General features: G+C 42.0%; 3 protein-coding genes across 5 annotated transcripts in view; 1 reads left to right on the plus strand and 2 right to left on the minus strand.

The window, feature by feature from the left end:
• Positions 1-8,728: 8,728 nt before the first annotated feature.
• On the plus strand, positions 8,729-18,455 carry opn8b (opsin 8, group member b; the record flags this gene model as incomplete). Its single annotated transcript, XM_080860372.1, has 4 exons — positions 8,729-8,798; positions 13,491-13,784; positions 15,028-15,359; positions 18,078-18,455. The coding sequence occupies 4 exons, from the start codon at positions 8,729-8,731 to the stop codon at positions 18,453-18,455; spliced, it is 1,074 nt and encodes a 357-aa protein (XP_080716498.1).
• Positions 18,456-24,157: 5,702 nt separating this feature from the next.
• Positions 24,158-59,885, minus strand: mmut (methylmalonyl CoA mutase). Of its 3 annotated transcripts, none has more exons than XM_080833642.1 (13): positions 59,843-59,885; positions 58,748-59,160; positions 58,057-58,424; positions 57,464-57,621; positions 57,030-57,201; positions 55,102-55,350; positions 51,870-51,981; positions 45,998-46,113; positions 39,654-39,769; positions 39,409-39,540; positions 32,769-32,916; positions 28,332-28,499; positions 24,158-26,851 (listed from the first exon to the last, which is right to left on the minus strand). In XM_080833642.1, exons 2-13 carry the CDS (start codon positions 59,154-59,156, stop codon positions 26,723-26,725), a joined length of 2,277 nt encoding a protein of 758 aa, XP_080689768.1. In that variant the 5' UTR covers positions 59,157-59,160; positions 59,843-59,885; the 3' UTR covers positions 24,158-26,722. The 3 variants fall into 3 exon arrangements, with proteins under 3 accessions (XP_080689768.1, XP_080689769.1, XP_080689770.1); XM_080833643.1 differs by lacking the exon at positions 59,843-59,885 and adding an exon at positions 59,710-59,736; XM_080833644.1 differs by lacking the exon at positions 59,843-59,885 and adding an exon at positions 59,612-59,635.
• Positions 59,886-63,421: 3,536 nt separating this feature from the next.
• The window catches only part of fkbp1b (FKBP prolyl isomerase 1B), a 12,579-nt gene continuing 3,911 nt past the window's right edge, over positions 63,422-72,089 (minus strand). The window contains exons 3-4 of the mRNA XM_080860720.1: positions 65,001-65,113; positions 63,422-64,262 (exon numbers count right to left, since the gene is read on the minus strand). Coding sequence (XP_080716846.1) covers positions 64,134-64,262; positions 65,001-65,113 — 242 coding nt within the window. The 3' untranslated portion in view covers positions 63,422-64,133. The remainder of the gene's footprint in view (positions 64,263-65,000; positions 65,114-72,089) is intronic.

Consider the following 72,089-nt stretch of genomic DNA (forward strand, 5'->3'; position numbering starts at 1 on the left):
AATTGCCTTCAGTTAGCCCAATTACCAATGCATTTGGCAAAATAGCCTATATGGTTTAGCACAACTACATAGATCACCTTCAAAAGGTCATATCTCACCCAAAACAGTTAAGTCAAGCTTCAAAACCAAATCATTTTCTCATAAAAATAGTCAGTGCCCTCAAAATGAAAAGTTCCTTCCCGAAAAGAAAAGGACATTCTCCAAGCTTTAAATATATTTGCCAAAATAACCTAGATGGTTTATCAAAAAACTATGGCACACCTGCAAAAGATCACATCTCTCCCGAAACAGACAACTCATCAATTAAAACTAATTCCTTTTCTCATACCAATAGTCAGTGCCCCCAAAATGAAAAGTCCCTTTGGCATTGTTTACTGTAAGCACTGCAGGTCAAAACATTTAGATGTTTTGTCAGTATGTCAGTGGACCATAGAAATATCTCTCATGTGCACATTTCAATCTTGGCTTAGTCCTTTGACACTGAATGGTTACTGTAGTAGATGTTTTCTTTCCAGAATACTATGTGTATCAAACAGAAACAAATTCAAGAGGAGCCATCAAGGTTTCACATGGTGAACTGAATTGGACTCATGCCATGGAAATTGTTACAGTATGTAATTGCAAAACAGAAACAGAAAATGTGTACAGCAAAAAACACTGTCAAACAAAAAGAACATCAAAACTAAAATTAAGTATAGCCTACACTACTGTAACAAAACATACAGAAGGAAAGGAAGTCTTCAGTCTTCGTCCTCACTCTCCTGCTCAGCCTCACGCTCACATCTGTCTGGCCACAGATTCTCATCTACATTGCATCTTATGTTCTCCCTTGCAATGCAACGTGGGAAGAATCGGCGTGCATGCCGCAACCATCCCCTGCAATGTTCAGACGTTACATCCTCACAAGCAGCATCCATTGCTTGTAGGAGGGACCTCTGATTTAGAGCCCGATGCTCGTAGACCCTCCACCTCCAAGCTGAAAAACACTCCTCAATAGGATTTAGAAATGGGGAGTAAGGGGCTAGGAGCACCATCACCATCCTTTGATGGGCAGCGAACCACGCCCTGATGAGCGGGCCACGGTGAAAGTTGACATTGTCCCACACAATCACATATGTCGGCAAGTGAGGCCCTACCAAACCCCCCTCATGTAGAGGGATAAGATCAACGTAAAGGCGGTCTAAGAACACCAGGAGCTTCTGGGTGTTGTATGGGCCGATACTTGGAATGTGGGTGACTACCCCGTTTTCGGATATCGCAGCACACATTGTGAGGCAGTTGCCCTTGCTCGTTTGGTGCTTCCATGTTCATACTTGTCAACTGAACTGAACTTTGTCAAGCCCTAGATGTTTGATGGAAGCATTTATACTCCTGGATAGCACCTGTCAGCTAACTAAAATTACTGAGTGATTGGTGATCGGATGTGAGAAACTCCCCCTTGATTAGTAAAGTTCCAGTTGCACCTGAAAAAATGAAGCCGATGATCCAAGAGATCAATATTACAGTATATACCATGATGTTTTTCATGGTATTACTGTATGTGCCTGAACGATTGTGACAGTGGAGTGAACTATTCTGCAGGTGATGATGTACAGAAGGAAATTATGCCAACATGTTTTTGCAGCGAACAACCACTTGACTGAGAAGCAACAGTCAGTTTAGACCAGCAACATGTATTCAATTGGTAATTGGGCTAACTGAAGGCAATTGTACCTAACCATTTGCACAGATGTGCTAAATCATTTGAAATGTGTGCAAGCTGTAGGCAATTGTACTTGTCATTTGCAAGGAGTTTCTAAAACAATTGCAATTTGATTAAAGGAATGAGAAATGCCAATCGGTTTTGAACAAGTCCCCAGTGGTTTGGAGGTTTGCACGTGTTGTTTTGAGAATGTAATTTCTGTTTCGTGAAATTGCCCAAAGCAATGGATAAAAACTGTAATAACTTGACTCTAGTCTCTTAAGCATAATATTAAATTGGAAAGATCACAGTGTCTTGTTTCGTACTGTATGCATAAAACCTGTGTACCTGTGCTATCTCCCGGCCTGATGCATTGTGGGTCAAGTAGTCAAGCTGAGAAGTTCATGCATAGGATGTTGCTTTATATCTTTCAACATCTTTGTTGAAAAAAGCATGAATTTGACAAGAGGAGGACTACTGCGAGGCTCAGAAAATGGCTTCAGGAAAAAGGACTGCTAGCAGGAAGGATGAAATGTCAGACCTACAATCAAGATGAAGAAAAAAAGATGATGGAATACATCAGACAGCTTTCAATGGTGGGTTGGGTCTGGTAATCCAGACATAAAAGCCACAGAGGAAAAAAATGCAGTAGGACTTTAAAAAGAGGGTCACTCTTTCAGAATTCAAAGATTACCTTGTCCTCATGGATGACATTTATTTATCAGTAAATCTACATTGTTATCCTTGCAACTACATAATTCAGTAGGCCATTTGCCATTACAGTAATAACAATAATGTATGTAATTGTTGCTACTAATAAGATGTAACATAACTGATATGTAGGGCTCTATGTAATTCCCTTCACTACCAGGTTTGCACCTCAGACAACTTGACATGATGCAAGAAGTTCATAAAGTCTCTCCAAAATGGCTCAACTTTAAGAAAAGATGTAAACGTACTATGAGTCGGTATATAAGAAGACATGGGCAAATGATTGGAGACGCCAGAGAATTTACTGCTAATGTCGAATGCAGCTTATGTCATAAAGGTAAAGTGAGCTAAGAGAGGATATTTGAGAGTTGTGTCTATCGCAGTAGAATATAACCTTTATAATATAAATATAATAATATAGAATATAACCTTCATAATATAAATATAATAATATAGAATATAACCTTTATAATATAAATATAATAATATAGAATATAAACCTTTTTTCTGCCGCAAGCAGGTGGGGCTGTGCCATGTATCTGTAATTAGATAGATAGCTAGATAGATAGATAGATAGATATAGATAGATAGATAGATACATGTAGATAGATAGATAGATAGATAGATAGACACATGTAGATAGATAGATAGATAGATAGATAGATAGATAGATACATGTAGATAGATAGATAGATAGATAGATGCATGTAGATAGATAGATAGATAGATAGATAGATAGATAGATAGATAGATAGATAGATAGACAGACAGACAGACAGACAGACAGACAGACAGACAGACAGACAGATAGACAGATAGATAGATGAATACATGACAGTGTCGATGTCTAGGAGGAAAGTGTTCTTGTGTTCATGTGGATAGTGCAAAGAGAGTGATAGTGTAGAATATATAAGTGGTTAAGTCTGTGCATGGGGCTAGTATAGCCAGTAAAGGGTTGGGCAGTTGGCTGGTATATAATGAGATGAGATGACAAGGGAAGGGCAGACTGAGGTAGACTCATGCAGGGAAGACCCCCCCCCCCCCCCTTCTGCGTGGCGTTATAAAGCTCCAACAACAGCTCCCGCCTTCCTCACCAGCCTGTCCAGTCGCCCCGCATCCCTCTTCTTTATGCTGCCTCCCCAATTACAGTTGGAACAGACATTTAGGAACAACAGGCATACTTAACGTGAATGATCTTGTATAAATGTTTATAAAAGTCTGTGTCATTGATCCACATCTTTTTATTTGTTTTTATTTTTGCAGATCAGCAGTGTGATATAATTCATCTCTTATTACAAAAGGGCGGAGGGAGGACATCCAGAACATGGACCCGAAAGGAGTGGTTCTTTGGCATACTAGGAGTCAAAAATTGACATATGACATGTTTATTACATATGATATCAATAGGAAATGATCCATGATGATGGATTTAATTAATAGTAAATAATATGTGACTCAGTGTCAGATAGACTCCTTATTAATGGTTGACAGTGTCTCAGTTTAGTGTTATTGCGACAAGAAGCATACAAAATAGGTTTCTGGAAGGAGCATAAGTCAGAACCATAGAATTGATTTGTCTGAACGTGTACAAGGAAAACTTCAAAGGGTTCCCCAGTTCTCTGAGGCAAAGGACGATGTGAAAGAACAGGAGAGGCCACACAGTCACAGCATGTGTGCACGCACTAGCCTGCGCATAAGGTTTATATATTTCCATGCTTGTTATTTTTGTTGGTTTGTTGCGAGGACACATCTGTGCAGCCGCTCTTTAACACAAAAGAAAACTGACATGTGAGAGGAAGCTGAGCTCTGAAGGCTCTGAAGGCCACAGTAGTAGTCACCTGAAGCGTGCCTGTAAGACTTAGATGTCAAGGCTCATGGAAACATATTTGAAACAAAACTCCAACGCGCTTGAATACTCTTCAGGTGCGACAAAGCCTGCCCAGAACATGGAGTGTATATTGTTAGTCACGACTGTTTGACAGGAAATGTTGGTGTAGCGTGAAAGATATATATTTATTGGCAGGTTTATTGATGTCTTCTCATTTGCATCTGTAGTTCAGCGGAAAAAAGTCAACACCTTTTAAAGTGGTTGTAGAACATCTACATGGTGAGTCACTAGGGAGGAGGGGGGGGAACATTGGGTTTTGTGCCTCTAACTCACAGCTTTCATATCACAAGTACCCCGTTGACTTATTGTGACGGAAATTCATTGTAACTTGAAGTAAGAAAGGAATAAGTTGCTATGCACCTACAATTTTAAAGTGGTATTTGTTTGAGGAAATATTTTTTCTCAGCACAAGCAACCTAATGGCAACAAAATCTTTAAAAAATAGACTTTTGGAGGAATTGTTTTGGCCAATAACTGTATAATAAGCGGGATAATGTATAGTCTTATTGTGTTGCTCATCAGGATCTTGTTCGTCCTGTCGGGATTTATTTTTCAAGAATGACCTGCAAACTTTACATTATCGATTAATTATTTGTGGGTTTGACCAACAACTTTAGTTATATGCTCAACCGTTACTTCCATTTTTTGTCTTTGGCTTCTAACACCTGGATGGTGATATCCAGGGTTTATGTCTATCTTGCTTTCTAATATGATTAATATGCTGTATTGACTAATAGAATATCATAATTTGATCCATAGAAATCAATAGTACAACAAAATTACAACATAATTTCTCCAGAGCCATACCCTCACTGTCCTTACACTGTCCTTCCTTTATTCTCTCCCTCTGTCTCTTTTTCTCCTGCTCTGTGTAACAGCAAGTTAAAAACAGGTTCTGAATTGCATATGTGAAGAACATTGATAAAGGTGAAGGCTATTGGTCTGGGTGGATCTAAGATTACTTGACCACAAAATGACTACAGGTCAAGTCTTTAATATTGATTCAGACTGCAGCTATGAGGAATGAGCTTCAAAAGCCTATGGCGACAAATATAATTACATTCATGTATCAATCAATCAATAAAGAAAAAACTGGATTATACACTAATGTATGCTATGCTATAGAACGTCAATGCTTGAAAATCATTTTGCCTGTAAATCTATACAGTTCACCTTTGGTTAACGCAAAGCTGAGCCAACAGGCTCCTTGTCAGTGTAGATATCTGCAGTGCTGACATCGAAAAGCACACTATTCTTCTCTATGTGGCATGACACAGGGGTGGAGCTAGGACTAACCAGAGCACGACTACGCCACCCTGGGAATTGCGCCCAAGGAAATAGTTAAGGTGATACCAACAGGGCTGTGCAGTAATAGCTCTGTTGTGTCTACTGGACACTGTTGCCTCCTGAGATCGACACACGTGTTGATCACAGACCATGTTGTGCACATATTTGACATATTTGCTCCTTTTTCCGCATTTTCATGTGTGAATGTGTGCTTGTGTGTTTGTGTGTTTGTCTGTTTGGCATCTGTGCGTGTTGCATGTTTTTGTTTCAGTATCATTTTTAAATGAATGCAGACGTGCCTGTGTTGAGAGAGAGTCTGTTTCAGCATCGATTCCCACTATTTTGTGGAACTTGGGTTTCCAGGAATAACTCTTTTCATGTTATGACAACGAACTGCCCCGGGGCTGGATAATTTGCAGTTGTGATGGCGAAAACATTCACCGTTATGACAAGTCGCAACAGCCGTGACACTTGACCTAAGATCATTTATGGAGTATCTGTATAGACTATGGTGTCTAAGGGGTTATAGAGGTATAAAAGCCCACTGGACTAGTAGGATGACCCAGCTACGACAGAGTGCGCAAGAGCTGCTTGCTTTGAAGCTAATTTTCAATTAAAATTCATGCACCTCCTCTTCTCATCATATAGTCCATTTGGTTGTGGTCTTTAGTTGAATAGGAACAGAGCGGATGACAACTGAGATCCACAGCTTTACGTGAGGTGGATTCTAAGCGTGTGGTTTTAGAGAGACACACGCAGGAAACAATATGGGCTGCTTTCCTAGACACAATCTGACACTCCGCCTCAAAACCAGTGTTTTATTTATCAACAAACAACCAAATGACTTAACTCATTTACAAATACACCCCTGGGTCCTCACGGCTCACAATAACTCCCACAACATATTGTCCCAAATGAAATGAGTCATCTTAAGCCATGTTTCTGCCTGATGTCTCTTATTCACGTAGATAAAAACCAACTGACTGACTGAACAGAATGAAACAAGCTAATCTAACTTATAAAAAAGAGAACAGGAATGGAGCCACAGGTGAAAAGATGGAGAAGAGAAGAGTGAGGAAAGAAAAAGATGCTGACCTACACTTCAAATATGGGGATGCTGCATAAAGTTCAAGTCACTTATGCTTGCCTACAGAGTGCTTTGCTGGTTCTGCTCCCACCTACCTAAATACTCTTGTAAGGGCAAATGCTACACCCAACTGCAGTTACAATGAACTGCCTAGCACTACCAGAGCAGGGGCGTCCCTCTCTATCTTCAAGCCTCTTACCTTGACTGTTCTGTCCCCTGTACGTCGCTTGGGACAAAAGCGTCTGTCAGTCAGTTTATCCTGAAGAGAGAGGGTGTCAAGAGGAGAGGAGAGGGAGAGAACAGGAATGGTCTTCCCAAGCAGGTCCTGACAAATGCTTTGCAGCCAACCCTAAAATCATTTAGCTTATCCCTATTTCCTTTATGCTATTTAATGTTATACCTCCTTGCTCCACCCTTTCAAATGATCTCTCTCTCACATACACACACACACAAACAAACACATACACACAGGCACTCCTATTTGCACAGTGTATTATGTAAATAACTTCATTGTTAATCAAATGCACTAGTCAATTACCTATGTTGTGGCTGTACACAACCGATGGTGCTCCAATATGTGTATATATACAACACAATAAAACATTAGCAGGATTATTTTAATGTAAGGTCACCTTTGCCCTACTCCCTACAACCTTGGTACAGGTAGGTTTACTGCCATGAAGGAGATGCTAAATTAGGGGACATTGGCAGTCATACTATACTGACAGTTTTCCTATGCTGAAATGCAATGATGGATGGATCACCTTTTTCACAAAAAAAATGCTCCAACATATCCTATAATAAATGAGTTATTTAGACTTTTGTAATAATTTGTTTGAATTCACCAAGGGAGACAGGAGAGAGAAAGAAACAGACAGTTTATCTTGAAGAGAGAGAGAGAGAGAGATAGTCAGGAGGAGAGGAGAGGGAGAGAACAGGAAGGTTCTTCCCAAGCAGCTCCTGATAAATGCTCTGCAGTCAACCCCTCTAAATGTATCATTTATCCCTCTTTCCTTTCTGTAATCTTATGTTATATTTCCTTACAAGTCTCACTCTTTAACTCTCTCTCTCTTTCTCTCTCACACACGTACATACTCCTGTTTGTAGTAAATCAATAAATAAATAGTTAATCAAACTCACTTGTCAAGTGCCTGTTGTGGCTGTACCTTTCACATCCAGACCCCCTTGACCTCTTTATTTGAAAAGTTTTGCCTACGACTTTGCTTAGTACAGGTGGATCTACTGTCATACAATTTTGAAAATTAGGGGATTCTACGTTGACAATTAAATATTAATACATGTATTGATGGATGGATAACCTTTTTCAAAAACATGGCAAAAAAAATGTAATTGATGCATTAGTCATTTAGACTTTTGCTATCATTAAAAATCATGTTTCCCTATTTTCGTTGTTATCTTAACTTAGCTTCCTTGCTAGACTACCTCTAAAAGTTTGTCTTTCTCTCTCACACATAAACTCCTGTTTGCACAGTTTATTACCTCGGGAACACAAAAGTATTGCCAGTAAATGCCAAGGTATTGCAAGGGAACGCAAACATTGCACATAAAAACCATCACCTTAAACCTTAGGGAACTACGTAATGTATTGTAGCGTTCATGCTGTAATGGTCTCCGTCTCGAACCCCACGTTTTCATTTGGGATGATCTCAAATTTCCCACAGTAGGCTCGTCACACAGTAGACCTAAGCACGTCATTTTCTATCTAGATACAGGGCGTTCATAGTCAGAGGGTCTCTGTCGTTTCAGTGGAGCAGACCATCAAGATAAGGACGCAGTGTGATCATCTGAATTGGCTTAAAAAGAGGAGGGCGCACTACACCTGGTCCTCTCGGCGGCAGTACTCCGGTCAAGTCAGATGTTTCTGTCACAAGCTGCAAGAAAGCGGCGTCCTGGAGATTTATTGCGCTTCAGCTATTTTTTTTACATTTCTAGTTTTGACTTTTACTCATTTGACACAGTTGACAGCCTTTGGGAATCGACTTTGCAAACTTCATCGCTGCCTTTGGATATTGTAGAAACTTTTGAATACACAAGGCTGTAGTAGTTATTTCTAATGGATATCTACTCATCAAAATTGTCATATCCATTGGATATCGGAGTTGGCACGTATCTGCTCATCCTTGGTATGTGCAACGTTAATATATCTATTAGTTGTATTATTATGAATCCATAAGCATAAAATAACGCAGGAAGTAAAAATATACAACTATGCCATATGTGAACATGGGTAAGTTCACAGGCTACACTCTTACTTTCTCGCAAATTCCGTTCTAGATTCCCTGTCTAAATTGAGATAGCAAGATTGCAAATATAAGGTGTTCTATTTAAGACTGTTATATATCATGTTAATCAATTTGAATGACTGCCATTGGCGCTCACAGCTAAAAGTAACTACCTGGTAGCTTAGTAGGAAGACAGATACGATGAGCGCTGGCATAATGCACAATGCGATCATTATAAATACTTTTTAGCTTACAGGTTGTATGAGTACAATTTCCTACTTGCATGCAATTTCAAGTTTGACTGACAAGATGCAAAAATACCAAATGTGGGATGAGCAGTAAGTTTGTGTGGGACAATGTGGGGCATTTTTACAACGCTGAGCGGTAACCTAAAACTTTGATATAATGTCTATCTAACTGAATAAGAAACATTTGTATTGTGTCTTCCGGATCGTAAACACCTATACTTTGTCTTCTAGTCGATTCCACAGCACAACAGTTAGATAAAAGATAAAGGCTACAACTGTTGCTATATAAAAGATATGAAGACCACAGTGGTGTCTGTTATCCTAAAAAAAAAAAAACACTAATTTTGCAACGTAACATGTATTTATTGGTAGATATCAAGCATGCATCGGCCATTACAGGCTCGTCAAAGGCAACTGTCCTCAAGTAAAGGAGCAGGCATCATGCAGCTCAACCCTGCCGTATTTAAACGGCAGTGCGCACAATGGATCCAAATAGAGACGTTTACAAATGCAAGACAAATATAAAAAAATAAAGTTGGGGGGGAATTAAACACGGGTTTAAACAGAGGCTTTTACAGTTGTTCTAAAAGAATGCAAATAGTTGCCTTCTTATCTACCATAGTTGCAACGTTTGGGTGACATAACAGGGTGTTCAACGCACCACCGTTTCCGTGAAAATAACGTTTAGTAGTGGCTAAATTATGCACAAAGGCATAAGCGTCTCATGTGGCGGGTAAAAGAATACGTCCATGTCTGTGGTACATTATTTCAATAAGTGGGAACGGAGGGTCAGACTGCTGTGGAGTACAAGTGGGATACCTGGTCCCAGCTGGTTGTATACGACATCAATTGGCGAAGTGCGTAATGACACAACCATTGCATTGCCAGTTGCGTTTTGGTGGTTTAATGGAGAGCCCTTTCTGCCATCTCCGTCACCAAAGCTGTTGTACACCATTTTCCCAGTCCCTCTAGGATCTTGAGAGGGTTTGTTATATATATATATATATATATATATTATGTAAAGAGCACTGTACTTCATATATATACAAAGGTGACGAAGAGATGCAATTCAATTAAGTGAAACCGATTTCCAGGGGGCGTGGTACAGGAGTGGATTTAGTTATTTATGAGAAGGGCAGGGGATGTTGAAGCGAAGGTCTTGGTGGTCTTTCAAGGGCTTATTCAACCATGGGACATGGATGGCTCTCTGATCCATCTGAATGTAATTAAACATGTGGCATATCCTCTTCAAATGCAGCTCTTTGTGGGTCTTGGGATATTTGTATATTGTTGGTGGCCATGGTAACTTGGTTCCCTGTGTGTGCGCTCTTTGATTGACAACAGACTGTCACTTTCTCCATTCAGATCTAAACAACGCAGAGTTTGGTGGTGAGACTGACTAGGAACATAACTGTCTTTAACTGCTGTTACCAACTCCTTTCAGTCACTGAGCTCAACCTTAGTCCAGGGTGCACTTCAAGCTGCCTAACTGAAGTCCCTAAATTGAATGTGTACTATGCCTCCCCTTTGGCCGTACCGCCATGCATCAGTGATGTACGTTTTTCTGTTGTGTAGTTTAGCCTATGGCATGGTATAGGATGTGACTTTGCAGCTGGGTGGTTGGCATGTAGGATGGAGGTTTTATATGTGACCATGAATACAGTCGCATACATGCTCTGTAGGATGGAGGTTTTATATGTGTCCATGAATACATTCGCATATTCATGCTCTGAAAAGACCTACAGATTCAAAGACTTTAGAAGAAGAAGTCCGAACCAGCCAGAATCTAGTCCATTCATATAACATTTCACATGTATTATCCTGGTATATCATGCCTAGTCAGGACCAGCCTCTTCATCTGGCCCATATGATGTGAATGCTTCCCTTCAGGTATTTCCCTCATGTCTTCATCGGCTTGGGTCAGAAACAGGCTCAGTGTCCAGGAGGTTCTGTAAAGGGAGATGTCGAGTTTGTCGAAATACAAATGCAAAAGTACCCAATGATAAACACAAAACAGTTAGGTTTACTTTTAAAATGGAGCTAAAGGAAGAGTGGAGTTTAGCATGTTTGGATAGTAAGGTTTCATCAGTCAAACGCTTTGCCTTTTTTGTGTTTAATTTTCTTATTAAAAATTTGCTAAGCGAGTAAACTACTACAATAATGGGGGGGGGGGGGGGGGGGGGGGTTAGCCTGTTAAGGACAAACACAAACCCGGACAAACACAACATAAACTAGAATGCGTTTCGTGAACGAACTGCAAGAGTGTGCTTGCTCTGTTGCGGCCATGACCGAGAAAACAAGTGCCTTGGAATTGGGGCAGGTGTCAGCTCTCCAGCTCACAATGAGTATGCATGAGTGAGTATGCATGAGTGAGTATGCATGAGTGAGTATGCATGAGTGAGTAAACATGAGTGAGTATGCATGAGTGAGTATGCATGAGTGAGTATGCATGAGTGAGTATGCACGAGTGAGTATGCATGAGTGAGTATGCATGAGTGAGTAAACATGAGTGAGTATGCATGAGTGAGTAAACATGAGTGAGTATGCATGAGTGAGTATGCATGAGTGAGTATGCATGAGTGAGTAAACATGAGTGAGTATGCACGAGTGAGTAAACATGAGTGAGTATGCATGAGTGAGTATGCATGAGTGAGTATGCATGAGTGAGTAAACATGAGTGAGTATGCATGAGTGAGTAAACATGAGTGAGTATGCATGAGTGAGTAAACATATTGAATATGCATGAGTGAGTAAACATGAGTGAGTATGCATGAGTGAGTAAACACGAGTGAGTACGCATGAGTGAGTAAACATGAGTGAGTAAACATGAGTGAGTATGCATGAGTAAGTATGCATGAGTGAGTTTGCATGAGTGAGTATGCACGAGTGAGTAAACATGAGTGAGTATGCATGAGTGAGTAGAGCCCTGGTATGGAAGGTGTCTCTTAATATTCCTAGTTATACAGTTGAATGGAGAGGGACAGAGAGAGAAGAGGAGCCGTGCGCAAGTGTCAGTGAGAGTTGTCAGTGAAGCACAGGTGCAAGCCAGTTTAATGAGCCTATTATGATGTCATAATGCCTCAAAGTTCTGCCATGCAAGTCTATGGAGAAAAAAGGTGATGGAAAAAGAGGAATAAAAAAGGAGTGGCAAGGAGTACCGCCACGAAAAGTCATAGCAGGTTGCACCGGATCGGGCCGGACGTTTCGGTGTTTGAACGGCGTCTCTACCTCGAACGGGCGAGGCGTAGTTAGCTGCAAGAAAAACGGGGAGAATAAAAAAACAAAGAACAATAGTGTGCTTCCCGCCGGGCAAGCACACTAATGAAGTAATTCAAGACGTCACCCCTGAGAATAAGCAAAACATAAATAAATACCTCAGATACAAAAACCCAATAAAAAAAGAAGAATAAAGGTAGGTGAGGCTTGGGGAGCTGTGGCACAAGCGGCAGCACCTTAACCATGAATGAGTCCAAACGCCTGGGCTGGTCATTACCTGATCCCCTTCTCCATCTCATTTCCTATCTATCTTCACTCTCCTATCTGTTTCAAGGCAAAAAAGCCTAAAAATAAATCTTTAACCAAAAAATATGTAGATAAGGCCGACCCCTCTTATACAGGCTGACAGGTATGCATTAACGAGTAAGAATAGTTTGAAAGGTGTAGGTCCAACATTGCTGTACACATGTCTAAACTGTCTTTTTAAGATACAGTAAACTGAAGACACGCCATTCTGTGCTGGTTGAAATGAAAACTGAAGTGTATGCTCCGAATAACAACATGACGATGAGAAGACCTCAGCTAGGTTTGTTTTCATGGTTGTTCAAACTGTAAAGAAATGATAAATAATTACAGGCAGGGCATAAATAAACAAAAATAAACAGTTCTTAGAGCTAAAAAGAAGTTTCCACGCTGTTGTCTTTACAATTATCCCTCTGTCTCTCCGCCTCCCTGGCCTTCAATCTAGCTGCTCTATCCATCCTTGTAGAGAACCTCCTGGCTCGAGGATGTTGCAGCACAGTGAGAACATCGCATTTTGTGCTGGTTAAGATAAAACGTTCTCCCCCCTCGGTAAACAAACTCAAGAAGAGTAAAGGTCAAAGTCAGACCAACTATGCCTTGCTGTGAAAGATTTACAACCTAAATCTATGTTTAGGATATTAAGAGCTGTCCTGATGACCGAAGACTCAAGTAGAGTTTGTTTTCATTCAAACTGTACACAAGCAACTTAAAATTATAGACAGGGCATAAATAAACAACACTGAAAACTATGAATAGAAATGTATTATTTTTTTAAAAGCCAGAATCTTCTTAATAAGCTCTCTGTCTTCCTGTCACTCGGCCACAGCCGTTCTGTCCATCGTAGGGAACCTCCTGGTCCTCATCATGGCGGCCAAGCGAGCCTCACACATGAAGCCAGCGGAGCTCCTGAGCGTCAGCCTGGCCATAACGGACCTGGGCGCCGCCATCTCCATGTACCCGCTGGCGGCCGCCTCGGCCTGGAACCACCACTGGATCGGCGGCGACGACACGTGCCGCTACTACGCCTTCATGGGCTTCTTCTTTGGCGTGGCCAGCATGGCGACCATTACTGTCATGGCTGTCATCCGCTTCATCGTGTCCACCAATCTACAGTCTCCAAGTGAGTAAGCCAGCACAGGGGCGGCTGCGTGCGGAGCTTTTTCATGAACTGCGATGCGACCGTGAATGCATTCATACCCGTAGGCTCATGAGCTGTATGGAAATGGAAGTGTGTGAACTGCGATGCGACCGTGAATGCATTCATACCCGTAGGCTCATAAGCTGTATGGAAATGGAAACGTTGACCTTGGCAGGAGTGTGTGTGCATTATTTAACACCTGTAGATGGAGCTTACAGGCTCAGTGAGCAGTACAAAGTTGTGCATGAGTAACAGAAAGCTTGACAACATTGAGCCCACCCAAGAGATTTACTATTTGACTCACACCTGTGGATTGAGCTTTCGGCACATATTGTATTGTTTCTGTACTTTAAGCTTCACACAGCACCTCATACCATGGGGTCCCTCACACCATCCTGTACCTAATTGTCTACTTTCAGAACAGTTGTGCAATGTTTCCAATATCAACTTTAATTTACATTTAGTCATTTAGCAGACACTTTTATCCAAAGCGATGTACAAGGAAGAGAACAATCAAGCTACGAGCAATAGATAAAGAATATAGTCTAACAATAAATACTATTTTACATAAGAAATAGAAAAAGGTGCAGGAATGTAACTACTGTAAGTGCAAGTTAAGTTCTGGTAGAAGTGCAAGTTAGGTGGCTTTTAAACTGCCTTCTGTTAGATGAGTTTTGATTTATGTGTTTCTCTAATATTTTGTGTCCCAGCTGCATGGAGGATATTTTGTATCCCCACCCAGTCTACCAATTTCTTACCATTTGTTTTGAGGTGGGAATGCATCCGTTGGGAATGTCTGAATGTCAGTAGATCTGGAATTACAGGCTACAGTTTGAAACAGAAGAAGTGCACACGGTAGCCTCTAGCTTAAGCTCATGGTGACCAATTGTGAGTAGAAGAGGAAAATTGCAGAGTGTGTTTGGGCAGACCACAGTGGTTGTGAATCCAAACATTTCAACAGTAACAATTGTATATATATATATATATATAAATAATATTAGTGTATGTACGTATATATATACCACTGTTACTGTTCAAATGTTATATGTAGGATATATATATATATATATATATATATATATATAATTTGTTATTATTTACCTATATATATATATATTATAGTTGTGTATGTATATAAGGGTACTATCTGTATAAACTTTATAGATTCCTGTGTGTGTGCACCTTAATCCAAATCCGTGTCCCGTCTTGTGATGTGATCCCCCAGAGGAGAAGGTGAGCATGCGGAACGTGAAGCTGCTGGTGTTGGGCACGTGGCTCTACGCCCTAATGTGGGCCACCTTCCCGTTCGCTGGCTGGGGCAAGTACGGGCCAGAGCCCTTCGGCCTGTCCTGCACGCTTGCCTGGGCCGACTTGCGGAACATCCCCCACGGTTCCTCCTTCGTGGTCAGCATGTTCTCCATGAACCTGGCCATCCCAGCCATGGTCATCATGTCCAGCTATGCAGGCATCGTGATCCGCCTGCGCGTGACCTTCAAGTCCATCAACAAGTTCAACCACACCCCTAACACTGTCAAGATGCAGAGGAGACTGGTCTTGGTGAGGAATTACATTTTCATTTGTATTTACATTGAGTTCCTGGACAGATGCAGTAAAGATGACTCCCCAACACACACACACACACACACACACACACACCCACCCACCCACCCACCCACCCACCACACACACACACACACACACACACACACACACACACACACACACACACACACACACACACACATACACACACACAGTCAGAGAGGGCAGAAGGGCAGCTCCACTTTCAATCTTCTTACACATTGGCTCTGAATGGGGCAATGGGCAGCACTACCATTAAAAGTAACACAGCGAAAAAGCAATGATGTTCCATTTTTTTAATTAATTGACACACGCAACGCAGGTGGAGAAAAGGCTTGGCTGATGAGCGCTTTCCCAAGCCCCATTTAAACACACTCACACAAACAGACGCACGCACGCCCACGCGTACACACACACACACACACACACACTAGCATCTTCCACATTGCCTTTTGTAGTATGAAGAATAGCCTTTACGAGAAGAACATGTAGGCAATGTTTTTCACAAGATGACCTGAGAAAAACAACTTTAAAGATTGCCTGACCATTTCAGTTTGTAAATGACAGATGGTTGACATGACTACCAACTATGTCTTTCCCCCTGTAAGACAATGCTGCTTATTTTATTCTGACTTAAGTCTTCACACAAAGAGCAGGATTTGAATATTCATACAGCATACAGACTTGACTACTGAAGGTAAATTATCCTTTATCCCTTAATTACCTACACGGCAATACCCAACTCTGCCTGTGGAATTAATTTAGAGTGCACTGTGTGTAGTGTGATGGTCTTTTGTCCTCTACTAAGACATTCCAAGGCAGCATCAGTCAGAGTTTTGCCTTAGGGGCAGTCCTTGGACCAGCTACGGCTTGCTACCACTATTATGAGCATGAGCGTCCATTGTTGAGCAGAAATTGATGTAATTTCCTCGACACAGCCAGGAGGACTGCTTCAACAACCTTTCACCTGAGTATTCTGCAGGACCATGCTATTTAATCATAACCGGTGTCTGTGTGTGTGTGTGTGTGTGTGTGTGTGCGTGTGTGTGTGTGTGTGTGTGTGTGTGTGTGTGTGTGTGTGTGTGTGTGTGTGTGTGTGTGTGTGTGTGTGTGTGTGTGTGTTGTGTGTGTGTGTGTGTGTGTGTGTGTGTGCGTAATTTTGCAAATGAAAAGATTAGACCCTTCGTGGTTATAATTTCCTTTTCATGTCACACCAGCAGATATTCCCTCTGTTCTCATCATTCTCCCTTTTCTCCCCCTCTCCATTGCTCTCTCCATCCTCCACCCCTCCCCCTTTCTCTCTCATGTCTCTCTCTGCACCATTCTCTCTACTACTACTTCCCCCGTTCTTTGACCCCATTTAGACGGTGGGAAAACGCATATATTTTCATGCGGTTTGGCCTTTTTAAATTTACACGAAAACCGAGGTTTTATCACGGAACACAATCATTTCTAAAAACTCTGGCCAAAGTGGAGATCTCTAAAACTCTAAAAGTTTTTGTGTTTGCGTGTGCACTAGGTCAAATGGAGATTTAGGTTCTCAAAACGTCACAATTTGCAACTTAAAATGCATCATGTCATGTGAGCGTCCTATGTGTACAGTACGTTTGCTTACTGATCATGGATGCTGTTAAGGAAGTGCTCATTTATACCTTACTGCAAAAGCTTTAGGTCTGTTTGTATTGGCGAGAAAACTTAAAGAAAGAAATAGTCCTCCCAGCGGAATGTCGCGCTCATCACTACTCTCACTTTTTGGAGTTACTGCATCCCGCCGTAGAAGGTCAGACTACTTTCATGCGGTCGCTGGTCAGTGTAGTTAAAAAGGTTGCCCTCACCCTATACTATTTATCTGATGACGGTAGACTACGTAAAACGGCAAACGCATTCGGTCTGTCCAGATCGTTCGTTCCAATAATAATCAGCTCGGGGGCATATTTATGCAGGTTCAGGTAAACAGAAACTTTTTTGAAAACGATCTTGTGTGTACAACGTTATTTTTGAAAACGGAGGGGGAGAAATAAAAGTTTCTGTAAATACCCGGCTATATGTAAATGTGGTCTCCTTCTCTTCATCATTCTCTCTTTTCTCCCCCTCTCCATTGCTCTCTCCATCCTCCACCCCATCCCCCTACTCTTCCCTACCCCTCCATCTCCCCCACTCCTTCCTTCTCTCCCCCACTCCTTCTCTCTCTCCATCACTCCTTCCCTAAAGGGTCTACATGTCCAGTGGCTTCAGCATTAACCCCCAGCAGCCGAACGGTGCGCGTATTTATGGAAATAAGTCTCTGCTTTAGGTTAATAAACACATGACTGTGCTGTGAATCTGACTGCTTCCTCATAATCACGTATAGACGTTGCACAGAGACACTAATTTACATTACATATATGATAGATTTTCTTCATCAATGTGTGCACCTTTAAACTCATGGCTGGGAAGTTCTTCAGATCTGTCCTTCGTCAGAGATCTAAAGAAAAGCATTTAGCACTGCTAAAAATATGCAGTTAATCTGCTTAACGTTCTGAAGACAATTTATTGAACTTTGGACTAGAAGTGTGTGGGAAAATGAAAGGTAAGTTGTTAGTGATTGCTAGACCCTTGTTAGACCTCTCCTAAAAACGTTGGCCTCACAGTGAAATGTTACTTTCCGGTTTCTAAGAGGAAGGTGACGTCTAATAGTGTTCCTTCCCCTTGCAGATCGCCTTCCTCATCAGCATGGGCTTCCTGGGTAGCTGGACACCCTACGGCTTGTTGAGCATGTGGTCAGTGTACCGGGACAGCGCCTCCATCCCACCGCTGGTGAGCATGCTGCCCTGCCTGTTCGCCAAGACCTCCACTGTCTACAACCCCCTCATCTACTACGCTTTCAGCAAGCCCTTCAAGGCGCAGATCAGTCAGATGTGCCACCTGTGCGGACGTCACACGGCCTGCCATCCCACCAAGGGCGACAAGGTCATCAACTCCATTTACACGGTGCGTGAGTCCCGAAGGCCCTCAGAACCCCAGCTACAGCCTCGCCTGGATCCCAGCATGGAGGAACAGGCGGCGGAACGGCTGACCCTGGAGTACCGATAGCGTTTTGGATGATAGTGGTGTTAGGGCCAGTCAACCGAAGGCAAGAGCTAGACTGAAGCCTAGGGCTGGATTAGCAGAACAGGAGAGGGGGGCAATAAATAAATGTGTATTGACATGGAAAGCTTTTCAAATGATCTCCACAGGGGGAGCTTCTTTTCTTTCTCTCAGTCCTGTGAAAAGCTGTGAAAAATGGTGTCTGAAGTATGAAGTGTGTTTATTTGGGTGTTTTTTTTTCCATAAATGAGGCCTGCAGCTTTTCAAAGGCAAGTGTCCTAGACGTGAGGGCAGTCACATTCTAACAGAGGCTTCGTTTGAATGTGATGGGTAATCAAGAACCTTTGGGTCAGTAATTGACAGCAAGGTTGCTGTTGTGTGACACTTCATGCATCCAAAGACGTTTGGGAAGTTAATGAAGAATATGGTGTCCGTAGTTTCATGGGTGACATTATAAGAGGTCCAGTTTACACAGGTGGAGCCTTTTTCCCCAAAGAATAAGCGCGGAAGTTGAGTGCAGACAGCCTCCCGATGTTGAGCAGAATCTATCTCGAGAGAATTGCCAGCCCAGGAGGTTGTAGCAAGGAGAGAGAGAAGGAGAAAAGGGACTGCACAAGAGGGAAAAAAGAGAGAGACTTTTAGGGAATGGAGGGAAAATGGGAAATGTAGCAGGACAATCCAAACATAGAAAATGTAGCTACTTCATCTTCATCAAAGAATCACAATAAGACAATATTATTTTTTATTAATTTATTAGATTACTTTATAAACAGAGTGGTACTTTTTTATTAATTTATCAGATGACTTTATAAACAGAGTGGTAAAAAAGTGTTTCAAAATACAAATACTTGACAATGACACTAAATCTACACTACATCTTAAATAATGCTGACCAATGCAGCCATGTCATAAAGTTGCCAGACCCCCTATCCTGTCTTCATAACAGGTGATGTCCTTTGACTTGACTGTGTCGTGTTACTGATTATGGATAACTGTTATGATGACAGCTCTCAAGATTTGAGATGGAATAACAGCTCATGTCAAATGCCACTAGGCTCTCATAACATTATACTATCATGAAATGTACTGAATATATGGTGACATGACACTGTTTCGTCCCTGAACGCTCACTATTATAATGACTTGTGACCCCATGTGACATGTGCTATGACATGATTATGTTCAAGCAAAGTGTTACCCAAATCACATTTCATATCATATTTCATATCAATCCCAAATCATAAATCACGAGTATAGACGAGGCTAGGAGCATGTCTCACTCTCTCACATCTGAGGAAACAAGCATGGCGACACTTAATGATCAATATAACACTGAGTTCTCCAACCATCAAATCTGGCCACAGTCTGTTCATGTCAAATGAAATGCAATACCATAGAGGATAGAGGATGCCTGAACAATACCATAGAGGATGACTGAATAACATCATAGATCGATTTTTGGCAGGGAGAATGACTAAGTCAGACCATAGAGGATGACTGAATAACACTATAGATGTATTTGAGTCTTGCCAGCTGTTTTTTGTTTGTTGTTGAGCACCACCTGAAGTAGACCTAATCAGCTGCATCACATTTTTACACCAACATGTCATGATGTGCTCCACTGTCTGAAATGTGTTATTGTTTTTGTACAGTTTGTATCTTTTTGATGTTTATATTCATTTTAGACCACTGTTCTCTCCCTCAAAAGCTTTTTTTTTTTTACATTTTCTTTAAATTATTTGAGTTGAATGGCAGTTTTTCCCCATTATTTCTTTAAACTATGATGGACTTTGTGCCCTCAAAGCAAAAACATAAAAATGGTAGTTCAATTTCGAAGGAGTATTTTTATCTATTCTCACTGATACCGTCATCTGTCATTGTAAGTGAAACATGAGTTTTGTTTTACAAAATGTCTTACCTTTACCTTACAAATTCAGATGGATTGCACAACTACTTCATGCTACTTCAGCTACCTCTTGGCTGTAAATTATTTTAAACATTTAAATAAAATAAATAATCCATCTGACCCACTCATAACTCATTATTTTTCATGGAAATTAATTATTTAACCTCAGATCACTATTATATTCATGTACTGATCCCCAAGATTTGGATTGCCGTCTCATTGGATTCGGTGAATTTGAAGTAACAGTGTGCTCACCTTCATTAGCAACTTTAGCAACTTTAGCAGCTTTGTTATGCCTTGTGGAGGTCAGCCTGCTTTTCAGGCAGTCATGTCAACACATTGTTTCCTTAATGTTCAGCACTAATAGTGTTAGTAATCATTCTATGCATTTGGGTGAATTTTCTTACTGTTTGTGGTTATGGTGTGTGCCATTTTTGGTCCATACATGTGGCTGACTGTGAGATGTTTATGGCCTATTGCTCTGGGTAATTGTTGCCTCGCTTACAGCATTTGCTCCGACACGATTCATTTCCAAAATCATCTATGACACTTCACACTGCTTAACCTGCTGCTCTGCAAGCTGATCAAAGCTAAGGGTTGCCAACTGTCTGGGCAAGAGAAGGAGCACCCCATCCAAAGTTTCAGCAGGTGACACATCGCAGTCAGTTAAAGGAATCATGATAAGACTGAGTGTGCAACCTGGAAAGGCATCAGTGTGGTACCTTTCTGCTCACACGTGCCAGCTGTTTTTTGTTTGTTGTTGAGCACCACCTGAAGTAGACCTAATCAGCTGCGTCACATTTTTACACCAACATGTCATGATGTGCTCCACTGTCTGAAATGTGTTATTGTTTTTGTGCAGTTTGCATCTTTTTGATGTTTATATTCATTCATCATCCACATTCCTCCCATTTCCTTTATTTTTATTTCTGACAAGATGTAAGAACGTCCTGACCACGAACAGCAGAGCTATGAACATGAAGTATTTTTTTTTATCTTTCAGTATTATCTGAAATCTGCACAATTCCATGCATACCTGCAAAAACTACAGCTTTTAATCTCACCCGATAAGTAAATATTGTGAGGTTGCATATCTTGTTCTTGTTTATCTTGTTATTTTGTGTTTTTGCCCTTTATGTTGCATTTCTCTTTTTAAATAGTTGTTTCATTGGATTACAGGCCACAAGCTAGACTATCTGAGGGGCCCTGAAGCCTTCTCTTCAGGCAATAGACAATATATTATTTAAATTTAAAGGTGAGGTTAGTGGTTATAATCCAACACATTTTGTGTCTAATTCATGTAGCTGTTTGGGCAATACACTATTCCAGCTAATCAATACTTGGCTTCTGGACCACCAAAGGGAGGCGTGTCATTTGATTGGTTGTTAAGCTAAAATATCAACAACCTTACGCCAGGATCGGGGACTGTATGTTTAATGATCAGTGAGAAAGGCGTGTAATCTCCAGCTTCATGAGGTTTTGACATCAGGATGTAATGTCACCTTTTTTTACGATTTATTTTTGGGCTTTTTATGCCTTTAATTGATAGTGCAGTTAAGAGTGGGACAGGAAATGAGAGGGAGAAGAGGTGGGGAGTGGACAGGAGAAATTACATCAGGTCGGATTCGAACCTGTGTCCTCCATGAGTGTCAAGCCCAAATGTGGTCGGGGCTACTGCTTGCGCCACAGTGCCCCCCCCGTAATGTCACTTTTGAACAGGAACTCAACCAGTTATTCTGAGCACTCTCATTGCAAGTGCCAAAGCTCTCAAATTGGATTACTGTGACTGACGGATTTGGCATGTGTAAAGTTCCATGAATTTATTGGTCATAGTATTGGTCATAGTATTGAAGGATTGAAGTTGTCTTAAAGAACTCTAATATACAAATCTTATTTTGTCTATGGTTTTTGCTTTCAATATCAGGACAATATTTGTGACTGTCTTGAGTTTACTAAAAATGGAATGTGTCTTGTGTTTCACAGGGTTGTTCTATTATAAAACATTTTAAATGAATAAATGTGTTTCCCCATCCATAGTTTACTAGAATGTTCACCATCATATAAAACTACTCAGGGTTGTTGGCTTATTAACTGGTAGTATGTGGTACTCACTGGAGGCTTCACTGGAGAAAGTGTGTTGAAAGTGACACTATTCAGATAATCGTTACAGGCAAAAACTATTTTTGTTGTGATCCAACATGAGCATTCTGTGTGTTTCAGCAGGTCAAATATTTTACAGATGTTGAATGAACAGAAATGGTATATTGTTACGGGTTCTCCCCTCATCTGTCGAATGTGCTCTTCCCAGCATGCACCAATTCATCCAGAGATTTGTAGATAGTTCCAGAACATGAGGCGTTACTGTGAACTCTTAATTCTCTTTTGAAAGTAAGTTCCAGTCATTCCACATGGTGAGTCCACAGATCTGTGTTTGCAAAATTCCCGTGTGATGCCTGCATCGACCGAAACGTGAATGTATAATTTGCCGTGAAAAAATAAAAACGGTGGATAAATACCTTGGATTCCTTGGTGATGTTTGCTTGGAAATGAATAAATCTGATTAAAACATGTTTTTGTGGATTTTACAGCAAACAAACTATTACCCCCTGTGACTGTAAATGTGTCTCCTGGTCCTCGATTGTAGAAGGACAAACAAGGAGGCTGTTCAATTATGTTCATACTCTGACAAAGAGCAACACACAAGTGTCGACTATAGACTCATAATTGAATGACTTGAGACTCTCTATAGCAATACACATGTGAAATACACTTTTATGAAACATTTCACGTCATTGTTTACCAATTTTGACAATGTACAGTACATTTATACCGTGACAATGGTGAAAGAAAAGCTTTTCAAAGTGAAATCACTGTATGCTTCGGGCTATTACAACTGAATTAATTTTTTCAAAGCCATTTTTTGTTCCGCAGAGAGGTTATTTTTGACTGAGCGCATATATACCCTCCACCCCCTATTCTAATTAATTATTGGATTCTGAGTGACTGTAGAGATTCAATTTTTATAAATTTGTTATCCCTCTGACCAAAACTTGTTGCAGATGTTGAATCACTGCATCATATGAAAGTTAGAAACAAGTGGGAAAGAACTGTGATTGACTAAGCAAATGATCATTTGGTGTAAAAACTCACAAATGTTTCATCAAACAAAAGCTTGCCAAACAACTGCAATTCTTTTTAACCCCTTTATGCTTCTTCAACCACCTTGGCGTGTTGAAATAATTTTGTCCTGGGCCCGTAACGTTCAGCTACCCTTATGACCAAACCATTTTGCAATATGGGGCATGTTTAGGCTACATATTGTAGCATGAAAAAAAATTAACTGATGGCGGGCATCATGTAAACGAAACAAATAATGCAAACATTTAAAAAAAAAAAAAAAAAAATTGTCCAAAGTCAGCCAATCACTGGCCAATATTTATGAGGCAGGATCACACTCTCTCCTGGGCTGGGATAGGACTGGACAACTTCCTTGTAAAAGCTTCTTCTTTTTTTTAAGTTGCATATTCACACTTATTTCAGTAGTGACATTAGAGGCGTTGGTCGTTGCTGCAACACAAATCAACAGTTGATCATAAGCTCTGAAGTTATGCAGTGCTTGGACCTGGTGCAACATTCTTTTTCAGACTCCCACAGAAATGAGGTCTCTCGCTGATCTGAGAGTCTTGTTACAATACATATTTGAAAGAATGAATGTTCACATTAAATACGGGCTTTCTTCTATCCAAAGTCATACATTTTAAATAACCACAAGCCTTTGGTCTTTTTTCCTTATGTTCAAATATTTATTCAGATGCATTTTAAGTCATGAATACAAGACACTTTAGATGTTTTTCTTAATATCTCACACTACCAGGGATATTGAATGAAATTTGTTATGAAATTTTATTTTCTGACAAAGGAAAAAACGTAGACAATCAAATCATGTGGAAAGTTAGGGCGATTAATAATTTCCCTCCTGCAAAGTGAATGAATCATTAACTGATTTGACCAAATCACACACACACACACACACACAGAGACACACACACAGGCTCCAAACCCATTTTACAAAAAATATAGAGCAGACACTCCATCTTACTAACACTCTACTTGAGCAGTTAAGTTAAGGAAATAAGGGTATTTAAAGAAGCTATTATTCTTAACAGTGCTTAACCAATATTTGTTTCTCCATTAGCTTGTCAATATGTCTTGATCTTACGGCTTTGTCTGACTTGAGCAACCCTGGCTTTGCCATTCTATTGCAAATCGATACTATAAAAGGTTGTTGTAGACAAGTCACATCGATGGGGGTGGGTCTAAGAGCTTTTCAAAGACAGTACAGCACAGATGGTTCGTAATATTGAAGTCTTAAGTTGTTATTTGATTGATCTTAAATCCCCTGAAGATTTCTTTTTCCTCAATAGTGAGCCACTAAAGATATGTCCTGACATGACCCTTCGATGTGTTCTCAGGCAGGAGAAAGTGGCAGGTTAGGAAAAAGGCACTGGGAACACTGACACTCCTGACAAGCTATCAACATAAGAGGAGTTAGTGCTATTCTAAATAGTTAAACACAAAACACAGTGGGATGCATTGATGATGCACGTGGTCAGACTAGAACCTGGAACCTGGTGTGGTTCCCAGATCCCCCGAGTTTAAATAGGTGCAAGAAGCCATTGGGTCATGAGGTTCTGAAGAGGAGATGATGAAGGGAGGAAGAGAAGACGAGGAGGAAGAACAAGAAGAAAAAAGGGGGGAAAAGAAGTCAATGAATTTGACTGACTGAGGCCAGGTCTTGTACAAACAGGACGTCAGACTCAGCTGTGGTGTGGGACATCACTGTATTATCTTTCCGGGGTTCCCACAAAGGGGGGGGAGAGGCACACAGATAAAGGAGCAGGAGGAAGAGAGAGAGAGAGAGAGAGAGCGCAAGAGAGAGAGTGTGTGAAGGAGAGAGAGAGAGAGAGAGAGAGAGAGAGAGAGAGAGAGAGTGAGTGTATGTGAGGAAGAGAGAGAGAGAAATAGAGATAGTGTGTGTGAGGGAGAGAGAAAGGGGGGGTGGGGGGGGGGGGGGGCAGACAAACACAAACACACAAGTGAGGCAGTTGGTGAGTCAGCCAGAGAAAGCTGGAGGGGAGAGGAAGAGAGAGAGAGAGAGAGAGAGAGAGAGAGTGAGTGTGTGTGAGGAAGAGAGAGAGAGAAAGGAAAGGAGAAATAGAGGGCGACGGAGCGAGAGAGACGGATAGAGAGAATTGCCTCGCGTTAATACTCTCGGCTTTCACCCGACGCTCCCTTCCCCAGACGAGTGGACACAAACACACACAAACACACACACACACACACACACACACACACACACACACAGAGACATAAGCCAGGAATCACAGGACACAACCACTCCGCAGGGCATTGGTCGTCTCTACCTAGCCTCCACACTATGATAAACTGCAGACTCTGCGTGTGGAGTGTGTGATATTGAGTGTTTGTAGGAAGAGGGGATGTGTGGAGACACCGACGGAGAGGTGCTAACATCTGTTTGGCTTTGTGATGTGGGCTGCCTCACAAACTCACAAACTGATTGAGGGGCTCAAGGGAGGTACAACCTCCCACATATCTTCTAGTTTACCAACATAAATAAAAAGGTCATTTGGAGGTCAGGAGAAAATAAAATTCCAGTGGATAATCTGACCAAAGCAAAAGTGCCCCACTAACCCCACGGCAGAGGGCACCTTCTTATGATCGTCATCTGATCTGATGTGGAGTTGCTGTAAAAGAAATGTTTTGTTGTGAAGCTGAAGAGAACTGGCCTTAAAAGACGTGTCTAATTTTGACATCAAACACAGAATATCCTCAACTGTATCAAAAAGCATTTCCGAGCATAATGTTAAGAATTACAAAAAGCAAAATTAGACATGTCTTTAAGGCCTGTTCTCTTCAGCTTCGCAACAAAACATTTCTTGTACAGCATCTCAAAAAGCATTTCCGAGCATAATGTTAAGAATTACAAAAAGCAAAATTAGACATGTCTTTAAGGCCTGTTCTCTTCAGCTTCGCAACAAAACATTTCTTGTACAGCATCTCAAAAAGCATTTCCGAGCATAATATTAAGAATTACAAAAAAGCAACGTGGGTCTTCATGTATGAGAGAGAGAGTTTAGAACAAACAGCATATTCAGTGTTTCCTCATGATGGCTACAGAGTGTGGATTTGGATCAGTGGAATGAAGAAACGTTTACAGCAGCCTCAGTATTACTGTTTCATCCCCTGCTGCGCTGTTACATACAAAAAAACCTCAAACTTTTCCCTAAACACTCGTGTTAAAAGGCCACAGCATATTCCACCCGTTTTAAAAATAGCCCCCGCTTGTTTACATGGCCTGTCGGTTCTTCTCCAGACTTTTCTCGATGCTGTCGACGACCTCCACAGCTGCCTGCGGGATTCTGGTTCCTGGCCCGAAGATGCAGCACACCCCACTCTCGTACAGGAACTCATAGTCCTAGAGAGAGAGAGAGAGAAGGATAGGAGCGATAGATAGATAGATAGATAGAGAGAGAAAGAGAATGAGAGAGAGAGAGAGAGAGCGAGAAGGAGAGGAGCGATACATACATAGATAGATAGATAGATAGATAGATAGATAGATAGAGAGAGAGAAAGGTACAAGTTAGAGCTGAAGTGGCCAGTACAGTGTATACTTCCTCCTGTTCTCATTCACAGTGAGCTTAGGTCAGTGTATACTTCCTCCTGTTCTCATTCACAGTGAGCTTAGGTCAGTCTATACTTCCTCCTGTTCTCATTCACAGTGAGCTTAGGTCAGTCTATACTTCCTCCTGTTCTCATTCACAGTGAGCTTAGGTCAGTGTATACTTCCTCCTGTTCTCATTCACAGTGAGCTTAGGTCAGTCTTGGTGGCATTGTGTAAGAGGGAATGACTCGCGTGTCCTCCTCATCCCACCCATGGTATAGTTTGCAAATAGATGTAATGACAGCCAACTGTGATGACCATTATTATGTTCCCTGTATGTTTTACCTAGCAATCATTCACATGCCCCTTAACCATGACATGAATCCTTGGCAGATTTCACATAGCATGGGGGGGGGGGGGGGGGGGAGTCTTGATATTGAGTGTTTGTAGGAAGACGTGTGAAGAAGTGTGGAAGTGTGGAAGAAGTGGAAGTGTGGAAGAAGTGGAAATGTGGAAGAAGTGGAAGTGTGGAAGAAGTGGAAGTGTGGAAGAAGTGGAAGTGTAGAAGAAGTGGAAGTGTGGAAGAAGTGGAAGTGTGGAAGAAGTGTGGAGACACTGACGGAGAGGTTTGTGATGGGGGCTGCCTCACGGACTCACAAACTGATCGAGGGCTCATGGGGAGTACAACATCCCACATATCTTCTAGTTTACCAACATACATAAAAAGGTCATTTGGAGCTGAGAAAAGAAAATCGAGTGGATTTCAAGCCGGTGAAAACACTCTTTCTGAATGGTGCTGCTGCTGAGCGTTTCACTTGTACTTTACAACTCAGCTAAAGGGTGGCTCTAAAGAGGCATTTCGTCCGGTCACCGTGGTTACTTCCTCTCCACATCACATCACATAAACAATGCAAATGACTTGAGTGGCCTGGTTTATTTCCAGAGATGGAGGGCCAGAAGCTGTGTCTCAAACACTAAGGGGACAATAAGTGATTCTGCATCGATCTAGTGAACACCTCTCCGTGAGTGTTTACACACATCCTGCCTTCCTACGAACACTCGATAATCAAGACTCCATGCGCAGAGGACTCCGTGGGTTGTGAGCAGGTGCCACCCCCAACCCCCACCCCGTTTTGCTTATGTTAAATCTGCCTAGGGTTCGGGTCATTGTCATGGAGAGAGAGAGAGAGAGAGAGATAGAGAGAGAAGAGATCAGTGGAGGTGTTGGTGGAGGACAAAGGTGAGTGAGCGATAATGCACTCTTGACTGGGCAGGCTGGGGGGGGATGGGTTACCTGGGGTGGGATGACTCCGCCGCAGATGACCAGGATGTCCGGGCGGCCCATGTTTCTCAGCTCCTTGATGAGCTCGGGGACGAGGGTCTTGTGCCCAGCCGCCAGTGTGCTGACCCCGACACAGTGCACATCAGCGTCCACTGCTTGCTGCGCCACCTCCAAGGGCGTCTGTCGTCACGGCAACAACGCGGGGCCAGCAAAGCGATCCCAGAGGTCCGGAGCAGAGAGCAGCCGTGTACACGGACGTGACGAGCAGGAGAAGACGAGGAGAGAATATGAAAGAGGGAGCGAGAGAGTGATGGAGGGAGGGAGGGAGGGAAGGAGAGAGACAGATGAAAAGAAAGACAGAATGAGAGGAAGAGAGATGGAAAAAGAAACATGTAGGGAAGAGAGAGAAAAAAAGATAAAGAGAGATTAAGTGAAAAGAAATTGAACATGGGGGGGGCGAGAGGGAGACAGAAAGGGAGATATTGGTGAGATTGCCAGTCGCATGGGAGTTAAGCTGCAAACACAAATAGACTGAAATGACTTGCTTGATCCTGCGCGTGGCTGCTGTAGATACTAGGGCTGCCAGATTTCCACGCAGTTTGAATTAATCCATGCTTCTTAGGAAATGTTTTAAAATGTTTACAAATGGCCTACTTAATACTGCACTGGCTGCAAATGACAGGGATGCAATAAAATGGCGGACACACGTCACGAAAGCCAATACCTGGGTGTAAAATCTTTCTACCATCTGGTGATGTTTTATGTGATTTAGACATAACAGTGCAACTAGGAACCTTTGACTATACAATTGTAACACCGAATACTCAATTTTATATTGAATACAGTTAGAAACATAAAAACAAACTTCATTCACTTTAGTTAGAGGTTAGTCTGATTGCCAGAGTTAGAAAAATGATATAAACGCAAGACCACCCGAACTGCCAATGCCACTGGCTCAGAATAGGCTCTGATCTGTGTTGAATACCATCCTGTCCTTGTCAGCGTCTGGGCATCCACCTCGAGGTCGAGTTCTTTTCTTTCTATTTGAGAATCTATCTATCAATCAAATCTACTGATATATATTTTTGCGAAAACGCCATCATAATTACATAGTAATCTCAAAGCTGTACCAGTGATCACATCTACTTTTTTTGTCCCTGCGGCCCTCACCCCTTTAATAACTGAACGTTTTTTGACTCGTAAAATTGCTTCTGACAGTTACACACATATAGATGGCTTTTGAATAGGTTCCAGATAATAGTGGCGTCAACACTCTCCGGCTCCGTCATCTCTGTGCCTCAGCTTTTCTGTCGTCTGTCATCTCTGCCTACATCTCCCCATACTATGGTTAAAATACTGTTCAGGAATTTGAAAAAGACGCTGTCTCCGTCCATCCACCCATTCCATTTCCACATGAATACAACCCCTTTCATGGCAGATCCCCATTCATATTCCACCAGATATTTGCGCTAAAATACCATAATAGTTCATTGTTAATAATGGTTATCTGTCACTATTCCCCTTCATCATCAGTTAATTCACACAGATAGTGTGGGATATCACAGCCTCGTGTCTCTGCCTGAAGACACCTCTATCCACTTTTAAAAGGCAGATGACATGTGGTGACATAGGGAGGCCATGCCTGCCCCTCAGTTCAAGCCCTCTTCATCTCACCGTAAACACCTCAACCTTGCACCACCTCTCGAGCTCTCTAGATAGTTTTAAATGTAGCAAGTGAGCATTTCCTCTTGAAGCAGTTAAACTGTTCCATTGGGATTTGTTTGACAACATCCGCTATTGGTGTGACGACCTTACGCAAAAGGTGCCGTTTCTGAGAGTTATTTGCAACGCGTTTGTGGCGTGTCTCCAACTAGCTACCGTTTAGTTCGACTTCCTGTTGTTAAGAAGGAGCTTGCTTCCTACAATTGACCACAACAAACACACACACAGGCGTTTGTCCCGGTCATCAGGGTTGCATTTCAAACGTCTGCCCTGTTTGCTCAGGAATTCTCCACGCTCTAATCAGAGACTGGTGCAGCCTGATGCGTGTGTGTTTTGTCAATGCTCGACCTCACCAACGACGGCATGCGTGTCAAGCTGCCGTTGAGCACAACCCTCTCCTCTCTCCGAATCCGCAGACGCGCCTTAAGACCTTATATTTTTAGAACCGGCTCATGGAGGAGAGGTGTCACCAAAGATCTAGCCAGCGCCAACACCTCCTGGCACGAGGCAAAGAAAACTGCTCCGAACAGAAAGAGGTGGAGACAATTCATTGAGGCCCTATGCACCAGAAGGGGCGAAGAGGATTAGATAGATAGATAGATAGATAGATAGAAGCCACTCACCCTTTGAATACTTGAGTGGCATTAGAGCAGCAGAGGTCACTGCCATTGACAGTCTATCATATTCATTACTTGTGGGTAATGAAAGGCTTCTGCAGCGTATCTCCCCATCTCTGTCCCCAAGCTGTCAACTCCTCAATCACATTGTTGACAACCATCATCCTTATTCCATTATTTTTTTGCTAAAGCATGCGAAGATGATCAACAGTTGCCATGTTTGGACATCCATCTCCAAGGCATCTGGAGGTGTTTTTTTCTTGGGGACTCATTTGCCTCTCTCCACATAGTGTTGGATTTTGCTGGCGTCTATTCTACATGCCTCCTGCATTGAAAGGTGCCATTTTAACGTCACATGCTATTTGGTTGACATGTTTAGGTGGTACTTACTTCATGTAAAGTGTATAGGAAATGGGAGCCTGAATCAGGCATACTGCAATGTTTTGGCATTACAAAAACTGTCCCTGATTGGGGGCTGCTGTCAACCACAGCCACACCTTACAGAAACGCTCTCAAATGAATGTGACGCAAATTTTCTAAAAACATCATTGTACGAGGTGCCATCAAAAGACCTTGAATTGTGGCACGCTGTTATTTGGGCGCTTCCTCATGACGAAGGACACACTGACGCACATGCTGTTCATGGCCGACTGTCAGTCTACAATTCAACAATTGTGTGCTCACATGTCATAACAATACGGGCATCAATCATGACTTTTTTTTTTTTTTTAACTGTATTATTCAATGTATTATTCACTGTTGTAAGGCGACCTTGGGTTTCTTGAAAGGCACCCTATAAATAAAAGGTATTATTATTATTATTATCATCTTGTAGAGTTCATGGCTCCACGACACGAATCTTGTACATTTCAATGCGATATGTGGGTTTTTCAAAAATGTTTTAATAGACATTTTCTCTGGCTTACACAGTAGTCAAATCGCTTGTTCAGGTCATTTGTCAAGGTGACCAGCTCCTGGGTAACATGAAGGAGAAATCATATGAGAGCGAGTCGTATTTGGAAACATGCAGGGAGGCTTAGCCCATCCTGATACATTTTAATATGCACAGCCATGTGAGGAATGTTTGGATTCCCCTGATACCATGGTCCGCCGAAAGAGCACGACTACCAGCTTTATCTCAGATGGTCTTTGTGTGTGTGTGCGTGCGTGCGTGCGTGCGTGCGTGCGTGCGTGCGTGCGTGTGTGTGGAGAGCAAGTCTGGGTGTCTGTTGTCTGTTAAGGAGCTCTGAGAATCACACGAAGCACAAAAACTAAAAAAAAATGAAAAAGCTAAATCTTTCATTTATGACAGAACAGTTTGGACTTTTGACACATTTGGTCCACTTTAGTAGGACATGAGGTGACAAAGAGACGGAGGGACGAAGAGATAGACAAATGGAACAAAGTTAAATGTAACTGCAAGGACGGCCAATAGCAATGCAACAATTATACTTCAGGATTAGGGTTAGGATAAGCAGTTCAACCTTAAGATAACAGCTTGAAAAAAATTGGGGCGCTACAATGACTTTTAATATGGAGAATCGCCTCCGTGCCATTGCCATACCAGGGTCCATAGGCATATAACTTCGTTCTGTAGTTTTGCCTGTGGATGCCCGACTTTCTACTGTCTGCCAAACTAGTAAGTAGCTTATTTGCCGTCTTGTGTTGCACTTGCTCGATGTTTGACTGTGTAAGGACAGTTGTTGAGTAACTAGTTTGTCATAATGTCAAAGTCAGCGCATTTCAAGAGATTTCGTTAGTTTTAGCTGCTAGCATATCGTTAGCGAATAGCTATTGATCCGTTGTGCTGCTTCAAGAGCAACCACAGGATAAATAAAGAGTAGAACAGACAGTCCAATTCCCTGCAATGTTTTGCAGTCTCTCAAACATGGAAGAAAGAAAAATGATGCGTTTTGAGAGATAAATTACTCACGAACTTCACAGAAGTTAATGTAAGACGACATTGTGAACTGACAAAAAAAGAGGAATGGTTTCCATCGCAATAAACATCAGCAGGTTCCCCCAACACAGAGGGATGTTGTGAAGACTGTGAAATGTTTCTTACATCCATCCATCCATCCATCCATTCATTCCTTGCTTAACTGCTCACCTGGAAGAGCGGTCCAATGTCAACATCAAAGCCCAGATCAGCGAATCCCGTGGCGATGACCTTTGCACCTCGGTCATGGCCGTCCTGCCCCATCTTGGCCACCAGGAGACGCGGGTTTCTGCCCTCGTGGCTCTTGAAGTCCACAACCCTGAGCAGGCGTCACAACAGCATTGCCGTAAGAAGAAAGAAAGCACACATGAAAACGAACGGACCAAAAAATAAACAAACAAATAAATGAAAATCACTCATGACAGCTCAGTGCTATGTTTCAATTCAACAGTACGGTATTCAGTACTAATAAAAAGTTTGAGGTGTCAGGTTTTTATCTTTTCGAACATGGTGTTTTCTTTCTTTTCCTGAATAAGAAACATATTCTTGTTTCTTCTATTGTACCATGTATGGCATTTGAATACTATAATTATAGTACATGAATATCAATTATACGACAGATAATGATTTAGCTTGGCTCTGCTCTGTTTTCGTCCTGATGATAGTCTGGGGGCTAAAAGGATATAAATGTATCCTAATTACCAGAGACTCAGTCAAGTGAATGGAATGTCAAATCATTCAGGCTTTAACCTTTACGGTGATGCGCATCAGAGGAGAGAGACAAGACCAGGTTTCACTAAAGTTAGTTCCACCTCGGCTGATTTCACTGACTGACCGTTAAGAGATCCTCTGTATTTAACTTAGGATAGTGTGGGAGGGGGTGGTTACCAGAATGCTAATTCTTACCTAGGAGACAGAATGGCTAGGATAATATCTATTCATGGGGAGACCCTGGCCGGGGTGTCATCACTCCCACAGTGATCAAGGCATAGAGAAAATGTGACCATCTGGGTACTTACAGAATACACAGGAAGCTTTACAATTAACTTTACAATTAACATTAACTTTTGACTGTGGAATACATTCAATTATCTATCTCCTAATTTCAAATACTATCAGGGCTAAGTAACAACACATTGAAGTGAAAAGTTTGTTTGAAATGAAGAACGATTTAAAGCCAGAGCAAGAACAATGTGTCATCAAGGCCAAATAAACTGTCTATTTACCGCCAATAGGGTATGGGAAGAGGTTAATACATCAGATTGCACCATTAGTAAAGCAATCCCATATTTGTCAATGTCGACTTGTTAAATTAACCCAACGTCTACACCCATTAGGATGTAACGACTGGAAACAATCCCCAATGAAGCGTGGCCAGGTCCAATCTAATCACAAAGTGAATTTGTGTCAGATTATACCAGGCTACTAATTACCCACTGCATACGGACAGAACAGATGGGAGACAGGTGGCACCGGCTTAAACTATCTCTTGGTCTCTCCTGTCCCCATCTCTGTTGAATGGTTGTCAGCATGACCATAACATCGCTTCTTACAGCCCACCCTACTAACAGTCCATGCCTCAGGAGCAAGGTTGGGTGTTTTTATGCAGCTCACATGTTCACAAGTGCAGGCAGGGGAGGCACAGAAAAATCCATCCCGTGTCCCAATCAACCAGCGGGCTTTTTGCTGGCAGGAGTGGAGCAGAGTATTACACATTTATTTGTATCCACGAACAGGATTGTGACTCTAAACTATGCTGATTTTGGGGATGTCTGCACATGATTCGTGAGTGGAATTGTTAAGATCTTCTGGTTTTTCATTGGCTCTCAGGCCCACCCTGGCATTTTGTTTCTTTTGTTTTTTTTCCCTGAGCAGGATTAGGACAAAATGTGAAAGAGACAAAAATGTTACATATTTTTTGTGTGTAAAAAAAAGGACTGAAAAATTCCATCCCGTGTGAACCTCTAGCCCCCATCTCGGTCCTCCCACAACCACCATCGTATAAACTCTTCCCTGCTAACCCAACTCTCACTCTGAATCTGGCATCAGTGTAAGCTTCTCAAAACACATTTGATTCTACTTTCAATCCACCACTGCCTCGGTCTCACAGCATGCTCTGTGTTGCGTGGATAGGCTAGCCAACAGGCCCGCGGCCTTTCTCAGAAGCATTCCATGGTTTACTTAAGAGTTCCCATCTAGGCATGCTAAACCGAAAGATGAGAAAGAATAGTCCTAGACCATCTAAATATTACCTTCTTTGTTTGGTGTCCGTGCCAAAATACATGGGAAAAATTCATCAGTCATCAGTTACTAGGGAATCCTCAGATCCATGTGTAACAATGTCAATGTGTCCAAATACCCAATAAACATCTTCTAGACCAGGGGTCTTCAACAGGGGGTCCGCGGAGGTACTGCAGGGGGGTCGCGAAATCTTTGGTTGATAAGATAATTTTTTTTTAGTATTTCTAAAAAAAAAAGTTTTTTTTAAAAATCAACCAATTTTTTTTTTCCACTAATTTAAATGTCTTCCAAATCAGAATTGTATTTATTCCCTTTAAATTTACATTAACATAAATCCAACATATTGTAGCGAACGTATAAATTGATCGAGAAGACGTTATCTTTCAGTCCAATCGACACATTCAGCTACCCACAGGAGCTCTCTCAAGCTGGGCACCGGTTCACTCACAGCACCTTTCATGCACAGGCACTAGCCAATCAAATCGCGTTTCTGCTCAAGTCTAAAGAGAGCGAAGATCAAAAATAAAAGATGGCGGACCAAACTCCATAGCTGGTCTTGTTTGTACCTATAAATTGTTAGTTCGACATTTTTTTGCTTAGATTTAAAAAAAATTAAATAAAGAGAAATAGACACTGTAAAAGGTCAAAAAACGTTAATTGTAACTGAAAAATAAGTGAGGATTTGCGAGGTGTGTGAACCTCCTAGCTAATGTTAGCATGCTACTACCTACGATCTTAACAACTTGCTAGCGGTGTGATTGGTTTGTTGACCTGTCAATCTCACTATAACATCTATGTTGTCAACACAACTCCATGCGCCAGACTCCTCCTCCGTCATCCGTTGGATCGTGTCAGTCAGGAGTAATTGAAAAGAAGATACATCTCACTAATGTGGGAGGATGTGTGCCATCGTCACAATAACAGGGTAGCTATGTTTATTTGGCACTAGGCCCAGTATATTATAAACAAAATTTTATGCAATTTATAGAGTAGGGGGTCCCTGCTCATCTCGCCATCAGTTTGGGGGTCCCTGGCCTAAAAAACGTTGAAGACCCCTGTTCTAGACTCACGAGAATCCACGGCATCCTGTTTGATCCATTGGCAAACGGTACGTTTGCATAGCTTTACTGAGCTGCTTTGCAAATGTACTGCAACTATTCAAAAGCACATCTCTTTCCATTGCTATGTAGATGACTCACAGCTTTATCTCCCCCTAAAACCTCACGACCGGCAAAATATAAAAAGTCTCTTGGACTGCCTTGAGGACATCAAGTGGCGGATGGCACAACATTTCCTACAATTAAATGAGAATAAGTCTGAAGATATATTATTCGGCCCCCCTGACTCCATCAAACTGACCACCAGCAGCCTAGGCAATCTGTCTAGTCTGGTGAAGCCCCAAGTCAAAAACCTTGGTGTAATATTCGATTCGGCTTTTACATTTGACAAACAGTTACATTCAGTATTCAAAGCCAGCTTCTACCAACTCCGCACCATTGCCAAAATCAAGTATTTCCTGTCACCCAAAGATCTTGAGAAGGTCATCCACGCCTTCATATCCTTCCGGCTGGACTACTGCAATACCTTATATACTGGAATTAGCCACCTGCCCTGTCCCGCCTACAACTAGTCCAAAACGCCGCTGCAAGGCTCCTGGTCGGTACCCGGAAGAGGGACCATATTGCCCCTCCCGGGGTAATCCAGGGGTGACCGCGCTTTTGCCCTAGACTATGGAACAGCATCCCCCTGTCTATAAGATCAGCCCCCTCTATTGATGCCTTCAAGTCAAGGCTCAAAACCTACTTTTATTACTTAGCATTTGGACCCCCCTGATTTAAGTTGATCATTTGTATATTTGCTTTCTGTTAGTGGTGTTTCTGCTCTTTTGATGTGTATATAGTTGCTTAGATTAGTGTGTTGCTTCGGTTTTTCTATTTGACTTTTTACTGAATTATTTTTATTTATTTATTGTGATCTTATTGTTTTGTTTCGTTTTTCTATTTGTTCTGATATTTTATGTTATTGTGATTGAATTGTTAAGCACTTTGGTCAGCGTGAGCTGTTTTGTGCTATTTAAATAAATATGACTTGACTTGACATTACATACACAATACTGGCCTTTGTTCCATTTGTTGACTTTGTAGCTCTATTGCCTGGCAACAAGACACTTGTGATGAAACAATGATATCCATACCTAAGTCCACGGCTCTCGCTCTCTCTCAGGTTTTATTTAATTGTCATGTTACCGTTCCACACCTTATCAACTGCCTCCTCTTTAGAACTAGCCTGATCATCCACATACACGCAATGCCTGAGCAACGCATACCTTTGGTTAAATACATCATGCTTATTCATTTTATTTTAGGGACAAGGATGACACAACATGTGCCATTAAAATAAGCTTTAATATGGTTTTCAAACTATGAAAATAATGCACGTCTGAGAACCGATCACAATAGGGAATTCAACCCAGCTGTGGTATAAGGAACAATAAATGACTACATAGGCGAATATATACATTGCAGCGTTGAACATAGATTTTAAGCCTATGTCAGTCATAACCATAACTCTAAACATCAGCTGTAAAAGCACTGATGATGGCTTTGACAGTCACAGCTCTCAGTGTAGTCAGACCAATAACATCATAGAGGCAGACAGCATGTCGTCTCCAAAAAGTGAAGCAATTACAAGTCTAGCGCCCCTGATGGTGGGCTGAAGTACAACGTCTAACTCTGCCAATCCTCATGTGTTTCAGTGACAAAGCCTTTATTCCAAGACACTTTTCTCGTCTAAATATAAATTGTGTTTTAATACATATATTCATATTATATGATATTATATTCATATTTTAGCCTTTATGTCAGACAAAAAATATGAGAACGAAATTAGGAGAAAATAAGTGTCAATCAGGGAAGGAATTTCATCTGTGGCATGGCTGCCATGGCTACTGTTGCCCCAGTCTTCTGGCATTGATGCCCTTGTGATATTGCATGTTTTAAAAAAAAAAAATGGAGAGGGTTGGGAGAGAGGGAGGGATGGAGGGAGAGAGAGAGTGAGGGAGAGGAAGAGGGGGAGGAAGAGAGGGGAGTGAGGAAAATGGAGAGGGGTGGGAGGGAGGAAGGGAGCGAGCAAGAGAGAAAGAGTGAGAGAGAAAGAGAGAGAGAGTGATGGAGAGGAAGAGGGGGAGGAAGGGAGGGAGGGAGAGAGGGAGGGAGGGAACAGCGGCTTTGGTGCACTGCATGTTGTTTTTTTCTTCTTCTGAGAGACCAATTTATAACATTAGCAATACACCCACTGTGAATCTATTTGCTGCACTTAATTGCACAAACACGCTGTGTTTCCGTCTTTGTTATGCTTTAAATCATGGGTCGGGAACCTATGGCTCGCGAGCCACCACTGGCTCTTTTGCTGACGGCCGGGGCTCTTGGACGAAATGGGTTAGAGAAAAAAAACGTGTAATCAAGGGATCAGCCTAGGCCTAGTAGAAGGCTTAAATAACAGTCAATACTAGTTATATTAAAATGACAAGGCTTCGTGGCAAATACGTAGGTCTATCTGAGTTATTTAATATAACTTTCCACCTCACTTGACTCCGTAACCATAGCCTGCAAAATATTGTTACATTCGCGGCTGGTTGCCATGCCAATATCTAACAAAATCACAGATTTCCCTACATTTCCGTCAACGAGAAAACTTCCATTGTTAAAGTTGATAGGCTAGAGAAAAATATCGAAAAGGAAAAAAACTAATTGTGCATCCCTGGTGTTTCTATCTGCTATTTCGAAATAGAAGTTGCCGACGTGACCTCGTCTGGCATCTGGGTGGGCAAGTTCAAATCAGTGAACGATCAGCTGGAAGGAATCGCACGTCAGCGAGCACAGCTTGCGAGCAAACACAAGTGGACTGACATGGGAAAGCTTCCATCTCAAGACGAACTGCTTCTAATAACATGGAATGAACTGCCCATTACATAACGCACATTGCAATATGTTAGTATTGCCGTGTTACCCATGTTCGGTTCCACTTATGCATGCGAGAAATCTTTCTCACATATGAAAAATATAAAGACGAACCTGCACTTGCGTTTAAACGACGAAAGCCTCAATGCTTGCATGAAGCTTCACCTCACTGAATATGTGCCAGACTACAAGGCCATCAGCAAGTCTATGCAGCACCAGAAGTCGCATTAATCTCTGGTAGGCCTAATGTTCAATTTCGAGTGTTGTGTTGTCAACGTTGTTAACTTCATGTCGTTGTTACGCTGTAACGTTGTTAACTTCTGTCATTTCCCAAAGCCATTTACATTTCAAGTTACTAGTACAATAACTTTTAAAACTAGTAGAAAATGTATTTAAAAAACTCTGTTGATTAAAAGTAACTGTTAGTTAAATATCCAAACCCCTTCTTGTAACACACTTTTTGTGGCTCTTCTGAGATAAAAAAAAAAAAAAAATGGTAAAAGTGGCTCTCCAGGCAAAAAAGGTTCCCGACCCCTGCTTTAAATGCTGCTACATAGTTAGTCATCTAAGTATTCAACCCCCAGAAACAGTGACGGAGTTGGCCTACTTACCGTTTGTGGGTTACGGAGATTTCCTCCATTTCCCCGAACTCGCTGCGGTAGGCTCCGCTCACCATGCGTGTGCTGGCCTTGTGTTCTCCGAAAACAGTCTTCATGGCGTCAGTGATCTCTCCCACGGAACACCTGCGGAATATGCACAACCTCGTCCTCAATGCAATCCCTCTAAAGGAAGACCTCAAGACCCCTAAAGACTTGACCTCAATCTCAATCCATGACGTTGGTGGACTCCTACCAACCTTTCCCGGGCGGCCTCCACAGCCAGTGCCAAGAGGTTGCCATCCTTGGTGCGAGCGCATTCCTCGATGGCTGCCAAGCATCTCTTCACAGCCTCAGGGTCACGAGTCTCTCTCACCTGCGCACACACACACACACACACACACACACACACACACACACACAAGTCACAGTGTTTTCAATACTGGAGGGGACAAGGACAGATGTTAGTGACCGAGTGAAATCAGTCCTCTCACATCAACCTGTATGACCTTGTATATTAAACCTATAAGTAGGTCCTGACCGTTCTAATATTGTCCATATACATTGTGTTAATCAGGGCTTCAAAAACCAATGTTTTCATTTTAATGATTTTCTTTGAAAAATGTCCAGGCAAAAATAACAGTATAATATTGTTTTTCGATTTCACGCCAACATTTCAAGGAAAAAAAATCTATAAAAGGTGCAGATTACAACAGCACAACAGTAGATTATAATTCGGTTCCTCTCAAAATTAAGAGATTAGGGAAATGTATCATCTTGCGGCGCCTACTGTAAACAGCACAAGATCATTGGTCATTGTGGTCATAATGCTTGTGCTAGGTTGCGCTGCTGCGTGCTAATGCTAGTTCCTGGGTTAAGCCCGCCAGGATGCTGGGCTGTAATGTTGCTGCTTCAAAAACAATAAGCCAGCTGCTATTAATAGCATATGGAGTAATGACTCAGTGATTACTACAATTGCTGCTCTTTCCCAAAGAATTAAATCTATTTGTTTGAATTAGTCGCTAATTTAGCCAAGAACGAAGGTGCTTCTACACGCCGCCTAGTGAGCATCAGCCTGAGATTCAACAGTGTATAAATAAAACATGTTTGTGTGCAAGCTTGTGTGTGTGTGTGTGTGTGTCTACTGAGCCTCCTGATGCACTCGCTTAGATGACGCATGCATGCACGCAAACACACACACACGCAATTAGCATGCACGCACGCACACACGCACGAACGCACGCACCTTAATCCATCGGCCGAATACCAGTGTACCTAGAGCTCAGCCTAGGCTTTTTTCCCCTGGAGTGAAAATGGACCTACAGTGCCACCAGGGGTGTTAATGTCTTTCTGATATATATTAGGGAAATTAAATCCTAATTTGGACCCAGAACAAATGTAATCCCTGGTGAGGAAATCAGCTCACCTTGGGCTAACAGCCACAACCCACTGAGGAAATATGAGCAGCTAGCGTAGAACATACAAGAAACTGGGCGGGGTGGTAGGCGGATCACCACCTTTCACATCTGGCCATTTACTTTCAAGGAACTACTTTTTCGACAGCAAGCAGCAGCTACATCATAATGGACCTGCACGAGATGGTGTAAATACTTTAAAGACATTAAAGTGTTCTTGGGAGCATCGGTTGCATGACTGTGTGGTTCTTGTCTCTTATTAGATTTGAAACCAGGGAAGTACATGTGGATAAACGTGGTTCAGTGTCAGTTTTACGCTGTCCAATCCAAAAACAACCCGCATAAAACTAGTGACCTTGTAACTTCAGAGGACGTTACACACACACACACACACACACACACACACACACACACACACACACACACTATCTCTCTGATCAATCTGATGCATTGATTATTTTCACGTTTCATATTAACTTCACGTTCACACAGGTACTGATAGAACCTCATTCTCCCTGTTAATCCTCATTGGACTATTTGGATGTGAAGAATCCCATCCTTGCTTTATTTTCCCGCACACTCTCTCTCTCTAAACTATTTCCTCAAGCATGTTGCGTCAACCACGGCTTCTGAAGAACCGTGTTCCCAGGTTTTATACACTCTTTATACACACAAAAATGCCAACACAATTCACATTTTGGACTGAGTTACAGCTCATTCAGCGGTAAACTAAACAGACTGACTAAACATTTACTGGAGAACCAGTGATGGGCAGTAGCGTCGCTACTTGTAGCGACGCTACTAGCTTAACTACATTTGCCAGTAGCTTGGCGGTAGCGTCGCTATTTATAAAACCAAGTAACTTTTCAGTAGCTAAGCTCTTTTATTGATCAAGTAGCGAAGTAGCGTCCTCGAAAGCTATTTTCTCCTGCACATTTCGCTTCCCTGCAGCCATCAAACACACACATTAAGAAGACAGGATGTTTATGTGTGTCACGGGGTGACATTCAATGGGGAAGGAACCAACACGCCCGGGAATTAGGGTCTTAGGGGAGCACTAATACCGTGGCCCACTGAACATAGCCGGGTGCTAGTTTGGCAAACTAGCTGCAGCTGTAAGGCAGGGAAAATCCCCATGCGATTGGAGTACTTTTAAGCCACAGGTTACCAGCAGCAAAGGGCGGACAACACACACGCTAACGGTGGACCTGCACTCTACTGCTTAATCTAAAGACACCGCCTGTTGGTCCCTGCTCTGACTGTCGTACACCCACCTGCCTTACGCACATTATTACCCTGCACAGCCAGATCGTGGAGCTTACTGCCCGGACTGTTCAGTTTCACTGTGGACATGAGTTCCCTGTGTTGGGTTATTACTGAGTGACCGTTTAAAGTGACATTTCACATTGAGTGCTGTGTTTGAAGTGTTTACACAAATTGTCTGCATCTTAAATAGTGTGGACTTAACCAGGCTGTTTAGTAACATTACAGGGAAACCAACCATCAAGTAGCCTACATGGAATTGAGTTGTATTATTGTCATTTTATTTTTCGTTTCAGGCCTCTGTAAAGCGCCTTGAGACAAATGTATTGTTCTGGAGCTATATAAATAAAATTGAATTGAATTTATAAATTATTTTAAAAGTAAAATTAGTTGATTTTAAAATGCATTGACTTGGCTTGTTTAACTGAAAAGTGACTACTAATGTAGCAAGCTACTTTTGACAGGTTTTTTTAAAACTTAGCTTGCTACATTTTCATGAGGGGTAGCTTCTGTGTAGTGAAGCTGAATTTATTGTAGAGTAGCTTGTAGCTTAGCTCACTACACATATCAAGTAGCTTGCCCATCACTGGAGAGAACCAAGTACCTAATGCAGAAAAGGGCATCAAAACCCAGATGAACGCCATCATAGAGCACATAGAAATCGATTGAACACACAAACAAATTAAATGTGTTTTTTTGGGGGGAAAAGTAAGACATTATACAGGCAAACTCCCTGGCCATAGAGAGGGGAAGACAAAGGCAAACCTGCGGCACACAACTGGATGATTGGAACGCTGATGCCAAGGGGTGGACAATGAAAATAGTGGGCTTTTAGAAAAGGTATTGTGCTCTTGGTGTGCAGTGAGGAAAAAACACATCTGGCAATATTATGCAATCCTGGAGATCATCCCTTTAGTTACAACACCAAGACCTTCATATGTTTGACTGTCTTCAGTACTTAAATGGAAAGAAGACGAAGAGCACCTAATAAAGTGGTAGAGCGATCATACCTTCAGCTTATCAGGGCCAGGTTGTTCACGGGTCGTGCACACACACACACACACACACGTAACAGTGCAGTGCATACACACTAATACACTCTGACCCAGGTGGGAGGGAGGAGATTCATCCAAGACTGAGATCTTGTCAAAGCGCCAGTACCGAGGCGGTCAGGGGCCATGCAGGCAATATCCCAGAAGCTCTCATCAAGCAGGAAATGAGTCTCACTGCCAGGGCATTGCTCAAAGCTTTCGCTTCAATGGCAGCCAAAGGCGAGGCTCAGAGCGTCACAGAGCCATTCTTCTCGCTTCATTTTATTGCAGCGCAATAGTCATAACGTCCTTACAAGTTTGGAAAAGGTATCTCCCTTTTTGCGCGAGGCCGACCACCTTCCCCAGTGTTCCCAGATAGGATAATTATCCTCCAAATACGATCATTTTGAGCCTCTGATACGATACGGTATTTCCAATCTGGCAACACTGAGCATCTTGCAGCCTCCACTAGTTGCATCGTTTACAATAGTACATTTTATCTGTCACGTCCTCATCCGTGTACAAGTGTCGCATTTGCATGCTTTTACCAACGTGACTGTAGCACAGCCATACTTTTTTATCGGTACATGGGCACCCTAGGTTTCGAACCCAAGACTTTGGTGCTGTTAGCACCTTACACTACAGCATATGTACATTTCATACCTTATATGCATTAATAAAACAATTGGGTTCTATCGCGTAATTTAGCTGTTTCTGATTGGACGAGAGATGTTCCATGCTTTAGGTTATTCGTCAACATACCAACAGTTACGGGACTTTTCACAGCTAATAACAAATCACTCCGCGATGAAAAACACACTACAGCATATGTACATTTCATACCTTATATATGCATTTCTCCTGCAGGTCATGGCCAGGATCATGTGATGTTCCTTCACCTATCATTTCATTATGCCATAATATATAGCACTGGTTCAACACGTACATTCATATACACAGCTGCTGAACCTTAAGTGACTTCACTGTTCATTTTAATAGACAGAAGCGCTTCAGAGCATCTCCGCATCACACACACACGTAACTGACTTTCTCCCATTTTGTTGAATTTGATTTGATTGAGTTATATTTGATTACTGCATGTAGGCAAGAACTCCTGACAAATGGGAGAAAGAACCGGAAACAATTTGCTTCACAAATCAGATACAAGCTGTCCAGCTCGGTGAGATGATGCAGATGACTGCATGTGGTTCGGTGCACTCTGTGAACCAGTGTTGCTCTTCCCCAAGCAGAAGTACCGCTACAAGGTGTCCTAAAGAGACCAACGCATCTATCTGTCAATCTCACATTTAGCCCCTGTTGTGTGTAACGATATGTATTCTGAGTAAGAGGGAGGAACATTCAGACTAAATGCATCGTCATTTGCCTTCTTGTCATAAGAACGGTCACCAATCAGTGAGAACCACACTGACGCCAAACTATCACAACGGCAAACATACTTAATGTATAGATGGGTTTGAAAACATCTTGCCTCATGACACCAAGGTAAAGATCCTGTGCTTCGGCCCACTGAAGCAGGGCCCGCGGGGCACTAATTAAGTTTTATTACATTACCCAAAAAATAAAATAAAGTCTTTAAGAGTCACACTGCTCACTATCTCCAATCTTGAGCATCCACATCTTGAGCCCAGAGTGCCTTTTTCCCCCCCAGCCTGCTCCTGATGTAGGCTGGATAAAGCCAGCACTATGTTCCCGAGCCCGAAGGACGCCAAAACTAAAAACAAATAAAGATAAATTCTGTCTCTTTTTTTTAGATTAAAGGCATTTTCCCAGGCACCAATCTGGATTGGAGAGCCTAGATGAGAAGGGCATTACAGTCCCTAGACACTCATGTTTTTTGTGTGTGTGTGTGTGTGTGTGTGTGTGTGTGTGTGTTCAGGTGCTCAGACAGCACTGTACGATTACCGGGGGGGGGGGGGGGGGCGGGGGGGGGGGATTTGCACCGTGAATTTGTACCTGGATAACACATGGAGCTTACAGAAATCCCATTACTTGTTTTTTTTTTTTTATGTAACCAGAGTTCGATACAGACTGAAAAGAGTTCCCCCTCTGCATGGAGGGCGTCTGCACTCTATATATAAAGCGCTAATAACAGAGGCACACACACAACTGAAAAGGTGTAGTACGCGATTCTAATTCAAAACAGTATTTGTCAAATTCATTGAATTGTTCCTCAGTCCTTTGGCTGTCTGTGCACTAAAAAAAAATAAAGGTCCTGACCAGTGGTGTGGTCCAGGGTATACGCAGGTATACGGAGAATACCCACTTATTTTTCAGTCAGCATTGCGTATACCCACTTCTCAAAACAGGGCGTTTATCCTGTGCTGTATGGCCTGCTTAAAAAAAAATAGGAGTATACCCACTTCTCCAGGGACCACTACTCCACTAGTCCGGACTCTGGACACGGGAAACAAACATAGAGGCTACAACAGACTATTTATAACATGCAGCTAATTAAAGAGAGATGGTTATCAGTGATGGATTCATTAAGAGCGCTGCTAAGATGCTTAATGGAAATGGTTGTTGCACACATCACATCAGTCCATTAAATCCTACCAGTGAAATGGTGGGTGGACTAAATAGCCCATTAGTGGGGGTGGGGTGCTTATTGTGGGGTTTGTGATGACATGAATTTTAAGATAACACACAGACCCTCAAGAAATCCTGTGTTACATTTTTATGTAACCAGTCTGACGCATTGAAACAACTTTCCTTTTGTTTCTATTTAAATGTTCTAGATGGCAACTGGATAAAGTGAATGTATACAACACCACTGTTCCATTAAATACACACACACACACACACACACACACACACACACACACACACACACACACACACACACACACACACACACACACACACTTAACAACTGACCTTCTGAAGTTTCTCAATCTGCTTATTGCGCACATGGGTGTTATCGATTGCCAACACCTCTACCGTCTCCTCTTTCTGCAGACGGTATTTGTTCACGCCGACGATAACCTCTGACCCTAGAGGGGATAAAGAAACACAGGAGAGATTCGACTATACACTACATTTTTCATGAAATTCAGCAACATTTTCCTCTAACTGTCAGTCCAATGTGTGAACTAAAATTTTGTTTTTTAAATAAAATAAATTAAAAAAAAACAGTGTTTGTGTAAAGACTTGCCTCTGCACATGGGAAACAAACACAAAGGCTCAGGCGGAGCAATATACCATTCCAAAGCCATCAACAACAATATGAGCTCATGGTCCAATGTTGCTTCAGGTCAAGGAAAGGTTAGGGTGTATTTGTTTGCCTGTTGAGGTCAGATATCAACAACCTTTCACCCGGTTTGAGGACTGCACCTATACATATGTTCCTATTCCTGACGCCTAGATACGGAGTCAACTAGGCAGTTGCTACAGTGCTACAAGATTGTGGTTGTTTTAATTTGGTAAGAGGAACCATCATGATCAGCTGTGCCTTTGTCCTACTCGTCCTTCTTGACACCGCATGGGGGAAAAAACACTCCTTTTCCAGGCAGATGAAGAAACCTAGGAGCCATTCTTTTAGTTGGTTCTTTGCTCATTCCCTCATAACTCTTAAAAAACTACTTCATAACCTGAGGCAGCATAAGTATGGTTTCTCCTTCCTGATATTGGGATTTTGATTTAACTTAAAAGGAGCTGTAACATTTGGGTTGTTTTAGCTGGTGAGGGGATAATAAGATCAGCTGTGCATTCTTCTATCAGTAAGGCCTCAACTTTGACTCCACATGAACATTTTTTCCTTCTCCTGAGGGAAAAAACGAACCGCCCCTTTGTTCCAGTTTCTCCTCCTACGAGAAAGGAAGTTATAGGCTGATTGCAGTTTTGCATTCAAATGTTAACTTTGTGCTGAGGTATCCCTGAGATTTCAAAACACACAGAGAAAGTTCCTTTTTGGTTGAAAGTGAAAGTCCTCTCTATGGCAGAGGTGGTGTAGACAGACACACACACTCTGAAATTAACCTCTGCATTTAACCCATCCAGGGAAGTGACACACACACACACACAGTGAAGTGAAGTAACACTAACCCGGAGCAGTGGGCTGGCATTGGCAGCGCCCGGGGAGCAGTGATCGGGGTTAGTTGCCTTGCTCAAGGGCACTTCAGCCATGGATGTGGGCATGGGAGAGCAGTGGTCTGCCACTTCCCCCGCCCACATTTTTCCTACTGGTCGGGGATCGAACCGGCCACCCTTCGGTTTCCGGCCTGAAACCCTAACCAGTATGCCACGGCTGCCCCTTGCAGGCTGCTCAGTGATGACCCTCTTGGATGGATTAGTCTGCGTTGCTGTAATAGTTTTGTATTTCTACCACTGCACACTTATTGTGGAGCTAGTGTTAATGTTTTGGGCTGTACTGGTAGTTAGGTCTACAACCTCATCTTGGAATAAGTTTGAGATGGAGAATTCCAGAACATCAGAAATGCTTGCACAAAAACCTTCAAATTCAAACTGTTTTTAAGTTCGCAAAGCAAGCAAAATTTTGATCAGTGCTTTTGTTGGTGTAGTCTGACATTACCTAAGTAGTTAGCTAACTTTGTGCTGGGTCACAGAAATAAGTTCTTCATTTAATAAAGTTAATTGAGGTACATGTTGCTTGCCATTTATGTTAGGCTTGTTTACTTCGTCACATCACGTTAATGGCAAATCTGACTGATTTTTAAATGCTTTTCACGGCACGTCATATACGTGATTAATTTAGATTTATTAAAAATAAAGTATGTCATTCATTCGATTCATTTTTTAATCGCTTTAACAGCTGTAATTTTGATAAATAGGCCAAAGGCGCTGGTTTATCTCGAGGGCAGCAGCTGACGTTAAGCACATGAGTCTGATAAAGTGCAAATCTGCAGACCTTTTCTTCTCTGAACCCCCCGCAGCAGCCATATCTCACCTCATCACACATTTGACTGAGGGCGGGGGGGGGGGTTTGTGCTGTACAAGTCTGTTCGCCCCCCCCCCCCATACCAACCCATAGTGGTTACTGATATTTTTATCACGCCAGCAGTCCAAGCCACCCACACACACACACACACACACACCCCACAAGGAAAGAAATTGCAATGCATATATCAACCATACAACATAAAAAATTCCACGTTATATTCGAAGGACCCAGACATTCTTTAAACCGATGTGGCGGTACCTGCTTCAAAAAAAAGCACCCCACAGCGTCCAGCTGTGAGATAGCACACACACACAGATCGCATATACCCCCACCACACCACCACCACCACCACCACCGCCCCGACACACACCCTGAATACCAGTCAGCCCCAGATGTGTGTGATAAGGGATCATCTCATCAGGCTCCGGGGGGAAATCAAGGCCATGACCTTGCAGAATTGTGTGTGAGTGTGTGTTTGCATGTGTGTTTCTATGTGTGTGTGTATGCGTGTGTGTGTGTGTGTGTGTCGGTGTGTTTGTGGAGAAGGATGACGTATGTGTGTGTGTGTGTGTGTGTGTGTTTGTGAAAAAGAATGATGGGTGTGTTTGTGTTTGTGTGCGTGTAAATGTTTGACGGGAAACAGCAGGCAGATGGCTGTGAAAACTACTTGCAAACAATCAAAAGATAAGATAAGAGAAGATAAGATAAGAGGATAGGAGTAGGTGGTGTGTTTAGTTTGTGTGTGTGTAGAACATCCAGATGATCCAAGGAGGCAAAGTAGGTGTGTGTGTGTATGTGTGTGATGGTTGTGTAAGTGTGCTGTGCATCATAGTATGAACTGACATCAAAGCGGCGATACGCCTCAGTAATTCAGTAAATTGCTCCAGCAGGTTCTCCACCATGTGACCCTAACCCTAACGCACAGCAGAGAGAAGAAGAGCACACTGAACACTATATGTGTATACTCTTAAGACAAGTGTATTAATATATGTATATGTGCAGCGCGTTAGTGTGGGGTGTGTGTGTGTGTGTGTGTGTGTATGTCTGCAAACTGTGTGCATGCGTGCGTGCGTGGCGTGTCTCCCATTCCCATTAACGATAAAAAGGTGATTTGCACGTTCACTGAAGCGCTGACGGACAATGACTCGATGAGTTATTTCAGCCTGTGAAATTATATGGAAATGTGGTCACATCACGTCTAATAACAGGCCATCAGGACATGGAGATATATTTACGAGAACGTTTTCATAAAACGCTGCTGCCGTACTCAGTTAATCTTCTCTCCAAAATCGCAAAAAAAGGTCCAGAGAGAGGAAGAATATGCCATATATATTTTGCATATTGACACGTTTCACCCCTACGAGAGGCCATCAATCAGTCGGTTGACTGCTTAAAAGCTGGTTTGATTGGCTACCGTTCTATCACCACATGTACCGGTTGGTGTCTCTACCATGTTCTTCCTCCAATACAACACACTCAACATACAAGTTATATTTTAGTTATAGTAAGGTGGAATACACAACATAGCCTAATGGGTGTGTCTAGGGGGTCTGGTTCAAGTATAAGTTGGGGGCATGCTGGGCATAGGGTCTACCTATATTAGAAAGGTGTGAATGTCAGCAGACAGGGAGGGTCTTGCTGAGCATTTGTGTTAATGAGAGTGGCGTGAATGTGATACATTCTTGTGGGAGAGGAATTCATACGAGTTGAAAGTATATGAAAACCACAAATATTCTTCAGCACCAACAGAAGAAACTCCCAAGGCAGAGATAAAAGATGTGACTGATGACATAAGACGTAACTGTATGTCCGTGACTGCATGGAGCGCCACCCTGCAGGGACATTGAGTGTGCTTTTGTTTGGAGACCGCACTAATGAGCATTACCGGGGCTGGGAAGCGTCGACACGTCAGACACATTAGACATGCCCACATGCATAATAGGATCAAATTCCTCTCATGAAGCGACTGAAGGGTAATCTGCACTTGTGATGCAAGGAGCGATTTCAGGAGAAAGGATCACCCCCCTCCTGCCTGAGCTTAGAAAACAGATGTGGTTAATTATATTTGCCCAGCAGTAAGTTTCATATTAACAAATAAAAAAAAGCATTTGACGTCTGCGTGTGTTTTAAGGTGTTTTGCTCTTATTTTAGTACTGTTTCATATTTGGTCGGCTCTGGAAAGAAACATCTTATTTTGAAATGAGAACATTTGTGTTTTATGCAAACCTTTTTGACTTCAGTACTCTAGTCAAGTATTTTTATGCTAGGATGTTGATCAGTAGATTAATATGATATGCTGTGCATATATTCTGGATCTGGTCCTGGTTACCCCGGACTACTGGGCATAAATATCTCTTTTTTTCAATATGCAGATCAGGCACAACTATGTGGCACATCTTTACACATCACACAAGGTTTATAAAGGTTGAAGTTGGCTAATGCACTATCTGGCAGAGATAACCACTTAAACAACTTAAATTCAATGCTTTTTGCAAACCGTTCAACTCGTCAGCTCTCGCGTACACACACACAGAATGTATACTCTTAGGCACACATACAGAGAGAGAAAAGCCGTGATTCAGCACACAAAGGCACGTGATTATAGAAAAGATTTTACTATGTGGACTGTAACTTTACCCACGTTTATTCAACAGTAAAGCTGTTGTTTATTAGCCTGGGTGCCATCCGTTTGTACGCGTTCCACTGATCTCGCTGAACAAACGTTTGTTCAGCGAGAAGGCCGCAATCAGTGGAACGCGTACAAACGGATGGAACCCAGGCTAGTTGTTTAAACATTTAACCAATTCAGCTTTCTGCTTTTTAGTTTTAAGTTGTTGAAAGAAACTGAAAGAAACACACCATGAAGACAAACCGAAACAATCGGACATTAACCGCATGGTTAATCCATTCTACTCTACATCATATTAGTCTACTGATCAGCATGTTGGCATTTACACAACACCAATTTAACCAAAAAAAATATAGCACATTTGGTACCACAGATAGTATAAAACTCAAAGTGATCATTTCTGAATAAGGTTTCTTTTGAAAGCCAACGAATTACCAGAACATAATTAAAAGTAAGAGCAACACAACTGAAAGCCCTCATATGTATGCTACACCAGAAAAACCTCAAGGAGGTGTCTTCCAGTTTATGCCCACTTTAACACACCCCAACATCAAATATGCCTTTTTAAATTCTGAAAACAGCTGCAGGGCAAATCCAATTACGAGTTTTATGCACTAAGGGTAATCTTGTGTTGACAGCAGTTCTTCAATCAGAAATACTTTAAAACAGCAATGCACATCAACCCTGTGGGCTTCTGAAGAATATTGGCCTTTTTCCTATGCTTTCAACTCATGTGAATCATTCCCCCACAAGAATGTATCATATTTACATTAAACAAACTGGCGCCAAAGCCTTCCGCCTTCTTGAACATTGAAATGGTCAGCCAGTTCGGCCTGTGTGCAGACCTTAAACACTTTTCATACCTAGAAAGAACCTTTTATTATTATTGATAACACGACCCCTGTTCCAGATTATGACATTTTGACATTTGTTTTGTTGCAGTCATCACTCTATTCTCCTTTTATATTGTGCACACACATTTACGTACTATTACATAACGTGACGTACAGACGCAACTTCTGAAGTCTGTAAAAATGTAAGTCATTAAAGAAGCCATGTTTATATATCTAACTAAAATGTTCATTCCTTAATTTAAATGGCGATTTATTTTTTAACTGTTGTGATGGGAGCACACGTTCAAGAATTTAAATAAACATACAAGAAAGAGAGTGTGTGTGGTTGTGTGTGTGTGTGTGTGTGTGTAAACCAAGCATCAGTACCTGAGTCAATGCGTGCCTGTCTTCGAGCTGCACACTCTTCGATTCGGAGTTTAGGGATGCCCTCTGCCACTGCCCGTGCCATGCCTCCCATCTCCTCGATCTCGGTGATGAACTAGAACAGAAACAAAAAGCCAGAGACCGTGTTTGTTGCTTGCCTGGTCCTACTGCTCATTCTCTAACTGAAACTAAATCGCCTGAAAATGCAACCAAAATATTGATACCTATCTGGGGGTAATGTGGTTAAGTGTGTCAAGCCTGTGTGTTAATGCATTTCACACCACATTTGCATTTAGAATCTGAGATTGAGAGTGAAATTGACAGCTATGCCAAAGATATCAGGACCATGTACAGACCATGGTTGACACTTCAAATTCAAAGAACAGCATCAACACGTTTTCCTGCAGGTGTACCAAGCTGATACATCAAGTAAGGGATAATGTATAGAACGCAGGTCATTGTCGGGAAAATAAGCCCCGACAGGGCGAACAGCACCCCGACGCGAAGCGGAGGGGTGTTGATTCACCGTGAAGGGGCTTATTTTCCCGACAATGACCGGCGTTCTATACATTATCCCGCTTATTATACGGCTAAAACTAAAACAATTACTTAACACAGTGTGTCTTTTTACAATGTATTTGTTTTTGTTACTATACGTAGTGTTAAAAAGCAGAGAAATAGTTCGCCAAAGACGTTGAACTTCAAAGACAGTTGAACATTCTTTAGAACACAGCTGCTCAACCGTCCGCTGAAACTCCCTTGATAAGTTACCGTACTACTTGCGGAGTGCTACAAAAGATGTGAATCAGAGGCAAAAAGGCCACTTTCCTTGACAGCGGTCATTAACTGCATAGCAACGGTCAGTTATCGGAAAATAGTTGACCGCAGAACGTTGGGAAGCCCCATTCAAGTGAATGGAGCATTCTACAGCATTAAGAAGAGCCGTGTAATAAAGCCAGTTAAGTGGGGGAATGCAGGTTATTATCCTGTTGGCCTTGACAGCATATTGGTGATCTCTCCAGGTCTGGCTGTCTCTTAAATTTCGATTTGGACAGTATGTAAGGGAACAAGTTCTGCTGGGCCCTGGCATTTTAACAGGACTACTTGGTGCTGTCTGCAAGGTTTTTGAAGACCAAAACTCCACAATGCAGCTTTCAACCTGAAAAACCAAAAGCAGACTTGTATTTTATCATAAGGTTTGGCAGTTCTGGGTCACCGGTATGTAAAACGGTGGTGCCACTTGAAAAATAAATCCCTGAATCCCCTTGATGTCCTTTGAAGCTAGCAGCAGGTAGTAGGTAGGGGAGGGCAAGCAACTGTAAAATGACTGTCGCGGGCATGTCTAACCTCTAACTGTGCTAAATACATAAATACATACATGACACAGTAGGATAGGCAATTCATAGCGCCATAACAATACAATTGCCTCTAGGCGCTTAACAGAGCCCAGAGCCTAAACCCCCTTGGTGCATGCACAATGGCAACAGGGGCAAGGGGGAGGAAAAAAAATTATTTCAGAATTATTTATTTCAGAAGCTATTTTCTATACAGTGGCTTGCATAATTATTCACCCCCTTGGATGTTTTACCCTTTTATTGCTTTTATAAATCAATCATGGTCAATATAAGTTGGCTTTTTTGACAAAAACAATTACAAAAAAGCCCTCTTTAATGTCAACGCGTGAAAACAGATTTCTACAGAGTAATGTTAATTAAATAAAAATATGCAATGTAAGCTTTCACCCCGTTTAAAGGGGCTGACATGATTCAACAGAGGTCCAGCCAAGTGGTGCTAGTCGTCTCACAGTTAGTGAAATGGGGATCAGTGTGCAGTGAATGTGTCTCAAGTGATTGTAGTATAACGACACCTGGAAGGTCCATTCACTGCTTAATCAGTATTCCTGGCTATAGTTACATCATGAAGACAAAAGAACATTCCTGGCAACTCAGAAAAAAGGTGATTGAAAAGTATATGTGAGGGGAAGGATACAAGAAGGAGACTAGTGAGAGAGGCCACCAAGACACCTATGACTACTCTGAAGGACTGAGATGGGAGAGACTCTGCATACAACAACTGTTGCCCGGGTCCTTCACCAATCAAAGCTTTATGGAAGAGAGCCTCTGTTGAAGAAAACTCATCTTAAATATCGACAAGTGTTCGCCAAAAGGCATGTGGGAAACTTCATGGTCAAGTGGAAAGTTCCGTGGTCTAATGAGACCAAAGTGGAGCTTTTTGGCCATCAGACAAGATGCTATCAGCACAAACGCACCATCCCCACTGAGGCATGGTGGTGGCAGCATCACGCTGGAGGACAATCTTATTCTGTCTGCAAGAGAACTACGGCTTGGGGAGAAGATTTATTTTTCCAGCAAGGCAATGACCCGAAAGCATAAAGCGAAAACCTCAAAGAGAAATGGTACTTTAAAGACAACAAGGAGAATGTTCTGGAGTGGCCGAGTCAAAGTCCAGACCTAAATCCAATAGAGAATTTGTGGCTGGGCTGTTCACGCCGGATCCCTGTGCAGCCTGAGAGCCTGAGTAGTCTAGCTCAAGAAGAAGGGAGTAAAATTGTAGTGTCCAGATGTGCAAATCCATTCTCACTTCCTCTGGTTAAAAAGTGACAATTTCATAATGTAAAAAAAGGAAACTAAATGTTTAGAGACAAGAATCCAAAGAGACATAAAGATCTGAAGGGCTGAAATACACCATCAAATCAAGTATTCACTCACAACACTTTCAACCTCCCCGACTTATCCACACAGACTCAGTGCAGTGATTGCAGCCAAATGTGCATCTACTAAATACTGACTTGAGGGGGGGGGGTGAATACTTATCCAATCACTTATTTTACATTACATATTTGTATTTAATTGACATTACCGTGTTTTCACTTTGACATTAAAGAGGTTTTATTTTGTCAAAAAAACACTGATTCCTCTTTTTTTCTTCCACTTCGCCAAATTCAAGCTGCCACTTTAACGCTTCTAGAACCAGTGATGTCCGTTCTTGGCTACAGAAGAAACCCGGTAGCACAACATGGCCTGGAAGATGACCTGCTCCTATGTAGACATTAAGGTCTCAGTCCACACTCACAAAAACACAAATGTCCTTTTAGCAGATCATGATATTTGCTATACGCTAAGTGTTCCAAAGGCCGAAGGCATTTGAGCTAAACTGTTACTTTGAAACCTTCCGACACAAGAGAAATGATCTCAGATTGTAGCGCCTCACTCACCTTCAGTGCAGCGTTGTAGACATCATCAGTGAGGGCCTCCATCATGTGAGAGCCGCCCCATGGGTCCGCTACCTTGGGGATGCCGGACTCCTCCTGGATGATGATCTGGGTGTTGCGGGCGATGCGGGCACTCTTGACGGTGGGCAGGCCCAGTGCCTCATCAAAGGAGTTGGTGTGGAGGGACTGGGTGCCACCGAACACGGCCGCCATGGCCTCGATGACCGTGCGGACCACGTTGTTGTATGGGTCCTGAGGAGGGACAAGGTGAGTTGTAATTGCAATATAAATTCAATATTTACGCAAAAGTCTTTGCTGATGATAGTATGCAAAAACTGAAAAAGATATTTTTTTACTTTTCTATTCGCAAAAGTTACTGAAATACATTATGGGGGGTCTATGGTGCGAAATTGAATGGTTATGGATGGTAGATGAATAACTTAAAGGCTTACATTGTTTTTCCTCTATAATGCAAAAAAAATATTTTACAAACAACCAAGATTGAGTCACATTGAACTACTCAAATGTTTCTGTGTGACACTACAATGGGTTTCTAAGGGCTGAAAAATCATTACAGCTCCTTGCTATTTCACAACGTCACTAGGGCAACTTGTAGGTGAGACATTAATAGAAAAAGCTTTTAAAAACCACATCACAATTTTGGTGTTCTGTGTCGGGAAAACGTATTCGTCATAAAAAACTTTGACATGAAAAAAATGAGTTCATGCCAAAAGCTTCAAAGATTCCCAAACTAAAAAGTCTTGCTGGGTCAAGATCACATGTTAAGACATATTACTGATATAACTTGCTTCATTATCAACGACACCTTGGATTGGCTAACTTGTTGCACATTCTCCCTACAACCAGTAGATGTCACTACATGTACACATTCCATTCCTTCACTAAAAAGGCTGAGGAGGACCCCTAAAGCAGTGGTCACCAACCTTTTATGGCCAAAGATCACAACCTCTGCCTTGGTGACAGGACTTTCCAGACTGCAGACTGTACTTACAACTTAACACAATTAAATATTGCTACACTAAATATCTTTGTCTGGAAAACACCCCAGTTATCAGTGTTAACTAGAAAATAAATAATATACCACTGTGATCTTTTTTTGGTGAAGACAGAGAAAAATATCATGCAGCCTCAGAGGGTGCACTTTTAATACGACAGTATATAAAAGCGGGCTGCGTGCCTATTAATATTTCGAAAACCAACGGAGTAATTGGAACGTAGTGGGAGTAGCCGATAACTAACATAAGCACAAACGTACTCATGTAACGTGTCACCGATATAAATAGAACCACGTTGCAGTGTTAAACTAGTCGTAGAAGTTAAAATAGACAAATATCTGTCTCGAAAACCGTTGGTTTGGGTAAGCTAATACATAACATTAACGAGGTAACGAGCTGTCAGAATGTTGGAAATCTCTCTACATTGGGCAGACATTCTGCAACTTTACCAAACCTGACTGAACATGTTGAACTCTTCCGACAGTACCTGACAATGAACAACAAACTGTTGGCGCACACTGACCCAACTGTTGGTGTTTGTTGGTGATTGTTGGAGAATGTTTGGCGTTTGTCGGGGCAGTGCGCAAGCTGCTTTAGAAGGGGCATTAATTTGGAAGGGCTAGATTTGTGAGAAATTGTTGGTGATTACGTTCACATGGTGGTGAGGCGTTTCTGTATCAAAATCCAGGTGCAGAGTACGCGCGTTCAATTTAAGAATCCTCATTCTGGGGAGCACAGCTGAGAACAATAAGAACCCATTTCCAGGCGTTAATGGATCAGGCGGAGATCTTTTCTGACGTTGGTCTTCCGAAGTCCGTAAGAAATCATTTCAGAAGACACTTAAAAATATTTAATTAAAAAAAATTATAATTTTGGAGATCGAGATCTCTGAGATTAACACGTCGATTCCTGTACCTGTTCAGTGAGGGACCATCCTGAGGTCTGGCAGTGGGTCCGCAGCAGCAATGACTTGGTGTTCTTGGGCTGGAACTTCTCTTGGATCAGCGTGGCCCACAGCTTCCTGGCAGCCCTCAGCTTTGCAATCTCCATGTAGAAGTTCATGCCAATGCCCCAGAAAAAGGATAACCTGTGGCGTGACAACAAAAGGAGCAGCCATGTCATCGTCTCAGGTTACTGATTCAATAAACACATCCTTAATTACCTAACTGATTCACACAGTCTGTAACTGAGTATGTCAAGACGTCACAAATGAAATCATCATCAAATCAGATGGAATCATCCTTTCACCTTTTGATCCTCTGCTGTGATTTTCGTTGATTTGAGTGTTGATTTAACAATCTGACTCTGATTTTAAAACATTGGAGAGAATCTTTAAAAACAATACTGACCTGGGTGCAAACTCATCGATGGTCAAACCAGCCGTCAGACCTGTTCTGCAGTACTCCAACCCATTGGCGATGGTGTAGGCCAGTTCCAGGATGGCATCTGCTCCAGCCTCTTGCAAGTGGTACCCACTGATTGAGATGGAGTTGAACTTGGGCATGTTCTATGAGCACAAGCACAAACGTTTACATGTGCCAGACTAATAATTATCACAAAAAGCTCGACAGCAATCACCATGTTGAAAACAGACAAAAAGCAAAAAACAAGCGCATGATAATTTCAATTTAAAATTCAAACAAGAGGTTGATGTCAGAATAGAGCACAGTCCTTTCTCCTATGAGGATGAAAGTGAACAAAATGCTATTGAAACAGTATATCTATGGTTGTTTAATATGGCCCAGCATTTATATTAACTATCAGTGAGCTTACACATATAACACAAATATACATCACAACACAAAACAATACAACACAGTGCAAAACAATACAGCAATGCAAAATAATACAATACAACAGTGCAATGGTCAACAAAGTCTTAAAAAGTATATACAAACAATAGTGCAAAGTGGAGAGAGACTATACTTGACTGTATCCATACCTCGGAGGTGTAGGCGAAGATGTCTGCGATGGCGTGCATGGAGGGCGCAGGGGGGAAGATGTAAGTGTTGCGCACCATGAACTCCTTCAGGATGTCGTTCTGAATGGTGCCGGTCAGCTTCTCCTTGGGCACCCCCTGCTCCTCGCCGGTCACAATGAACATGGCCAGTACGGGGATGACCGCGCCGTTCATCGTCATGGAGACAGACATCTTCTCCAGGGGAATACCATCGAAGAGCAGTTTCATGTCCTCCACTGTGTCGATGGCCACACCGGCCATGCCAACGTCGCCATGGACACGAGGGTTGTCTGAGTCGTAACCGCGGTGAGTGGGGAGGTCAAATGCCACAGAGAGACCCTGTTGGCCAGCTAAGACAAGAACAGACAACCAGATTCCATGGAGGCTTAGAGCAGTTTTCAGTGAATGAGTAATCATTCAGGGAAGCACATTCAATGCATTGTGAATGAAACATTAGTTATATAATTCACCATCCTCATCATTTGACATTAATGGGTTAGCACTGAATGGTTCACCAGGTGCATACAATTTCCAAGGTAATTTGATTTTAAGATGTTAAGAGAGGCCAGGTCAGAAGCCAGAAATATCTCCATATGTGACTGTAAAACAATAATGTGAATTGAAAAGATGGGTGCACTATGCTTTATAAATGAATGTGAATGTGTGTCTGTACCTTTAATGTTGTCCCTGTAAAACCTGTTACTTTCTTCCACTGTGCTGAAGCCGGCATACTGTCTAATCGTCCAGGGCCTAGACGTGTACATGGTGGGGTAGGGTCCCCGAGTGAAGGGGAACACCCCTGGCAGTTCATCGGGACTCTCCGCCGAGTCGACCTTTGTGTACACGGGCTTAATAGTGATGCCCTCCGGTGTGCGCCATATCAGGTCCTCTGGGTTCTTCCCTTTCAGCTGCTTCTTGGCCAGGTTAGCCCAGCTTTCGTGCAGCTTCACGTCATCGTGCCGTGCCGTAGCAGTTCGGAAACGTCTGCGCTGGTAAGTGTCCAGAATGGGAGCGACTGGACGCGAAGACCCGAATAGTCGCTGGGCAGCCAGGGACGCACACGCCTTCTGCGCTGTCAACATGGCTCTGCGTTTTCACAGACAAGTTCAAAATTTACATTTTTTACACGGCAGACAAAGTAGCGTAATACATCATCAACCAATATTTTCAATCAAACTTTTGTTATCCTCAAACTAGCTTGCTATATGAACAAGGATTTGAGTAACGTTATAAGAGTCTGTGTTGGCTGGTTTGCAGGGTGTGGTAAACCAGGAGCGCTGTAAGAGACGCAACATTTTAAATCATAATAATTATAACTGGTGGATAGTTCATTGATTTGCATAACCACGCAGCAAGCTAAATGGTAGATGAGGAAATTCTACTTCTGTTAGCATGTAATGGACATTTTGCTAGGTGCGACGTAACAGCAGTTTGCCGACCTTGCTACGTAACATGAACAAAAATAAATTGCAATCAAGGAATCATACTGTGTGGCAAGCTTCATTAACAAACACGAAAGGCCCAAACGAATGTATACTTTTTTCCCGAGATGTGGAAGCAAATGTTCACCAAGTTTGCCAACTACGGATTATCGTTAGCTCTAACTTTGCCATCTAGTTTTACGCATTAGCCAACCTTGACACCCCTTTGGAGGTTAACAGGCACGTGTACTTCAGGAAGATACTAAAACAATGGCAAAATCATGCTAAATGCATATGTTATTGCCTATTTAAGCCTTGTTAGTGATTGTAAAAGCTAAAATTCTGACCTTGCGTTTGTTGGGCTCCTGGTATGTTCTGAACAGGCGTGGAGAGCTGTATCCAATAAGAATTCACAACAAAGGTCACCAACCAATCATATTCTTCCAATTCTTCATCGTGTTTTCAAGTGGTGCTGTGTATGGGCAAGGCTGACCTCATCTGAGGTGGAGTAGGTACTGAAGAATTATAATGTTTGCCAAATGAGATTTTCAAGATTGACAATGTATTTGTTGCCTTTGCTGTATAGCTCAATAGAAACACCATCTGTATAAACGCTATATAAATGTGATGTTTTATTAAGTTTATTACAAGCACACTACATGTAGTTCATTCTATGCTATGAATACGTTATGATTAAAATGTTAACTAAATTAATATTTAATGAAGGACCGTTTGCCATTTTCATTTTTTGCCCCTTTTTTGCAATTTCTGATCCACAAACACCTTATCATAGAAAAATCTCAATTTGAGCATTTTGTGGCGTTAAATCACACAACTAACCCATTATTACAACAATAATTCTTGTGTTTGCACTGATCAGCAAACTTTCTCAGGATCAGCTTTGTTATAATTAATAGTAAACTAGAATGAATTTGGGACCTTGCAGGAATCAACCAAGAAAACAAAACAAAAATCACTGAATTCTATTATTTTGGCCAATACTGTATTTAATCGCTGTATACCACAGTGGTGAGTATCCAAAGAGCTAGCTTGCTTTCCTCCCAAATGTATCATATAACTACAGAACCATCCTGGTGACATTGGTTCGGGGAAAATATAAAAGTTCAAAATTGAATGATCCCTACAGAGCTGGTCCACTGTTGTCAGTAAACAACAGATTCCATATCGTATGACCATGCATTAAGAAGTGGCCACAGTACCGTTCCCACACCTTAACTCTTGGCCACAACTTAATTATCTCATTCTCACACCTTTATACATTTTGGCCACAAGTTAAACTCATGGCCAAGCAATATGAACTTGTGGCCACACAATAATATTTTTCACTCCAATATCACCAATGGGAAATACTGTGAATACAACTATTCATGAGACAGGAATGAAACTTTGTGTTATCTTTGCAATTATTTTTAAATTTGTTTTTGAATTCATAGTTAAATAAATAAATATCAAAATAAACACTTATCTACATATGAAATTAGGTTGGAACTTAAATAATTAACAACAAGTACAATTTGTTTAAATGTTTATTAAACATAAAACGTTTAATAAGATTCTTTAGTCCCTCTGCCAGTCTGCCTATTTTGAATGTATGTATTACTCTACGTGATATAATCATCTGTCAATCATAATGACAACTGAAATTGAATTTGAACAAAACTGATTACTGAAATTTGTTCAATTATATTCTAATCTGACTTCACAAATTTCAAATATCTGTTAGTCAACTTCCTACATTCTTGAAGTGTCATCATCACCTCAAGAACTGGCACGTCTTCCTCGCTGGGCAGTCGAATGTCATCCTCAGGGAAGCCATCGTCGCCAATACCCAGAACCAGTTTGATCGTCCTGTAGGTGCGGTTTGCGTGTGTCTGTGGGTCCACCAGCGTGAAGCCAGAACAGCAGAATCACCAGATCCTTCACTGCTTTGTTGTTTTTGTCTCTGGAGATGTTTAGAGGAAGGTCCAGGTCCACCACACCCCTGATGAAGTTCAGATACTCTGGGATCATGTCCTCACAGTCATCCATGATGAAGATTTGGTTGTTTTTGCCCTCCAACAGGTGTGAGTAGGTTACATTTTACTATTTGATTCAGTAACCACATGTAACATTTTTGTATCTCTCTCTCGCTGTCTCTCTCTCGTAGGCCCTAATCCAATGAAACAATGTGGTTGTACTGGAACAAATTGAAATTGAAATTCTTTCTACACGTTTTTTTTCCACATCAAAGTCTATTTTTGTATTATAATTTTTAATAAACACTTCAGAACTGAATCTGTGTTAAAAAACGAATAAGCTTTGTAACACCCACCAACGTAATAACTTCCCACCAACGTAATAACCCTGCCAACGTAATAAAAAAGTGTGCATTTCAGACCGAATAGCCAATTTGTAATAATTTCCTGCCAACTTAATAATACTTTACTTCAACAAATTTTCATATTCAATTAAATCCAGAACCAAATGGTGATTGCCAGTTCTCTGCGTTGGCCAATCAACTTGAAAATGTAGGGATTTTAAGATCAGCATCCAATGTTAGGGAAGAAATTGTGTCTAATTTACGAAACAATCCCTATACATCACATGGAACCCCTATTTCTAATTTTGTGGGGGACAACTGGGATATGTATTTGGAAAATATGCACAAACATGGGACATTTGGAGATCATATCACCCTTCAAAGAGCATCAGAACTTTATAATGTGCAAATTTTGGTTGTATCTACACTTGGAGCAAATGCTTTCACCCTCATTTTACCAAGACACACATATGATGAGAACCTTCCCCTATTAATCCTTGGTCATTTGCAGAGGGGCAGGGAGAGCATTATGTGAGCCTCGTTGGGGATACTAGGTCATATGTAAATACCATTCTGGAGGCTGACAGACACCAATTAATAATAAGTATTACGTTGGCAGGAAGCTGTGTATTATGTTGGCCGGAGGCAAGAATTATTATGTTGGCAGGAAATTATTACGTTGGCCGGGCTATTACGTCTGAAATGCACTTTTTTATTAAATTGGCAGGGTTATTACGTTGGTGGGAAGTTATTACGTTGGTGGGTGTTACAAAGCTTTTTGTTTAATGTCTAGACCACAAGATCCTTCACCAGTGCCGATTTCCCAACCCAGTTTTCACCTCCAATTCCTCCAGTATTCCACAGGGCATTTTCAAAATCCACATTCAGTCCTTTTTGTCACAAATAAAACAATATAATGAAGTAGTTTTGCAGGGGTTTGTAATTGTCTGTAAAACAAAAATACGCTAATATGATATCATTTTAACACTGGCCTTTGATACTGATTTAAGTGATACTTACGTTTTAGAGGCTTGATACTCAAATACACATCATGCAAATAGCTGCTCTGAGAAACATACATGGTTTCCTAGGACTCTGTAATGAGAGGCTAAAAGATTAATACTGCACAGTTATGTAAGGAGACATCTTAAGAGACATTCCTGTCAGCCAGTCATTTTACACCTAACACTGGTAGACTTAAGCATGTCTCACTAACTTCCAGAAGACTAACCCACCTGTTATCTGTAATGTGTCAATTAAACAGAATTTAGACTTTTATTGATACACCACTAATTAATTAAGTAAAGTCTAGGCTTAATATCTCGCCTATTACATAATTGTGTCACTGGTGTATGATTTACTGGCCACAAGATGGCGACAAATGTTATAAGGAGTCAAGCCAACCCCTCTCACTTGAAGTTAAGCTGCTACTAACTTCTACACTTAGGCTTCACTATCAGTAGACATTTCATGCACCCCATACCTTGTGCATCTCAAGTTCCATTTTGTACTGACATTAATATATACAATTTAAAACTGGTAAAAAAAATAGTAAACTCAAAATTCTACCATGTTCAGAATTGCCATGGCAACAGTAAAGCACACATTTCAAAGTTCCAAGTATCTTTATTAAGAGTTGATCAATAAAACATCTTTTAGCCAAAGCTCTCCATGTTACAGTTAAGGACTTGTTCCTGGCATTAACTCATTACGCAATCCTATGAGCATACTGTATATAATATTTTACAGGTAACATAGCGACATTATCATACTCTTTCAGCAGGACAGTGTTTTTATCAAAAGTGGCAATGCAAAGAGTGGTTGGTAATGCCCCCTACAAGACAGAATATTGTTTTATTACATCATACCCTACGTTCAATTCAAATACAGTAAGGCAATGGTATAGAGATGTTTTAATAGATTATGGTGTTGATTTATTTGCTCATTAGGATCATTTGCATATTTAAAAAAAAAATACGACCTGATACATTAAAAAAAAACATTGAAGTTGGCCAAACATATCATTAACAATAAGCCAAACTATGGTAGTGGTGTGTACAGAGTTCAGGCAGCACCTATATGATGCGGATGGCAATGAAGCAGAGGCCTAATTGAAAATGCTAGAAATCAATGCAAGGGGTTCCTTGGTGGCTTTGTTTGGGGAGGGGGGGGGGGGGGGGTAGGTAGGTTGAGGATGAGAGGGGGGTTAGGCGTCACTGGGGCCTGATTTTTGTCTTGTTCTTGCCCCCACGACCGTGGCCCTGCAACAGCAGAAACAAATGAAAAAAAATAAACCAAAAAAAAAAAAAAAAAGCACGTCACTCAAGCTTGAGGAGCTCCACATCGAAGATGAGGGTAGCGTTTGGAGGGATGACCCCGGGGTGACCTGTGGCGCCGTACGCCATGTCTGGAGTGCAGGTGATCTTCGCCCGCTGACCCAGGCTCATCTGGAGGGGGACGAAAGAACATGTTATGTATGTTATATTGTTATAATGTCATAGTGCTACAGGGCTATATGTTGTTCTTTAAATTGTTGTATGTTAATGTTACATTTTATATGTTTTATTGTCATAGTGTTATAGAGTTTTATGTTATTTTTTGGTATATGTTATATGTATGACGTCTACTGCGTAGATGAATGATGCTGGCCAAGTCGTAAGAATTTTGCTGTGCTGAAGCAATTTGGTACATGCAACAATAAACACACTTTGACTTTTTGACTAACATGTGTAAGAACATGTGCCTATCAAAAACTATAAGGAGATATGGCTTGGCCAGCTTCTCCACCATTGATTCTCTACACTGAGATTCTCAGCAACCTAATTATGACTTTTCTTCTGATCACTGATAATTAATAATAAGTATAATTACAAGGTGCACAGTTTGATAGCCTTGCCATTCATCTAGTTTACAAAAGGCCCATTCATTCTTAAATTCTCTCAGCTCAGACAAATTAAACAGGGTTAGAGAATACGAGATTAACAACTTGCATTGCATAAAGCTATGCAGAGCTTGAGGTATGAAAGACCCTCCCATCCACCTGGTTGATAAAAATTAAAGATGACCACCAGTGACAAAATGGCCCTTTCTACAAAAAGAAGCCAAACACACTGTGTTTGTTTTCCGGTTTGGGAGGAGAGAGACTAGAGATAAGTGTAAAAAAACAACGGAAAAAGCAGATAAACCTGCGCCACTCCTTCCTCCCAGCCCTTGATAACCTCCTGTCGGCCGATCTTGAACTTGAAGGGCTTGTTTCTGTCTCGAGAAGAGTCGAATTTCTTCCCATTCTGCAGCATACCTGTAAACACAGAAACAGACACGCCGCTGTTGTAAATGTGCCACCGACAGCAGAGACTTGTTTCAGAATGTGTATTGTGCGATTAGTATACACATTTTACAGATAGTTATTTGATGTTTTTTCTCATTCTTACATTTTTAATAACACTTGGCGGAGAAACGTATTATGTTCGACTCAGAGCACAGTGAATTATGTGTCATGACAGTTAAACTGTGTCAACATTATTCATTCATGGAGTAAGACTATGTTCTAAGAGTTTCTGGTTAGAGTTATGGCAGTCTCTCGCAAAACTAGCCTGTTACCTAAAGTTAACTCAAGACTAGCATAAATTGTTATAGTAACAAAAGACACTCAACTGCTTTTTGGAACAAACCCTGCCAACTACCAATAAAGCCCAAAACTTTGATACTAGCTGCACATTATAAGCGCTCAGTAGGAGATTTACAAATGCAACGCAGACTGGCCACCATATTCATTCAATATGGCCGCTACTGAGTGGTGCACAGTGACATTTCTATAATAAATGAATGAAAATGAACACATCATTTTTTTTCAGGCACTAGCCACTGCTCAAAACTCTTTAATTGAACATTGATTCTGGGTTTTTGTGTGTTAGATAACTGAGAGACAGGCACAGGAAAGTGTTCTTGCATCCTTCCACATGACTGACAAAGAAGAAGCTCCCCTGAAAAGATTACACACAAAAAAAAAATGTCTGATGACGTAGCTTCACATGCCCTCTGGCTACACTATTGGCTACTCTATTGTTCCACGTTTCCCATTTCCCACCAAAACGAGTGCAGGAAATTTGCTCACGAGTCCGACAGACCTTCAAAACATGAGGAAGCAGAAGGGACAGCACTAACAAGAGGTCCGGATAGACCCAGCAGCAAGGGCGAACAACGGTCCAGGCCTTTTTTTTTATAAGAATCAGTGGCTGCCTCTGAGCCTCTGTGATCCAAATGAACAAAAGGAATGTGAAACATGAAACATTGGCCTAATTCACCAGATCATTCTGGAGCTTTTAACTAGGTCACCTCTCGCCTCCATCAACACTACAGGGAGAAGAATCAGAGAGAGCGAGAGCGAGAGAGAGAGAGAGAGAGAGAGAGAGAGCGATAAAGAGAGAGAGAAGTGAGAGACAGAGCAAAAGAGAGAGAGCAAGAAAGAGAAATAGAGGGGGAAAACGCAAATGCGCACATGCAATGCTTACTCAAGCATGCTTGGCTCATGAGCTTTGAATAAGCAGGACTGCCACTTCGGCCACCAGAGGTTACAGGACCCTTCCTGCTCCCACTCTTGTGTCCTCAATCTGAGTCTGAGCAGTAACATTGCTCAAGTACACCACCATTTTGGTACCCACATACAATACAATAATGGCTTACTATAAGTTAGAATAGGATAGGATAGGATAGGATAGGATAAACTTTTATTAATCCCGCGCGGGAAATTAAATTGCCAAAGCAGCAGGGTAGTGGGAATAGTAATCAATTATCTATATACATTTTCATCAAAAAAAAAAATTATAAAAATTTGAATAAGAAATAAAATAAATAAATAGATAAAATAAATTGACAAAATAGCAAGTTAGGCTACATGCATTAACACCATGGGCAGCCAACGGTAAAATTCAGGTCACCAAATCCCAGGATAACATTCTGTGGTTCATGACAGAGGGGTCAGGGTCAGTGGCATATCAAAGGGCTTTTTAGCTTCATGTTAAGGGAAAGCCTACACATTTTGTGATGTTATTTTTAATGCAGGGCTCTTTTCATTTATTCTGACTGGAGGGTCACACACAGCATGCTGTCATCAAAGATGTTCAGCTTTAATGAATGATTTGAGGCTTCCAGATGCAACACCGCCTCTGGGAGTCTTTTAAAGACACAGCAGAGGTAACAGGGTGGAATCATTTACCATCAGGGCAGGGCATTCTGCCTCTTCCAGCGGGATTTTAGCTAATCATTTTAATGCCGGATTTAATACTAATACATGGATATATTTGTAACCACAGGATTGACCAGTTCATTCTATTTATTACAGGCTTACTGCTTGGCTACGTGGCAGCTAAGAACAGCTGGTAAAATGTGTTACATCAATCTTTCAAATCCAGAGTCCAGATTTGACATTATCCCTGAATTATCACAGTTTCAAATACCACAAAATCGCTTTATTTTCCAAATTTATAACCAGAGGTTGTAAGTCACTGTTGATATCCGTACCAAACTAAGCGTTATGATGTGACCCTAAGAAAAGGCAGGGCCTTTTGTTTTTAGAACGCTGATGTAAAGCGTTTTGGTAGCGTGCTCCAACATGACCACAAGCTGAGAGCACTGAAGGAGGAGTGGGTGATGACTCAATAACTGTACCCTGATTTTCTCACACTCTCTCCACCCCTATACTTAGAAAGCCACATGCTCCCAAGGAAGCACCCTCCCACTCATTTGAGCCCAGTGGGACACGGTCCAGCTTTAGGAGCCATTTGGTCATCCAGTGAAGTGATTACCATCTGCTAATTCTTTCTCTCTCTCTCTCTCTCTCTCTCTCTCTCTCTATTTCTCTCCATGCCTCTCTCTCTCAGACAGACGACAAAACATAAAATCGTCCTCAGACATTCTGTCCTAGAACAAGACCCTCTAAATCTTCCACATGTAGGCCAAGGCATGATTATGGTGTTATTAATATGCTCATGGTCCCGTCTACATTAGAAGAGACTTGCGCAGTGGGGTGCAGGGGTGGCTAGGGGGAGATAGGGGTGGTATCTTCCCCCTAGAGGTGAAAAAAGGCCTGGGATTAGTAACTGAGAGCATCAGAAAGTGGTATCGCACCACACACTACGGTGTGCCGACCCAGAGAGGATCATTAAAAAGACATTCCCAGACACAGGGTATCATAGCAGGTCTGGGTCCAGTTTTGGCACACTGCAGTCCAGACGAGTGCACTACGTGCCTATGCTCAACTCAGAGGCCCCTCTCGCCCTCCTCCACCCACTGCGCCCCTCTAAATGGGCCCAGTAAGACCTTGATTATGAAAGAAACCTAAATCGGACTTATCATACCAATGATATGATTTTAGCTACACTGCTTACCTGAAAGTAACGCACGTCGAATTTATGCGTGTGGTCTAGGGTTAGGACACAAAGAGGATCAACTGAAAACAGCTGCATAATGCTAAGGTGACCATATTGTGATGTTCAAAAAAGAGGAGGCACTGGGGACAGGGATCTGGCATGGCGTAGAGAGTGGCACTGGTTACTCCACTTCCCACCGTTTCACCAAATCCTCACCGGTTATTTCAGATGTTACTCTCTCTCTCTGTTGTTCCAAAGCTCTCTCCCTCCTTTTATTCTCTCGGTCTCTCTTGCTCATCTCGTTTCTCTCTCTCCTGTTGTTCTTTCCCCACACACTCTGTCTAAATTAGTTTGACATAAATAATTGAGGTGCTGTGCCTTCTTCCTAGCCATGCCCACCATATCTCTCCCCCACTGCCCTCCCAGACGAGCGCAACGGGGCGTCCACTCCGTGCCTGTGGGGAACGCGAGTCGAGCAGGCGACTATTTTAAACCTCCCGTTTACTGTCTGTCTTGCTGGCCTGCCAATCCTGCCGGCCCTCCGTGCACCTAGATGTAATCAGATCTCTTACCCATGGCCACCTCCCATAGACATGCTAGCACATTATGGTGCTTTAAAGAAGCCATTTGTGTGTGTGTGTGTGTGTGTGTGTGTGCTGTCTCTTTCTGCCTGTTTGGGTGACAAAATAGGTCAAAAGGTTGCGGCGGCGGTGGTGCAGGACACAAACAGCTGAGAAAATGGCTGACTGAGTGCTTGGGCAATTCAATGTGTTTGCAGTAAACGCATCAAGGGTTTTTAAACTGCGGGAACAGAAAGCACGTGGTGATCACAACAAAGCACAAGCGACTGACGCGGCCCCGCTGCGTTCCAAGCGTTGTTGTTTGGGCTGCTGGGTGGATAATGGAACAACTGTTTGATTTAACCCAAAGACATCAAGGCCTCTGTGTGCGGAGCATCTGGCGGTTAGTGCCCCATGCTCATGTTAATGTTCATGCTCGCACGTCTGCCCTCTAAAAATACATAGTCAGTCCGACAGCCACTCAATGCCATTCACACTATCAGCCCGTGTGCTAAATTTAACCTCACTCTGCTACAGTCCCTGGGTGCGTGCTGAATGGTTGACGGAGCCAATGGCAAACTAAACAGGAATGCTTTCTAGCTACCATTCCGCTTTTTACTTCCTCTTTATCTCTCTGTTCTTCCCCTCTTTCTTTTTTGTTCTCGTCTTTTTTCTGCACTCCACTCGGCCCTACTAACTAAGTGTCCCCTCAACCCCCCCTCATCCACAAATCGATCAGTACTTACACCACAGTGATGCAGAGCCACTCCTCATTGTGTCTTAACCTCGAGAGGAACATGGCTAAATTGCTACCCAACTGACAGCCTAAAGAGACACTTGAAGACACAATAATTACCGGCCAACCAAACATGAACATCCCTTTTGGGACCCAAAGTCCATAAAGACTGTGTTTTTAAAACAGCAAGATGCACGATATCAGTGTGATTAGATGTTGTCACTTATTTGAAATAAATAAGGACGGGGCGTAGTGTAGTGTTGTGTGTGTGTGTGGGTGGGTGGGGGTGAGGGTGCGGGGGTGACATCACCGGTGCGATGCCAAATCTCCAGTTGTTGGCCGTCTGAAAATGTGACACCGAGCTGTGCTCTGCCACCCACAATGCCGTCTGAGCGCTCTCTGCGACGGTCAGTGTCATCATTCACAAAAGGGTTTGGCCGTCAGAGAGAAGTGTCACCTATTATTAGTGTTGCCATTGTTATTTATAGAGCTGACAGACACGGAGGAAAACCAGAGGGTTCCTCCACACCACAAATAGGACTGGCGCGTAAGCGTACGTGCTGTCTGTTCATCGAGGGGTTAGGTTAGGCCGCGACCACTGGCCTTATCGTTATTATATTCTACACATCCAAGTGTAGTTCCGTTTAGCTTTAGTTTCAATTCCCAAAGGCAAAATTACCCTTGAAATGATTATAAAGCTCTTAGGGTCGTTACAAAATATGTTTAACAGACCTTTACAAAAACATTGTCTTTTAGTTTATGAAATACATGGTGCAGTCTGTGATTCTTATCCAACACACTTTTTTGGTCAAATTCAGCTAAATTCTCCTTATAGCCCCCGAGCTGTTCGTTCTTTGTGTGTGCTCACAAAATACATACGCAGTGTTCATACGCAGCCCTGGCTCTGTAAATGGGAAATAAACAATCCCAGCCAATCAACACCTTGCTTCAGGAGCATAGAACGGAGGGGTGTAATTGTATTGATGGCTAGGCTCTAATTTCAACAACCTTTAGCCAGAATCTAGACTCCACCTTTAACGCTCACAGCCGTGTTTTTACTATCAACAAAACACTGCTCACAGTAACTTCACCAGTAAGAATCACCTTTATCAATTCAAACAGTGCTTTTATTGTCTCTACATAGTCACAAAAGGAAAATGTGTTGCTATCAGAGATAGGAGACTTATATACAACAGGATGTGGCCTGAAGGTATTATCTCAGAAAGGGAACAACAGTCTCAGCGTCTTAAAGTGGAAAGATAAAAGCATCTGCCCAATTATGGCATGCTCTCCTCAGGCTCTGAACTGTGAGACAGTTTCACATTACACGAGACGAACAGACCTCAATCAGGATATGAGACGCCGCCCCGCTTCTTCATCATTACCCAGTAATGCATCCCCACACTGTATAATGCTGGCTGAGACTAAGAGTGCTCCTTCAAAGAGAGGATGCTTTTACTGTAAACCATGCACAGATCATTTCTGAAAACCCCTTTCGGCACTCAGTATTCAATACATGCAACATTGCCAGCCACCGTTACCAAAACGCAAATGCAGCACTGAGAGTCAAGCCAACATCACACAGAACAGGCAAATGATTATCTGCCCAACCAGACTGCATGCCTTTTTTCCCCCCTTTATCCTCCCGGAGAGCTCTGCATTGCTCAGGATTACGGCTAACGCTAACCATAAGTTCACACAGAGGGCCTCATTCTTTTATAAATGCTTAACGACAACAGCTGTGGACAGATCTGGAGTGCACACTGGGGAGGGCTCGAGCGCTAGCAGCTCAGCTAATCGGGTCAGCTCCACTGCAGACCTCAAAAGACCAGCTTCTGCACACCTTAATATAGTGCTGCGGAACTGAAACTGGGACTGTGGAATAGCATGGGAGTAGCACAGAAACAGCAACTGCCCTCAAGATGCCGGCAACTTTTCCTGAAGAGAGCCCTGTTCTGTTTTTGTGAGGTGCTGGTGGTGGGACTGAAGAACATTCTCACTGTTCCAAAGACAATGTAATAACTTTCTGTGCTGTAAAAGGGGAACACAAGCAATGCAAACTGTTCAGACCAGAGAGATCGGCAAGAGACAGTCATGTCTGAAGTCTCTGGCGCATGAGTCAAAATCTCATGCCTTACGACAAATTCTATAAAACTTTTAGTTGAAATAATTCAATTTCCATTATAAAAGCAGGTAATTATTATCTGTAGAACCGCATAAAGGTTGCATCTGGGTTACTTGCAGGGCAGAGGAAAAATTAGCCCAAAAAGTGACACATGTCCTCTCTGCCTGTTCATTTTCACGTCTGCCAGTCTCCACCTCTTCCTGCCAATTTGAGCATCATGTTGTCAACCAGACCCGAGTCCTCGTTCACCAACGTTCCTATAAAATCGACCTTGAATATGCCTTTGTGTTTCTTTCCTATTCAGGGGATTTTCAGCAGCTCTGAAAAGGGAAATGTATACGCATGTTCTCACTGCTTAACCACAGTTGAAGTGAGTCCAATCAGAGAATAACTCTGTGAAAAGACAAATGCATTTAAGACTCCTTAGCCACGATTACCCATTACAGGCTAGAGATACGGCCTACGTTTTAGTCTATTGGCTGAGT

Source organism: Sprattus sprattus (genome assembly GCF_963457725.1).
Source record: "Sprattus sprattus genome assembly, chromosome: 2".
Taxonomy (NCBI): domain Eukaryota; kingdom Metazoa; phylum Chordata; class Actinopteri; order Clupeiformes; family Clupeidae; genus Sprattus; species Sprattus sprattus.

Bases quoted from the DNA above. Each gene is read 5' to 3' on its own strand.
- mmut (XM_080833642.1), bottom strand. From the start codon at position 59,156: ATGTTGACAGCGCAGAAGGCGTGTGCGTCCCTGGCTGCCCAGCGACTA. The intron at 39,541-39,653 runs GTTGGTAGGAGT...CATATTCCGCAG, and splicing joins GTGGAGGCCGCCCGGGAAAG to GTGTTCCGTGGGAGAGATCA. The intron at 32,917-39,408 runs GTAAGTAGGCCA...ACGCCTGCTCAG, and splicing joins ATCTCCGTAACCCACAAACG to GGTTGTGGACTTCAAGAGCC.